At 39.5% G+C, this 72089-nt stretch overlaps 1 protein-coding gene across 2 annotated transcripts; it reads right to left on the reverse strand.

Moving 5' to 3' along the window:
* Positions 1–3144: 3144 nt before the first annotated feature.
* On the reverse strand, positions 3145–55782 carry SEL1L (SEL1L adaptor subunit of SYVN1 ubiquitin ligase). 2 transcript variants are annotated; one of them, XM_087856163.1, is made up of 22 exons: positions 55604–55782; positions 50453–50490; positions 49404–49635; positions 33628–33795; positions 32136–32241; positions 31007–31169; positions 28519–28572; positions 28369–28428; positions 26732–26813; positions 26198–26352; positions 23004–23060; positions 20489–20557; positions 18832–18909; positions 17679–17741; positions 16345–16432; positions 15871–16019; positions 14950–15115; positions 14292–14366; positions 13356–13528; positions 9668–9796; positions 7761–7838; positions 3145–7390 (listed from the first exon to the last, which is right to left on the reverse strand). In XM_087856163.1, exons 1-22 carry the CDS (start codon positions 55671–55673, stop codon positions 7181–7183), a joined length of 2463 nt encoding a protein of 820 aa, XP_087712289.1. In that variant the 5' UTR covers positions 55674–55782; the 3' UTR covers positions 3145–7180. The 2 variants fall into 2 exon arrangements, with proteins under 2 accessions (XP_087712289.1, XP_045663659.1); XM_045807703.2 differs by lacking the exon at positions 7761–7838 and having other exon boundaries at positions 55604–55781.
* Between the last annotated feature and the right edge of the window lie 16307 nt (positions 55783–72089).

The raw sequence follows: 72089 nt of genomic DNA on the forward strand, positions 1-72089 counted from the left end.
GGAATATGTCATTTCTATTATGAAGTCCTGTAAGAATCGGGTGTCAGTGGAAAATTAACTAATTTCCATTGCTTTTGGCCTTTGAAAGCTCCAAGGGCTGGACAGGACAGGACTTTAATGACCATTCCTTGCAACCTGTCTCATGGTACATATGTAAAGGGAGTGGTTTGCCCCAGGCCACCCCGCTGCTGTAGGGACAAGAGCCCAGTGCAGAACTCCTTCTGCGTTATGCTGGTGAAGGTGATGGATGGAGTCCTTACCCTCTTCCTTTGCATTGCAGGGCCATTCCGTGTGGTCAGGACCGATCACTAATCTCTTCTACAAAGGGACGGCGCACCTCTGGAGAGGCAATGGGAGAACCTGTCGCGAAGGCAAGAACCACATTTAGGCCATGCATGTGGTGTGGGGACACTTCCTTTATGCATCTGTCCCACTTGTCATCATGACGCTTACACCGGAACAATGCCTCATCGGTAAAAAGCCCCTTTTATTAGTACTAATAAGTCTGCTGGGATGCAATTTAATTTTTCTGTAATTAAGGTTGGGGTTTCCTCCTGGTTCTTGGGTCTTTCTTCTATTTCACTGCTTTCAGGCATAAATGTCCTGTTCCTAACTTCCTTTACTGTATGTCTGCTGAGACTCAATAGATTCTTCTTTGCTCTAGCAAACACGAGGACATAAATTATCAGTTAAGTTAGTTATGTAGTTTTAATTGTTTTAAGTTTTAAATGAGTGAGAAAACACAGATACCAAGTAAACAAACTTAAGCCTTCTTCAACTGCTTTTTTTCTTGCCTTTGAACTCATAGAGGCTGCTGTTCACAGCTCTGGTGTGGACAGTTCTGCTTACGGCACCTTTTAAATTTAGAGTCAAAATAGGGACTATAGGAAGATCTTGCACTGTTTTCACCTCTGCGTTCTGGCAGCCAATTTCTGTGCGTTGTGTAAGATGATGCCAGCCAAAGAACACTGTTCAAACAGTACGGAGAAGAAAATAACATATTTGTGTAGGTTGGAAAAATTCAAGTAAATTCTTTACTAGGGCATAAGGATAATAAGACCAGCTGGATGAGTCCCTTCCCCCTCCTCCCTTGCACAATCAAGACTAGTTTCTATTTGTTTTAAAAGATTTCGTTTAGAACAAAAAAATTCAATTAATGAATTTTTTTCTAAGAAAAAAAACTACACACAAGGGCCTGGGGGGCGAGTGGGGAAACCCAGATGTGCCAACTCTGAAACCCACAGCTGTGCTTTCAGATCTTGAAATAAATCTGTTTCCAAGAATGGAGGTTTCTGTTGTTCACATTTATATCTTGACTCATGCAAAAACATCAATGACGTCTTTATGTTCCAGGTTCAAATCCTTATTTAGGACACTTGAACCTCATACCTAGCACTTACAAGACTTCTGAGACATTCTTTTCAATCCTGACAGGCTAGCAATATTGAGAGGTAGGGAGAAGGCAAGGGAAACTGCAGTGAGCAATAACAGAAGATAATTATATGAATGTTCTGAAGTCAACTAGCTGACCACATTCTACGAGAAAAAATTATGTGGGGTTTTAAGAGTTTAATACACAATTCAGCATTAACTGTTTAAAAAAAATTAATCCAGACCAAAAATATTTGGCCACTAGGAAAATCAAGAGTTTGGCTCAAAATGTAATACTAACAATAAATTACAAGGTTGGTAGAATCCCAAAAATTCGTAAGATTAACTTGACTTTCTAAGTGGTGGCAGAAATACTTAAGAACTGTAACACAGCAGCACCTCCGTTTGAGCTGGTAGATTCTAAAGCTCCTTTTTCCTTGCCTTAAAAAAAAGTTGTTTGTTTTTTTAGTGGTTTCTACTACAGAAATTACTTCTAATTATTTACTTGCATATATTCACGTATATGCTGTTACATAGCATTAGCAAATGTCAAGGCTAGTATAATCAATCAAATTATCGTTAAGGAAGTTAAAGGAGAGAGGCTGTTTCTCATCCAGTTGCAGACTGAGGACTCATTTTAATGACTTCTCAGAAAAAGGCTAAGGGATAAATAGGCATCACACCAACCCCAAGTTGAATGGTCAAACTGTTGTTACAGCTCTGATGTCCAATTTCCCCACAACATTAATTATAGCCAAGGTCAGTCAAGGTTCTGTGGGGTGGCTGACTGTGCTCCCAGAAGCAAAATTTGAGATCCAATTTCTCACTGTCCACAATTTGCATCATCTGGACATTTTATCCAAGTATCTGATGCTTCTCAGCTGGAACATTGTAGCTCAATTTACTTTTTGAGTTGGCTGCTAGGAAATTAGGGCCAGATTTATAGCCTATTTCTAACATGCATTTTGTGTGCCAAGTTCACTCCTGGTTTAATGCTTTCACTTCCCCTTTATCTAGATTGTCTTACTTAATCCACGTAAACATTATCATTGTGTGTGGCTCTGCAAGCCCTCTCTTAATAACTTTTTGGGACAAGGCAATGAATAAAACTTAAGATACATCTCACTATATATCACAGGCTAATTCAGGTTGAAGACCTCACAGATTTAGAAGGTGGTAATAGAGGGACACCTGGTTGGCTTGGCCAGTGGCAGCATGACTCTCGATCTCAGGGTCATGAGTTTGAGCCCCAGGATGGGTGTAGAGATTACTAATGAAGTGGTAATAGGGCGAAACAGGTAAGGGGATTTAGAGGTACACATTTCCAGTTATCAATATTTGGCCACTAGGAAACTCAAGAGTTTTGCTCAAAAGTGGTAATAGGGCTAGATAGGTAACGGGGATTAAGAGGGACAAACTTCAGTTATAAATCATGATATAATGTACAGTGTAGGGAATATAGCCAATAATACTATAACTTTATACAATGACAGATGGTGACCAGAATTGTGGGGATTTTATAATGTTAAAAAAAAAAAAGGTAACATTTCTTAGCAAATTCATATTATCCCTACAACAAAATTCAACTTATAATAATCTGAATTTGGAGAGTTAAAAGTAAATGAAAGATGGATTCGAACTGCCCCAAATGAATGTTCCCAGAAGCTTCTAAAATTCCAGAAAGGTCCATCGAAAACGGAATCATTCAGATTAAAAAAAAAAAAAAGTCTGACTGGAAAGGTGCTTGGTCATGGCACGTTATGGCATACAGGATAACCAGAGGTGGAGTCTTTATTTCACAAGTTTCAAGATACAGTACAAAACGAATCTGTACATCTCTCTATTAACAGGATTTGTTTACACAATTATATTACACTTCACCAGCCTTTATACCGTATTTAATTAAATACAAAATAAATTTACAAAAAAGTCTACCATGGTGTTCCTTCCAATGCCAGCTGATGGTCTTTTTAAACTTCTCCTAAATATTGATAGTGGTTATACCTTGATCGTATCGACATTATGATTTCTTTTTTTAAATCAAAGAGACTAGTGTCAGCTTGTCTGTCATTCCAGATAGGAAAAACAGTGCATGTGAGATGACTTCCTGCACATGACCAGGACAACCTTCTCATGCACACAAAATTGGGAGTTTTGCAAATTGTCACTTTAAAAATACAAATCAGTTTTGCTTGGGATATTTTAGATTTTCTTGAAATACCAAGTGAAAGGAGAAATTTAGCTTCAAGAACTATTACACATTTAAAATTCAGGTAGTGGCTCAGACACTATGGTGTTTGGAAATTTTATATTTCCATTTATATTGGAGAGCAGTGACTGAGGAAAAAGATTTTCATGAAGACAGAGGTTTCTTTTGCTTTATTTCTTGCATTCTTCTAGTCCTAATATTGTGCAACACATGTTAAACTCACTTCCAGAACAAATACGAGCTGTCGTTGCGGCAAAAGTAGCCCACATTGCTCTTCTTGGCAGGTAAAGGGGCTGTTTATCTGACACTGTTTTGAAATGTGCACGTGAAACATTAGTCCAAACCTCTGTAAAAGAAGTTTTTTGCAGATGGAGCTCGACAGTACTACACATGCCACACACATGAAGAGCTGTGGTCTCCATTTACAGGCTTGCATGCATGCTTCCAAAACGCTGGTTTGAAGAACAGATATAAGGAGCAAAGAAAGGAGGGAAAAATGAAGCAAAAAAAAAAAAAAAATCCTACACAAAATACTTAGGTTTCCTGGAGGCAACAGCAGCTCCTTAATTAAATAAAGCATCCGATCATGGTCAGATCACGGTAGAAGTTTCTACAACTTCCCAATGGTACAGAGCTAGAACAACTGAGCAGTAAAACTTCCACAAATTAACCTTATACGCATGAGGGTAACAAATCCTCAAGCGTATTAAGGTAAATGATTCCAAAGTTAATCTCATTCAAGTGCTAAAATGATGAATTTTGGGGAAAAAAAAAGGCATTTACTTTTTCTGTGCCATTGAATATTAACCAAAAATAAGATAAGCCTTACTCAGAAAACAGAAACAAAAGTTTCAAACACAGAAAGAAAACAAAAAACCCAAACACCAATGCTACCTTTGTAACATAAAATAGAATCAAACGGTGGTCTCGAGACTCTGAAAACAGTTAACTAACCACAAACCAAACACAGAGGAGAATATAAGCTAAGTACTCCTGTCGTGACCTTCGAAGGCAGGAAGACAGGCTAACGGGGTCAGGAGACAGGCTACCACAGAGAAACGAAGCTGCACTCAATCTGCTAACTCTAAATTCTAACATTAAAACTCCTGAATCCCGGAGTTAGTTTCATGTCACTGACATTAACTAGCTTTAGTTACTGTCATTTTATTCAAATGGATGCCATTTGATTAGGTAAGTATTGAGCATTATTTTAGGAGAAACACCAAACCCAGTTCCTACTTGCCTAGGTATTATGTCCCATGAACAGAGAAGAAAAAGGGAGCAGAGTATTTTGCTACAGTCGTGAGGACTGAAGTCACAAGCCATAGAACAAAGTTATTTTAAATATACTGTTCAAATTTCCTGTTGCAAATGACCCAGGGGACAAGCAGGCAGTGGAAACAAGCCAGGAAGAGGCTATGTGGAATATCAGTAATAAAAAGGACAGGGCAGGTAGTGGTACACTAGCAGGAAGTCTGTTATTGCATGAAGAACACGACCGCGCCTTCCCACTGGCTTTAGGTAGTGCACGCTGCTTTAGGAAATGTCCCTTTGAAGCACGAATGGAGGGAAGTAAAGCCAGAGATACAAAATGTGGCTAAAAGAGAAATCAGGTGGATGGATGGTAGAGGGGAAGGAAGGGAAGTTCAGTCATCTTGGAGGGTTTTAAAACATTTAAATACATTAGGACAGTTCCTTCGAAATGAAACGTGGCCGCTCCCGTGAACTCGACTCATCTTTGAAGGGTGGGGAGAAGAGGGAGTGGTGAAGACACCAACGTATTGTACCAACCGCACTCAAATTTCTCTCAGCATAAGAGGTCAAACCCGTCTTACTATTCAAGAGCTGCCCAAAGCAACAGGACGCTCTGGAGGGTCAAACTTCCTACCTTTCAGATATGCTCTTATACACATGGTCCTGCGACCACCTCTTCAAATTTGGAAGCAATTATGTGGGAGTAAAGTTTGCTTACCAGGTTTCTCATAATACTCTAACACACACACAAGAGCGTACGACTTCACATTGAAAGCCTTCATGTTCATTACAGACTCATTAAATCTAGTTCTAAATACAACCCCAACTTCAAAAACCAAAGTCTTACAACTCTACAGGTAATAAGCTCTTCAAGTTTTCTGGCAGATGAGGGATTATGGAAAAAAAGAGTAGAAAGTTTACTATAAACAGACTGAGGTCAGGAGGCATAGAAAGCCTGCTCAGATACTAACGTAGTCTCAGACTAGACCTAGGCTGGTGAATACCACCATCTGACAATAAAAAGAAATACAAATTCGGTGTACATTTAAATTTCTTCATTTGTAGGATATGTGAAGTCCTCGATTTTCTCTGTTGTTGCTGTGCTCCACACTATTTAACCAGGCAATTCTCAAGTGTCACAGCCTTGATTTTTCTACAGTTACCAGTGGGAGGGTGGTGCATAGGACAGCTAAGGAAGTGGCTGACTTTCTACTGTAATAGAAAACTGCAGAAGTAAAAATCGACCTGAACAGTATAAACAGGCTTTGGCTTTCCTTAAGCACTGAGTTTAATGCATCTTAGTTCTCTGAGTTTCAGTTTTGTAATGGTAGTCACTGTATGCCACATCCTGGCAATCATATTTCAAATCAAAAGAATTCAGGAGGGTGAGATCTGTTCTTTTGCAGTAAGAAATGCAAAGTAAAATCCTGGGAACAAATGCTTCATCTTTCGGGAAAGTGTGTCTATCATCTCGGTACCCCACCCAGAGTTCTTTAATACGGTTTTCTAATTTCTCCCACTTAGTCCATCCTCTGGCTTCTGGATCAAGGCTCTGTATACTCAAAACAAACAAGCAAATTACAGTGAGTAAGTGGGGGCAAATTCACATGTTAGCTCAAGGAGTCAGTTCACGTTTTATATATTCCATTCCAAAGAAGTGAAGTTCACATAAAACTCTTTAACACGCCTTTCAGTCTTTGAAGGAGAGAAGTATGGCATAAAGTATGACAATCACCAATAAGAAACCTCCCAGCCTTCCCTTTTAAAATAACCAATATGTGAGTATGTACACTTGCACGTGGATTTGGTAAGAGTTCCTCAGTTATTGCAGTTCTGAAACGATTTGAAGACTTTTTTTTGTTTTTTTGGTTTTTTTTTTACTTAAAAGGCAAGTTCTATTTTCAGACTTTCAAACATGTTAAGGTTAAACTTGCAACTAACTGGTTTTTCCTTTTTACAGTGATCAGTTTTTAGTGTTGATGCGCAAGACCTTAAAGGTGGTTGATAGAAGAACTTATGCACATTGAGAGAATGACCGAAAGGACCCAAGAAAGACAGCTGGGTACAGCAGACATTGAGTGTCTCATATGTTTCCAGAAAAAGGGGGGGGGGGCACTGAGAGCTGTTATTCCATACGGCACTGAAACAAACATTCAACTCAGTTTAGGTGAGAGTTACTTATCCCTGAAAATAAAGGCATCAGATTCTAAGCAGCTTTAGGAATTCAATGCTTCCTTGTGCCTCTTCCAGGAGGTGACCGCTGATCCGAAGTCCTAAATCAAATGCAAGTGTTCTCAGCAAACAATTTCCTTGGTGGTCACTGATCAAGGCTGGACACGGTGGCTGTTACTGTGGTGGCTGCTGCTCTGGTGGCCCCTCCTGCTGTGGTGGCACTGGCCGTGGCCCTGGAGGCCTGGGGAGAGGCATGTCTTGGTGCTGCCTCTGCCTGTAAGCTATAACTGTTCCCAGGAGCAACGCGATGATGGTCATGAGGTAAAGGTCCCACTCAGGTCCCAAAAGCTGGTCCATGTCAAGTTGGGTGAACATATCTCGAATCTTAATGAGAATAATATAAAAATCATTATGATCACTAAAATGTCAGAGAAGGAACTAGGAAAAAGTTACATCACAAATTAGAGATGAATACAGAATGTATTAAAGTCATTGGTTTTAGGAATATTTCGCAATGCAATTTTAAAAAATGGCTTTAAAAGCTTTCAACTGAAACTCAAAAAATAACTCGTCTCAGGAACGGAGTTATTATTTTGTAACAGTAGTTGATACAAAGTGTCTAACAGAGTTCCTTTCCATCAGTAATCCAACTCACTCATTTCCTACCATTTTTCACAGAAAATACGTGCAAGGAATACTGGGGACAGTGGAGAGCCAAGGGGGGCAGTGATCAGTGTCTCTGCATGCCTGTCACTGAGCTGTCATGGCGGCACACCAGCTGAGAAGCCCCGTTCTCATGACTGCAGGGGATTTCACGTCTTCTATCATGTAACTGACGACAGCAGGAATTTCAACGTTTGGTAGCTGAATGACTAATGCTTTTTAAATAGGATTTCACTAAATCTTTAACACCTGAATTTGAACTTAAAAGTTATGTTCTTCGTCTATGATACTTTGTTTTACTGTCACTTAAGAGAAGTCACTCCTGATACTTTCGGACTGCTGCCTACCTACAAAGGAAATAAACATGGGGTATAAGCCTTTATATCGAAATAAAGTTATATTTAAAATGTCCCCATAATATATATTTGTAGGTACAGCTGCTAAATTTTTCTGGAAAAAGATTATAAGAAACTATTAACTGTGTTTCCTGGGGTGGGACCTGTAATAGGAGGTTTTGTGTTTTCTGTACTTTCTCCTCTTATCTTACTTATCACTCTCTCTCTTTTTTTTTAGTTGGAATATCTACATGGTAGGATTTTGGAGCATTTTATTGTCTTCTTTATACTTCTGTATTTAAGAAAAACAACAAAAATTGAATACCGCCTGACCAAATCTTGGACTATAATCAGCAGTTTCTTAGTCCTACAAACTGTGAGAGACAAGGGTCTGCAATAGCCCCGAGAGAGAGAGACAGCAGGCTGCCACACTGTTAGCTTTTCAGTTAAAGGAGCAAAGATTGTTTCCATTACTGGAGGGTACACCACGCCTGGTTCATGCTATCAAGCAATTATATACTTGCCATTACAAATGTATAAGCAATAGGAAGGACGGAGTCCATGCATGGAGGCCCTCAACAGCACAGGATAGGGCTGCAAAAAGGAGCAGCATGGACTCCAGTTACATCTGTGTCACACAGAAGGAACAGCCTGTTCTGGAATTGAATGCTCAAATGGTCTATCAACCTGTCCTGAAAGATATTAACAAAAGGTTGAAATATCATCCTATCCTGGTCTGGAGTGAACTCAAGTTAAATAGCCCTTGTTTCTGCATACATTTTAGGATTTTCAGAGTTAAATCCTGCATCAGTTAATCCATTATGAGGAAGTAGAGGTAAAGCAAATGTAAACCAGGAGAACCCAAGAGCACCTACCCAGAAACACAGGTAACTTAGGTCAGTGGTTTTGAAAGGAATGGGGAACCCACCTCTTATCCGGGTTCTACCATCAGCTTATTTATGTAGTTCAAGGTATTTTTAGAGAACAAAGCTCCAGTGGTGTTTTAAACATGGTTCACACTATCAGAAGGACCTGAAGTACAACAGTCTGAGCAGGTTCTTGCATTCTACTTCTCCCCTTTTTAAAAATTCTCTTTTAAGGGACTGGTCTGAGTCATTGCTGGGTATTTGACTTACTGTTTACTGAATTTAGTTAACTACTGTTTCAAATGGCCAAGGGTTGGTCTCTGTTTTCTCTAAATCAGAAGACACCTGCATCAATGAAAACTGCTTAGCACCTGGAGCCACTGTCAAATGCTACCTGGAAAGGTACTGCTCCGTGGCTACCTTCACCCCATACCCGATGCAGTCTCCTGCTACTTCACCTGGGGGAAAAAGGGAAAGCACCAGACACTGGCAGGATACAACTCCCCTCTCCCCAAACTTTTTAGATATAAACCTCTGGACTGAGCAGCTTATATCATTTATATTTTAAATAGAAGAGGCATGGAGGGGTGCCTGGGTGGCTCAGTTAAATGGCCAACTCTTGATTTTCAGGTCATGATCTCAGGATCCTGGGATAGAGCCCCAGGTCAGGCTCCATGCTCAGCAGGGAGTCTGCATGAGGATTCTCTCCCTCTGCCCCTCCCCCCTTCGCACATGCTCTGTCGCTAAAATAAAAAAAAAATCTTAAAAAAAAAAAAAAAGAGGCATGGAACACTTACATTTGTTTCCCGTATGTACTGCAAGAAATACACCACACCCAATTTGCATAGTGCTAGGAAGACTGGTACTTGTGCGTCTGGGCTGGCTTCAGCGGCCATGTCATAAAAACGTTTTGCAAGGTGAATATCCTAGAATATAGGTAATAAACCAAAATTCATCTCTTGTTAAAAGAAGTAAAAATAAAATTGTTTAGTTTACACATTCAGATATCAGTTTATATATTTAGAACATTTATTTTACCTTTTAGGTTTGCATTTTAAAATTCCCTGTACCTAAAGGAAAAACCCGACCTGTAATTGGGTAATATTTCTTAAATTATCTAACTGCTTAATTTTGAAAATTTTAACTGAAAAATTTTAAGATTTAGCTCATGTTCCTCCTGCCTAATGTCCCATTTGCTGTGCAGATGTGCTGTATACAGCTACATACCTATGCATAACATAGGTCAATCTCAAGATTTCTGGGGGCCACCTGTTAAGTCTCGAGTTAATTTTTCTTACTTAAAACTTCAGTCAGTATAAGCAATTTCTGGTTTCAGTTTGGAGCAGCGATCTTCGAACCTAGTAACATGTTCATGGATAGTGTTGGGGGACTCCCATTCTGCGTTTCTCTGACATAGACATATTTCTGTAAAAGGTGAAACAAGTCATTATGAATTCTGGCCCAGACTGGAGTGCTCTGCATACAGATAAAAGCAGAACGGCACAGTGGGATGCTGTGAAATTTTCATTTTACAACCTCACCTTTTCTATGCCCCAACTATTGTCAAAGAAGACCAAACTCCAAGGAAAGAAGAATTCCATGAGACATGGGAAAGAAAGGCTAAACATTAAAAAGGACTTTTTCCACACAGTTCAACATAAGCAGTTACTTTCAGCTATTCCCTAAACTGTCGCTAGGGTGTGTCATTAGTTAAAAAGAAGGTTCTTTTCTGTTACTAACAGTTATAATATAGTTAGTCTGGTTTTTAAAAAAAAGTACCAAATTTTTTTTGGATTGCCACATTTTTCAAGATCATGGATCAAACTTTATGTGATAACATCAACTTCTGTGTGGATGATCTAATAGGGTAATTAAATCTTATCAATTACATCCTGAATTATTTATTCCATATAAACCAATCCTCATTTTATCCTTAATATTTTTCTAGCTGTACTAGATGCTGGACTGAATAGTTTTTAGTAGTATGAATGCTTCTTTCTTTAAAAAATGGGGGAAAAAAGGAAAAGGTGATCATAATGTCTTACAAAAATGAATGGAGTCATTCTGATTTTTATACACAATTAATTATTCTTAAAAGTTGCATCCCAGAGTTCCCTCCCCCATTCTCATCTATGAAATTCTATGTTTTTTATCATAATCTTTATTCACGAGAATTTACATAAGCTTATACATTATATTACAAATTAAATTATGAGAATTCACATTGATTAATTTTCTTGGCTTCTAATCTATTATAAAACCAGACTGTTAGAGTTCTATTACTTAAATTTTGATTGCTTTCAGTAAATTATCACGAAGTATATCCCATAAAAACCGTAACTTTATATCTTTATATTAGTCATCAAACTATTAATTTTATTTGAATTAAAAAAATGAAGTCAGACTTGCTGACAGAAGCCAAGTTTTATCTGGCTGACTGGCCTGACAACTAAGCGAGGCTTCAGTAACTTGGTAACATGGCAGAATCTTCCCCAAGCTGAATGCACTCTGCCTGCAGTTCCAGAGTATTGATAAAACTATATTTAATATTGAATATAAATATATATATATTCAAACTATAATATTAATATAAATGTAAAATATAAAATTTACATATAGGGATTAAAAATTAATATTCAAATGTGGTAAAATAAAAGGTACTGGGACAAAAAATAGTGCATTAGCAAAATGAAAACGAACAACTTGCCCTTAAGCACATTAGGTCAATAAAATGTCTCTAAGTGACAGAGTGAGGAGTATAATCAGTTATTTGATAAATCCTGGTGAAGACTTTCGGCACTCCACCCAGAAACTGAGAAGGTGAATGACTCCAGTGACCAGGGAATAAACACATTTTTTGCAAGTCTCTAGTTTCCAACTCCTTGCTTTCAACAAGAGTGAAGGGGGACTTAACCAAGTTTCAGTGATAGATCATTGAAAATAATTTTAATGACAGATCACTCTGATTTTTGGCACATGTTATAGACTAAATGTTGTGTCCTTCCTAAACTTCTATGTGGAAAATCTCCCTCCTGTGAGGGCTGGGATTAGGAGGTGAGACCTCTGAGAGGTTATCAGGATTAGATAAGGTTGTAAGGGCAGAACTCTCATGAATGGGATTAGCATCCTTAAAAGAGTCTCTTAAGCGCCTGCTGCTTCTTTCCTGCTCTTTTCCCAGGTAAGGACAAAAGCCAGAAGACCTTTGTCTCTGGCCCAGGAAGCAGGGCCTCGCCAGACACCAAATCCACCGCCACCCTGCACTGCAACTTCGCAGCCTCTAGAACTGTGAGAAATCCTGCTACTTAAGCCGCCCAATCTATGGCATTCTGTTATAGCAGCCCGAAAGAAGACCGCACATAACTCTAAAGCAGTTTAAAGAATTAAGTGACCTTGCTCTAAGATTCCTCCCATTCGTATATGCTTGTTTATGCGAACAAGATTCCAGTCATACATTTGTAAAAATGAAAAATGAAATTCATGCTAAATCTACTCAATGATGCTGAAACTAATTTTTAAAAGATGCTCCATTCATCTCATTAAAAGATGCATTTTCAGTAATTACCACAAAAGGAAAATTTTATGAAATTTATAGTATTATGTTGATTTATTCAATACTGTATTGATAATTAACCAACTATGACTAATAATATCTCATGAATTTTTCTTAACACTTAGAGCCTATCATCATAGGAAATAAAATTTAAAATCTAAGTTTAACATGCTTTGTTTCAGATAAGTATAATCTATTGATAAGTAAAATATCTAAGTATTAAAAACATTACATTACTATGTGATGTTATGGGAATAATGGACTGAAAATATGAATTCAGGAAGAAAAGGAAAAGATACCATTTTCATTTAATAAATTTGCTTTAAAAAATTAATGAGAGTATAAAAATTTTGGTATTTAGAGTAATTTAGTCACTTTTTTTAATTTTTAGAGAGTGTTGGTGCTTAATATAGCTAGAATTTAGACCCTTTGGAGCTTCTGATGAAAATTTTTAATGTCAAATTAAAAATGTGTAGGAGAACACACAGTTTATTAAAATTCTCTTCAGGGCATAAAGGCAAAAACTTAAGCCCATGGGTCTAAAGAACATTAGATTGTATTAGGAAAGCAGAAGACTCAGAAATACATTTTTATCAGTACCAAACGTCTTAATTTATTTTGAAATAATTCAGAAACAATAGAATTTGGCTGAACATGGACAGACAGTTTCTCAAACAAGGAGTTACCAATCGAGGCAGCACTGCATTTCCGTTTTAATCAATCTGTTTTTGGCTTACTATCCTAAACACAGCAGTGTGTGTTTGATGATGAGAGAGATGCAAGGATGGGCTTCTGAAATATTACAAAACTGTCTCATAACTTGGTACCTAAAATCTGAGCACATTCCAAAGAAAGCCCGTATTCTATAAAAATGCAGACGATTCCCCCAAATCACAGTTACATCAGTCAAACATTTGTTTTGAAGCCACACTCACCTGTTTAATGCCTAGTCCTTTCTCATGCATATATCCCAGATTAAACATAGCTTGTGCGCTGTGTTGCTGCTCAGATGCTAGACGATAATGAATAAATGCAGTCTCGTAGTCTACGTCAGTGCCAAAGCCATAGAAATGGTAGTCTCCAAGCTTAATTCTAGCCACGGTATAGCCTTAAACAAAAATTAAATGCAAAATGCCAATCAATAAAGTGTGTTTCAAACAGATCAAACCATTATTTTTCCTCCTGTTAACATGTTTACATAAAACAGAATTTTAATTTGTAGTACATAGACTTTACAACTAATCCTTCAGCCAAGCTATAAATTCAAGCAAGACTTAAACTAGAGGTGTTGCTCTTCCGAGGAAGGCTTTGTAATAGTCAGGGAGAAATAAAACAAGGTGGGTGGAAATCCCTACTTCACAAGAACACTCTTCAAATGAGCATGTTCTAGTCTATCATGCCATGTACACCGGGAAGTCGTTCACCTGGACCACTGTTCGGGTCTGAAGAAGGGAGAGCCAGGCAAAGCTGAAAGGAGCATGTGTGAGAAAGAAATATTCAAACAAAAAAAGGGGGGAAAGGTTAAAATCTTTGGGGGTTTTAGGCTCGTATTTTATTACATATTCTATTCGATTCTCATTTTACACAGCATATTGGCCTCAAACTAAAAATCAAAGAGTAAACCAGAACATGATATAAATGTCCAGTACAAAGACCTCAGAATTCAATTTAGAAACCTGGGGACTAGAACTTCTGTTTGAAGAATAAATAAATCACGATGCAAGTAAGTTAAGCAATAGTGGGTCTGTCTGCTTAATCTTAAATTGACGAATGACATTATTTAATTTTTTGTGGGAGATAAGAAAACAAAACGGAGACAGTGAAGAAAGGTCCTGGGTGAAACTGTTTCCTAGATTGGAGTGGCCACTCACCTTGCGAGGCAGCCCTGTTCCAGTGCAGCAAAGCTCTGGGGTAAGTCTCGTTCTCCCCCACGATGGTTGCTTCCCCTATGGGGAGACGAAGTAAATACAAATCAGGCACTTAAGAAAGACAGGCACTAGACTTTAGGCTTCATTTATAAGCCAGGGTGGATATGTGGAACATAATTTAAACAAGAATTGGGATATGGCAAATATTAAATGAAAAAAGCACTGTACTGACATTAAACCAGGATTAGAATAAAATGCTGAGTTCAGAGGAATCCCTGCCTCCGTCTAGGACGCACTACTTCCTGCAACATGTTGTATCCACAGAACTAATAAGGAGACTAACTACTGAGCAGCTTCTAGGGACCTGTGTACCACTGGAAAAACAATGCTGTTATATCTGCTGTATTTTGAAAGATGGATTTACTGGAAGCAGTTAACTTTGTGACAAATGGCAAATCAATTTCTACTGTCAACTCCAACATATAACACTAACTTGGTTGGCTTAGGGAGCTGAGGGAAATTACTCAAGCACGCGTGTTGTTAACGTCTATTTACAACAATAAAGAAGTTTCTTTGTGGCTTTTTTGCTTTAAGCATGAACAGGTTACCCAATGTGAGCCTTTGTATTCTAAAGCCAAGGCAGGATGGCAGTGAACCTTACTCTGGTCGAGAATGAAGGCTGCATTGCTCTGCGCCACTTCGTAGCCCTGTTCGGCCAGCAGGAGGTACTGGATCACGGCGGCATTGTAGTCGCCGTCTTTGTAGCTGTTATAGGCCGTCATAAGCCTCTCGGACCAACGGCCTCGTTCACATACATTCTTAAACAGCTGTGAGAACGAGAGGAAAAAAACCCATAACAAAGTAAGGAACATATACCTGAAAATCAGTTTTGCACCTTGACTACAAGTGACTGTTAAGCTACTTGTGAATCTCTGGCAGCTTTATTAAATACATACAGAAGTCTGGGATTTTATTTGAAGCTTTCAGTTAGTCTTTAGAAGAGGTTTATAAAAATAATAGTAAACAACTATACACCATTACCCTCACCAGGCGCTGTTCTAGTGCTTGTTTTATGTACAGTATGTACAGAATTTCCCTCAAAGCTCCCATGAGGTCACGGGGGACACTCTATGAGGTAAGTCCTATTAACTGCCCCATTTCACAACCAAGGAAACTGAAGCACCGAGAGGTTAGGAAATTGTGCCAAGCATTCATCAAATGCCACTCTGAAGTGCCAGTTATGAGAGCACTAAAGAGGAAAAGTTCCCTTTGGGAGACATCAGCATTCCCCTTTACAACATTCATTTTTGGTGCTGTTTCAGGTACTTTCTAGGTGCTAGAGAGACTGCAGACACCACCACCTCTCCTTAAAACCTTGGATTCTGGGGGGAGAGACACATGTGATAAATAAGCACGACAGTGACACAAGGGCCCCGAGTCTTCCCCCAGTGTATCAAAACTAATAGGCTGAGTCTGTTTCTACTTGAGACAAAATCATGCAAAGAAAACCAGAATGAAAATGACAGACTTTCCTCCTGGGAAAATTAATTTCCTGGGTCCAAGTCGGTAGAAAAGCCCTTACCTCCACTGCAGTGTGACACGATCGCATCACACCTGTGCCGCTGGCGTGCATCTGTGCTAGGTTATAGAAAGCCAAGATATGGCCTCCCTGAGAAGCTAAATTAAAATACTTCAAGGCCTGTTTATAATCCCTCTTGACTCCAATACCATCTGTAAGGAAAATCACACAAAAGGTCAGAAATAGTCTTAATGAAAATTTAGCTGAAGCACCAGAGAAGCCTTAAATAATGAGTAAAATTAAATGAAATTCAGAATTCTTACTCAGGAAAGATGTGAATCTTACTAATGCAGATTAGTATATTAATATAGATTAACATGATTTACAATGAAAAACAAGATGCACAAATCATTGAATTGGGAGAATATTAATCAGCCAGAATGCAATAGCTCTCATTTCCACATCATAGCGGCATCTAGTGGAAAATAAGTAATTTAGATCTTGGTGTGTACAGTGTTTAACACCAATGTTACTTACTATAGTACATAGAGCCAAGCTGCAGTTGCCCATCCACCCAGCCTTGTTCAGCAGCTTTCTGGAAATACTTTAATGCCAGATCATAATTCTGTAGGAAAAGAGGTCACATAATCACATGATGAGAAAACTCAAAGGTTCACATACTCAAAAGTTAGGAGAGTCAATCATTAAAAAGAGTTAACAAAACACATAATAAGATATTCTCAAAGAGCCATTACAAAGACTACCTTCTAAATTTTTATAATATACAGGTGGTAGTCTATGTCACGGATTAATACATTTAAGACTGTGAACAATCTGTATGTTCACTCTCACAAAGCCTACATAATGCTAGTTCTGGTTCTTTGGAGAAACCTTGGAACGTAAGACTAGGACTTAAGAAACACTCATTTCTTTCCTATTAACTAACAAATCTTTTTGAAACCTCAATTTTTCTAACATTAAATAAGGAAAATTATTCTCTCCTTATTTATTCTTTCCCTATGTAGCTTATTAAGCACTATATGGTTATTAGATTTCAAATATCATACCTATCCACAGAGAAAAATTAAAACAAAGATCACTACTGAATTTTAGTGTCCTAAAATGATGAGAAGGAATCAAAATAAGAACACCTACAGATTAGAATCCTAAACCTAACTCTTCATTTCAGGCCCAAATTAAATACATTTTACTTGGAGAGATCATACAGAGAAGTGGAAAGCAATGAGAATCTCAGGGCATCCAACATGAGGAAGTAGTACAGAAGAATGAGAAGTAATGGCCTAGGAAAACCAAGAGAACTTGCAGAATTCCAGGAAAGAAAGAGTTCAAGTGACGTAGAACCAAAAAGTCAACAGGAGTTGACATTTGGGAGGTTACTGGTGACCTGCATAGAGCAGTTACATGAGGCAGAAGCCTGACTGCTGAGAGCTAAAGAGTGAGTTCATTCTTTCAAGAAACCTGGCTTTGTAGTGATGGACTGGAGAGAAGAGAGGTAGTAGATAGAAGGGCAAAGAATAGAACAGAAAGCTTTTCTCCTTCTAAATGGGAGGAACAAGCATTTTCTTAGGCTTGAGCAAAGAAGTAGGGAGGGAGAAGTCTTGGAGGGATGGAAGCATAGGTAGGGTAGAGCACAGACAGAATGAGAGACAGCTTCACATCTTTAGCGAAAGTGCCAGAGACAGAGCCATTCGAAGAAGGCAGTTAGTATGAGGGTACTGGGTACTCAGAGAACAGGAAAAGGTTCAGCTCTAGTTATATAGAGGAAGGATTTCACCCAGGCTGGAAGCTAGTTATACTTCCCCACTTCACCAGCTGACTGCTTAAGTCAGAATGTTAGACCGAAAACTTACAACTTGAACTCCTCTCCCGTAGAGGTAAGCCATCCCGAGTCCACTCTGTCCAACTGGGTTGCCCTGCAAACCAGAGACAAAAGAGTGAAAGGATTCATTCAAACAAACAAACAAATGAACAAACAAATAACAGGCAAGAATAAGTGACTACCAAAGAAATAATTTACAAGCGTATTCAAAAAATGTCTTTGCATTTTTCAATTCAAAATTCTCCTTCCCAGCAGGCTAAATGTTAATACCGACTTTCAGAGATTTGGGGGTCTTCAGCAATTTGCTGAAAAAGAGGAAAGAGTACATTTATCTAGAATTGAATTTTGGTGAGTTACCTTATGACCATCTGTTCCATGAGTTTATGATAGAAAACATGACTACTGTATTTCTTCTTCTTAAAATTAAAAGTAGGTCACTTTTTGGGTAGTTTTTCATTGGTAACCTCCCTCCCCAATAAAGAAGGAAGATGCCATAGTGTAAAGTCAACAACCATGTAAAACAGCATTACTGGGATCAGGTGGCAAAGACACACTTAAGATTACTGGAGTGTCACAGAACAAAGATAATCGTTGGTTTGAGACCTGAAAGAGAAAAATCTAAAATTCAACCTAAACGTGGATGGACAGAGGCATCTCTTAAAAAGTGTCACAGCGCTCCCTTGGAAAATACTCAACTGACATTTGGAACTAAAGTAATATGAAGCTGGCAAGGAGATAAGCATACACACTGGAGGCAAACAGGGTCTTAAATATTCATATGTAGTTTTCTCTGGGCCAAAGAAAGCCTAAATTTTATATTTATGATTATCGAAAGTACCCAGTTATGTAAGTTTTAAACCTCAATTTGCAATACAAATAGGGCAAATTATAATAACTCTCAATTGCATCACTAAAATCAATACTTCCCCTATGAGGAAACTTCTCAATGAAATTGAAACAGAGGCTTAATATTCAATAATTTGCACCCCCCCAAATAAATTGCTTTATATTGGGAAGTTTTTTTTTTCCTTCTAGCCAGTCCATTCCCATGAATCACATTTACAAAAATACTTTCAATAATTTGAGACATGAGTTTGTTATGACTAATCCTTCAGTATAATAAACTTATTTATTAAAATAATAATATGGCACACATTTCAATACACTGAGTCATGAGGTCTTACCATGTCAGCAGCTTTCTTGAAGTAGTGAAGAGCTGTCTCATTACTCTGTGGTACAATATCACTTCCCTCTGAATACATCTGGAAAACAGAGCCTAATTTTATTAACAGCTATACCCCTCTCACCTATAATGTATTTCTATCTCAGGTCATTCTGGTTTTGTTAGGTATCATGAAATCTTTGAACAGTTTAAAATTCCCCATAGGATATTTAGATATTTTAGATTTATTTGTCATAACAAATTTATTACTTTTCTATAAACATGAATATATTAAAATCAGTTCACGGATCAATCTCAGGAGGAGAAAACCTTTAACTCAGGGTGAATCTTGTCTCTCACTCTATCCCAGGGGAGTCAAATGGTTCATGAGTTGCTTGGGGTCAGTGATTACATGAGAGAAAGGGGTGTTGATGACAATGCCCACTTCCCTCTCTCTTCCACCACAATTTCCCTCAGGGTAAGATACAGAGTAGGTCTTAAGTTCAGGAAAATAACTAAAAGGTTATTTCAAAAGGTTGCAAGTACTGAATGATTAGAGTACCAGGTACGGAACAGGATAAAAGGGCCAAGAGAAAGAAGAACAGAATGATCGAAACTGTTTTCATCCACATCATACATTAAGAAAACAGCAATGGAAATGAAATCTTTTTTTGAGACAGGGTTAATTAAGAATTCAGAGCAAGAACTGAAAGGGCTAGAATGGAAAGTTCTTAAAGGCTTGACAAAAATAGATGGGAGGGGAAGGGGGTAGGGAGTGACTGGGATAGGCCGGTGATGGGTATTAAGGAGGGCACATATTGCATGGCGCACTGGGTGTTATACACAAATAATGACTCATGGAACACTACATCAAAAAGTAAGGATATACTGTATGATGACTAACACAACATAATAAAAAATTATTATTAAAAAAAATAGATGGGGAATACCAATTTCGATCCTGTAATAGTTGGGATATTTACACGGATGGTTCTCAGGCCCCAAATAACTGGTTGTTGATTATGTGGCAAATACTGACGAGACTTTTCTATTTGTAAGAACCTTTGTGACATTTATTTTACCTGAGCATCCTAACCTTAGATTTGGTTTTGGATGAAAATATCCACTGATTTAGACTGTATTTGTTTTCAAAATGATGAAAAAGGAAGTTCTGAAACTGTGCCATGTCATACAGAATCTATGTTAGGTCTCTAGACTTTAGTGTTTCCTTGCTTAGAAAAGAACCACACTGATAGGTGGGTGATGGCCATCACACTGAAGATGATTAAAGCCTGCAGACTAATTCCAACAAACTCTAGTTGCCTCTACTCAGCACGGAAGAAAACAGGCAATTAGGACAGACTTAGCAAAAAAAAAACAAAACTGCACAGCATAAAGAAAAATTCCTCATTATTGCATATGATACACACAAAACAGGAGCTCAGTGATAGCTAATTTCAACAGAAAATTAACATACTGATGAGGAAATGTTGTCTCCCTTACGTTACCTAAGAAAATGCCTCGAAATCATACTTACCTTACCACAAGACACAATATCCTTGTATTGGAAATTTTATTTCCAGTTTATTTTTAGTAAACTGTAGATTGTAACTACAACATGTGCTTTTTATGCAAACACCTCTTGCTATTATGTAATATGTTCACAGGATGTACAGTACCTTTCCCAAGAAGGCCATAGCATGTGAATTGCCAGCATTAGCTGCTAAATTGAAGTAGTCGAATGCTCTCTGTGAGAAAAGAATTTATTAAAATAATTAGTTTTTCTAGAATCTGCCTTTGGTTTTTCACCAAAATAATCATTTCAGGAACTTTAAAAAAATCTTACAATATGGCAGTATCTCAGTTTAAATAACAGCATGACATCTCTTGCTTGCTCAAGGTACCCACCCCTCTTCATGCCCAATCCATCACTGAATCCTGTAACTTACATCACCAAATTCCTTTTGAATCCACCTATGATCCTCCACTATCACAATTCTAGGCTAAGCTTCATTATCTCGCACCCAAACTTCTGGAACACTTCCCTCCTTGGTCTCCCTGCCTTTAGTCTTCAGTCTAAAAGCAACAGTTCAAAACACTTAACATGCTGGTCCTTACAGCCCTTGAAGTTTTGCAGGGGATATACTGGCATGATCAGACACTGCTTACCTCAGTACTGTTGAGCTTGCTCTCTGCACTCCGGTCTTTCCTGCCTCAGGACCTACGCACATACCACTCTTTCTGGCCTGGAATGATCTTACCTCTAGGCTTGACTTAAATGTCATCCATTTCTCCTCAGAGACAACTACCACCTCCCACTTGTTAACTTGTTACTGGACCCTTTCTTTCTTCTTAATAGCAACAATCACAATTTATTACATGTTTCTTGGTGTGATCATTTAAAAAAATACCTAATGTTCTAGTTCTATTAAACTTGAAGCTCTGTAAGGACAGAAAGACCAAAGCTATTCCGTCTAGCATTGTATCCTGAATGCCTAGCAAGCAGTGAACAGGCACATATCAGGCACACAAACTATTGACGAATTAATACAGTTATGTACTGGGAACTCCTTTTATTCCTTCTGAGAAGCTGGTGAAAAAATTTATTGTTGTGTAGGTGTTTCTCAAGTAGGCAGCATACACCAAGAATATCCCAAAACTTGTATAAAAGGGATGCAGCAAACTTATCATCGGAATTGTTCTCTCACCTGACATTTTTATTAGCCAGTTCATCTGGCCTAACGACATACATTTTAATGACCTAAAGACAAGGAAAGCAGTCAAAATGCCATCTGAATTAAAAACAAACAAACCATGGATATTTGGTATAGTTTTAAGTGATAAGTGTATTTTGTTATGATCTACTACTTAGAGTTGATGGGATATGGAAATGAGATAACCTTAATTAGAAAATTTAACTGTTATGGCAGAATAATAGTTTTATTAGTCTAACAAACATTTGTCAAGAACTCATTATGTGCTAGGCATATAATTCCCTCAGGTGCTGGGAATAAAGTGGCAAAGTCCGTGCTCTTTCGCAACTTAAGTTCTAGCAGAGGAAGAAACTTAATTACATGATTAGTGAATTTACAATGGGTAAGGGCCATAAATACAGATTTTCAGAAACTGTAACTGTGGTACATGACCTATTCCTGGAGTGGGGTTAGGAGTCTAGAGAAACATTTTAGGGGAAGAGGTATTAGAGTTGAATTCTAGAGGATGAGTAGGAATTAGCTACATAAAGAAAGGAGGGGGGATAATATTCACTCTAGACAGAGGGACTAGCATTCCAGAAATCCTGAGATAGTTTCTTCATATTTTCAAAGACCTGAGAAAAAGTCCAGGTGCCTGTGACTCAGAAAGCAAGGGGCTGGTGAGGTAAACAGAGACTGGTACAAATCCTGGAAATCATGTTAAACAAAGGATTTGGTTTTTAAGTGACTGGCAATCATGGACCACTCAAGAGTTTTAAGCAAGGGAACCACAGGATCAGGTGTGTGGTTTACAAACAGGCTACTGCACAGGAAATGCATGCAGGAGATGCTCACACAAGTGGCAGGTGTACTGATGGATACAAAGGAAGAGATGAGTGAGACTTAGGGCATAAGGCGCACAAAAGCTGGATACAGATCTGACTGCTACAGTTATATACTCCTAATTTCTCACAAACTCAACAATGACTTTTCCTCAGTTCTATGAAATATTTTTTTTCCCCCAAAGATTTTATTTATTCATGAGACACAGAAAGAGAGAGAGAGAGGCAGAGAGAGAAGCAGGCTCCCCACAGGGCAGGAATCCCAATGCGGGGCTCCATCCCAGGACCTTGGGATCATGACCTGAGCCTAAGGCAGACACTTAACCAAATGAGCCATCCAGGTACCCCTGATATATTTTCTAATAGGAGTTTTAAGACATACTTCTACCACATACCTATAGGAAACCAAGATACTGTGTATGTATTTTTGGCAATATTGAGAACTAGGTCTCAGAATTTAAAAAACCCTTCCCACCACTATGAGGTATAATCACATTTTTAGTCTTCAGTTTTCTCAGGGGTCAGTTGGATCCTGAAAGATCATTTGTGATGATTGTCTAAGTAACATAAACTTGATATTGTCATTGATAAGAAATACATCTAGAGCACTGTTTCTTTCTACCACATGAAGTATAAAGCCCTGGGAACAAGAAAGTTACCTGATGATTTTGTTCTACTCCACGCCCTCCGTGCAGATGCAGTTGTCCCAGACCAACCTGAAAATTCACAAAAATGAGCAAAAGTAAATGGTAGCATCTGGTGTGCCATTAAATTAGACCAACAGGAAATCATTTGGTAGTAAAAAGTTTTCTCTTCAGAATTCAAAAAAGTGAAGACTTAGTCTTAACTCCTGAAGATATTACTCTACATTAACCTACATTTTTTAAAAACTGAAATTCCTGCTTTTAATTACAAGGTGTCTTTCTGAAATAAAGATGAAATAAAGGCAACTTCAGGCAAACTAAAACTGAATTTGTCACCAATGAACCCACTCTGAAGGAAATACTAAAGCATGTTTTTTAGGAGGAAGGAAAATTATCCTGGGAAGCCTGAAGATGCAGTAAGAAATAAAGACCAATGGAAAGTTAAACTTATGAGTATATCTAAATTATATGGACTGTACAAGAATAATATCTTGCAGGATTCAAAAGCATAGAATTAAAACACATACAGAGTACTCTAAAGTTTACATTGTCCAAGAAATGGTAAAAGTGCTCATTCATACTAGACTTTGGTAAAAGAGTAGTAAAACAAAGTTCAACTATCACCTTAGTAGAGGGGAGGACATACAATAGTAAAAACACAAACCAAGAGAATATAAGAAAAGAGACATAAAGGAGCATGGAAAAGCAAAATGAAAGAAAGCAAGCAACACAGAAAATGTAAACACAAATATATCATTCGTTACTTTCAATTAAAAGACTGTCAGAGTGAATAAAAAAAAATAAAAGTAGTCCGATGATGCTCCAAGAGACAGACCTTAAACATAAGAGGTTGAATACAAAAGACTGAAAAGATACTACATGTAAATACTAACCAAAAGAAAGTGGCATAGCTAGCTAATATCAGACAAAGTACGATTTAAAGCAAAAAACATTTCTGAAGATAAGAGAGGACACTTCATGATATATAAGCTAGTTTAACAGAAAGATAACAATATTAAGTCTATATGCACTCGACATGGCCTAAAATACATTAATCAAAATTGACAGAAATACAAGACAGAGACAAATCCACACCAAAGTGGGCAATTTAAACAATACTGTCTCAACACTGGACAGAAAAAGCAGACAAATTCAGTAAGGATTCACCAAATTTGAACAACAGGATTAAGAAACATAACTCAAAGGACACATAAAGAATGCTAGACCCGGAGACTGTAAAATTCATATTCTCTTTAGCGCACAATATTTGCCCAAACAATGAAGTATACAGCAAGTTTCAGGAAATCTCAGACAAATGAAATCATACATAGCAGAGTTTCCTTATTTTTTTATTTAGATGCAGGCTCCCCACTGAACAGGGAGCCTGACAGGGGGGCTCGATCGTAGGATCCCGGGATCATGCCCTAAGCTGAAGGCAGACCCTTAACCGACTAAGCCACCCAGCTGCCCCAAGTAGAGAGAATCTCAAGCAGACTCTGCAAAGAGCGCCGTGCCCGACACGGTGCTTGATCTCACAACCTGAGCCAAAAACAAGAGTCAGATGCTTATTAACCGACTGTGTCACCCAAGTGCCCCATACAGAGCATATTCTGACTGTAGTGGATTAAACTAGAAATAACAGAAAGGGTAAATAATAAAACCCCCATTTATATGAAAACTAAGCAATTCACTTCTAAAATTACACATGGGTCAGAAGAAATCACAATGAAAATTAGTGCTAAATATCATGAAACTATGACAGCAGGAAAACGCGTTCTACCACATACCAAGATTTATAAAGTTATACGAATTTAAGACAGTACTGATGCACAAGACATGCAAGAGACCATGCACAGAGCATTATCTGCAAGCACCCAAATCTGGGAAGAGTAAAATGGGCAAGTAAGTTGTGGGATTTTTATACACTGAAATACTATAGGGCACTGTAAATAAATGAATTTCAGCTACATGAAAACACATGGACTGATTTCATAAACATAATGCTGAGCAAAAGAAGCCAATACCAAAAAATGCTATATGAATTTTCTTTAACATAAAATTCAAAACCAGACTAAACCGATCCGTAGCTGTAAGAAACCAACTCAGTGGGCAACCCACGAGGAGGAGGGCGGCTTCTGGGAGGCTAGCTGTGATTCACAGTGGGCTCAACTGGGGATTAACCAGGGGGCTGTATGCTTCAGATTTATGTACTTTTCTGTATTAAAGTTGTAATTCGAGTAGTAAAAAGAACAAAATGATATACTATACCACACATGGATTGTTCTAGCTTGAGTTTTCCACTGAATACACTGAAGTCAGCTTTCCACAGTGAGTAGTATTCTACGTCATTTTTAATGGTTGCGTGAAATTCCACTACATGGAAGTGCCATAGTTAAGCTAAGTAATTCCCTATTTTGGGGCATTTAGATGGTATTGAATTTTAACTGACCTCTGATATAAAACAAAGATGTTTAATTAGACAAGATAACTTTATTATAATTTCCATGAGCTAAGATTTGGATCTTCCACTACAGTTTTTTTTTTAAACGTAAGATTCCCTTCTGTTAAATCTTAAAATCAATTGTTCTCAAAACGTATGTAATACTCATCTCTCTAGATGTCTAAAAGACCTATAAACTGCATAGAAAAAAGGCAGATGTTGAAGTCCTTTTATTCCAGGATTATCAACCCACGAAATAACAAATTATACACAGTACTTTGATGGATATACCATACAATTTACATTGAACAAAGCTACTCTGTCCTTGACCTTGAGGAAATTATGGTCTAAGATGAGCAAAGGAAACATGAACAGTAAATGGCCCTGAAGGGCATCTGAAATTCCAAATGTTCCAGAGACTTTTTGTTGAGAGAAAGTGGCAGTTTTCATCCTTGTTGACTCCAATAAGAGCCTTCATCATCAATAAACACTGCTCTGTTCAAGCAGTGGTTTCCAACCATGGTGCAATCGCCTGGCCAGCTTCTATGAACTATCAATGACTAGGCAACATCCTAGATGAATCCAAATGGAAATGTCTTGACAGTATGAGACTCTTGGTACTTTTAAAAATAATGCTACTCAGGTGATTCTAATATGTAGTTAATAATGGCTCAGAGCAATGGAAATGTTTCTTACAGATGTAAGTGCTTGCTCCATGACTGTAATATATAGTGCAGAGACATACGCCATGAGATATTTAAACACATACCTGTGCTTGTACATCACCTTTTTCTGCTAGGAACTGATAGTATTGAATCAAATCTTCTTCCAGCATTCCACTATTCATTCCTGGATTTTCCACCTCGTCAGGCAGCCGTATTCTCTGTACTACTGAGCCTCCTGTGAGCGAGATATCACTAGCAACTGAAACAGGGGGACGAAGTAATAACAAGGAGGAAGGTCAGAAGGATTGTTCCACAGAAGGAAGTGGAATTTCAGCTGCCAAACATTGACAGACATTATACTAACAGTAATCTATAGATTACAAAATAGTAATCTATGCAAGCCCAGGGTTTTCCACAAAATATTTAGTAAGTGGAATCCAAAGTGCACACGTACACGTGCACACGCACACACACACAAAGGAGATCTTAGTCAACTAGCGTAAAGATCATTCCACTTAAGAGACTTGATCATGATTATTTCAAGTAGTACAACAAAAATAGATGTATTTGAAGTTAATTCCATTGTTTTTTGTTTCTTTTGATAGGGTGAAAGGCAAAAAAAAAAAAAAAATAGATACCATGATTGGCAACAAGACGATAATGAGTCAGTGCTGATTCACAACTCTGGAGGACTCCGATGCCAGCCCAGTACCGATAACCCTGTGAGACAAGCTCTAGTGAGAAGACTGCAGGTTCACACGCTCCACTGGCATTCTTGTCGGAAATGAATAAAGCCACCCACGCTCAGAATGTAATTCTGCAGTCCCTTGATCCCAGTACATTACCACCTCGTTTATCCTGACTTTTAGGTTCTGAGGTAATTTATTCAGCAACTGCAAAAACCAGACTGTAGCTAAGAACTAGGAAATAATGAAGTTCCCACAGAAATCAAAATAGATGCTGTGAACTTTACGGATGAAGTGTGCGCATCTCATGTGTAAGAGAAAATTACTTAGATTCTTGCTTAGAACACATTCTAATCTTATGTTAAACCTGATTTTAATAAAAGTGGGTTGATCTACCAAACCAGCAAAGAAGCAACAAATTAACAAAATAGGGAAGATGAGAGACTACTAGGAGCAGGCACAGTAACACGAGCAAAAACTGATTTCAGAGTGAGAAGGAAGATAGCTAACTATAAAGAACAGAAAAAAAAAAGTAGAGCTCTCTTGAGTCATTCAGCACAGATTCAAATAACTTTACAGATTTAAACAATCCTTAGGACACTACCGTGTAATAACGTGTATCATATTTAATGTTCTTATTCTGTAGTCACTATTTAAGAAGACTGGTAAATTAAAAAAAGATATAGGTCAGAAATATTTAACATACTTTGGCCATATAAAAATATGCTTTAAATTTCTAGAAAATTCATCTAAAAGGAACTTTTCAATTACTGTTTGAGGAATAAATATTACCACAGATGAAAAAAGCCAATGCGGAAAAAAAACTTCGAAATTAGCGAGGAACTTCAGAAAGTTGGAGCAACATCCTTGTTTTTCACTGGCTTAAACTATGTTTACGTCTGTCACAGATAGGGTCCAAGCTCCTTGGCATGACATATAGCCCATTTATGTGATTCCTGATGAATTTCCTGACATTCTACTCTCCAGCCACACTAAAGAGCTGATGTTTTCTTGCAAGTACCACATTCCCTCATCACTGCCCCTCTGCATATATTGCTCCTGCTATATGAATGCCCTTCCACTTCTATTCACTCACTGCTTTTTATCCCTCAAGAATTACTTTAGTTACTTCTTTCCTCAGAAGTATCTCCTTTAACTGCTCCTTCCAACACCAGTATGGGGTAAGTGCCTTTCGAGGTGATTCCTATACTGTAACGATCTCCTTACTTGTGTAAATTTAAATGTAAATCATAAGTCAATTTTCGATGTAAAATCAATTAAAATGTAAAACTGTGATAACTCAACTGAAGAAATGATTGTGACAAACATTTCCAACTTATAGAAAATAAAAAAGAGCCATTTACCACAAGGCCAATCAGCCAGAGTCATCATTTTAAAGAAAAATTGTGGACTGTACAAATTTTCATCCACATGTAGATGGAAGTGTTGTACCCATTAACAAGAATTTGAAGAATGTTCAACTGAATATTTGATCTTAATAAATACATCTCATTCATGAAAGCTGGAAAAGCTGTGGCCCCTCATGAACCAAAAATTCCGCTCCTCCATGTTACTAAAGTCGTACTTACCAAAACCATGTGCGCTATTAGGTTGCCCCCAAGAGCTCCAAAAGTATAATATACGAGGGCCTGGGAAGGAACAAAATATGCTTAACTGAACACAGGCATACACTGACCCAATTCAAATGGCAGTATACAAAAAAGTTTTAATAATATTACCTTTGCCTGACTTGAATTAACACCAAGTCCAGAGGCATAGAGAAAGCCAAGAGCCTGAAATAAAATGACAAAAGTAAGAATTCTTCCCTAGTGGAAGTTTATCCACAGACACAGTTTTATGAACGATGAAAAGATGCAAGAATCTTTAGATCCTGGTAGACTTGAACAGTCCAAGTATGTACAACTGTGGAATTAATTGAAGAGCCTCCAAAATGCATTAAAGTTTTTACAAATTACACAATGAAATACAACTGAACAAATCAAAAAGTTTGGCTTGAAGATTAAAGACAGCTTAATAAAAATATTAGCTAGAAAACCAAAGCTGAACACACTTGAACATGGCTTTTCCTTTATCTTGATCAACAGCTATCACGAGAACCAAACAACCCCTTTATCATTACATCAACACATTACCTATCAAAGGAGAACAGACAATGAAAATAGTAAGAGGCTACCAAGATAAACAGTCTAGCAGTAAAAAGGGGCGGCAAGGGTCACGTTGAAGGGTTAAGAGAGAAAGGTCACTTTACAATGCTGAAGCACACACCATTTTTCATTACAAAAACCCCCAAAACAAAAAACTCCAACCAACCAAACAACACATTGATAAAGTTCAACCTTTGCCCACTGAGGACCATTCCTGATGACATAAAAGTAAAAGCTGAAGTCAGAAAGGTAGGTGTATCACATGCCAGCGTTCATCAAAATCCATGAGCTCTTACTACATTACCAACCCCACCCTCCCTTCTTGGGTAGGGCCATGTGTCTAGGATGTCTAGGATGTGGCAAAGACAGATGCAAGCCATTTTTAGGCCTGGCCATTAAAACTTTTCAGAAAACCCTCCAGCTCTCCCTTCTCCCATCATGATGGCTCGAAAGGCCCATGTTTGAGATGCTGCAGCTACATGACAGAAGCGGCCCATGACTGAGTCAGCATCAGGAAGAGAGTGACACAGGCAGGGGAACTGCATCGACCCTGGCGAGAATAAGGAATAACTCTTTGTAAAGTGGAGCCACTGTGATTCTGGGGCTGTGTCTGTTACATTAGCTAGAATTAATTACCATGGAGAGAGTGCTTTGCAGTATTCAGTATTAAGCACTGTGGCATTGTGGGGTGCTATTATTAGAGGGGAAAGATGCCTTAGATAACCATTCTTCAGAGCCAAACGTGTCTGTAGAATAAAGAATGTGTGAATGTATATAAACTGACTTACACAAAGAAGGGGAAAAAAGCTTTGAAAACAAAGGGGGAGCAATTAAGATATCACCTGTTTATAAATTAAACTAAAACTGTCTAAGAGTTGCAGACTGTAGGTACTCAGTCCTATAGAAAACATTGGTCACAAATCCCGTTACTGTTTACATAGTCTGAAAACAGACTTCCCCTAACCGTGACTAGAAATTTTATATTTAAGCAAATCCCACACCTCCAATAAACCTGAATTACTGAGAGCATTTAAAATAAATGTGGTGGCCTCCTAAATCCAGGTTTCAATCTTACTATTACTGATGAGAAATCAAGCAGAGATTATTTATCAAATGGTGTGATTCAATATAGAACGCAGAGCATCCCTCTATAAGGCTGTCTTGGCCAAAAATACTAGACTTGAGTTCATCAGCCTTTAGCTGTGACATCCTCTACTGGAAATACAGATGATGAAGACCAGAATAAAGGACAAAAGGAAGAAGCGAAAAGACAAACTGAAGAAGGACATTCTGCAGAACAACTGGCCCTATCTTTAACACAGGCAAGAAAGGCAAGGACTCTGCTAGCATTAACGACCGAACAGAATGTGTCGTCCTGGACTGGATACTGCTTTGGACAAAACAGGGATAAAGGAAATGTTCTGGTTCAACGCCCTATGAAGACTGTATGGGTATTACATTTACTGGACTTGAATGATGAGGGCTATTTATTGAAAGAGCAAGGAAGGGAACAGTAGACAGTGACATCCATTTTAATAAGAAGTTCACATGTATAAATACACAAAGAGAAAGGTCAAGAAGGGAGTGCATGCATTAACATGTTATCAATGTTCAGGTCTGGGTGGTAAAGATATGATGTTTTCTTTCTTAGTTTTTTTTTTTTTTCAGTTTGTATTTCTAGTTTCTTATGTATGCTTCTGTAATAAAATATATCTTTTAAAAAAACACCAAGATTACCAAAAGCTGGAGCATCTGAACTTTGGAAAAAAGGCAATGGGGAGTGATTCCAGATAAAAAAAATGATTACCTTTATGTTTCATTCTTTACAGATTGAATTTGGGATACTACAAATATAACTGTGTTAAGATGAAGCTGCAAAAATGCCTTAGGTGACCACCCTGAGGAAGAAGATTGGTAAAATGATCTGCCACAGGATTAGTATTTAAAGCCATTTTACCTTCCAGCCTTACTTGTTAAGGGAAGGCAGAGCATAAAGAGTAAACTGCTGTGAAAATAAACAAGTGCTATGTGCCAAGAGCTTCTGCAGTGAAAGTACACTTACAGTTTGTCCCTTAGGAGAGCCTTCCTCCGTCAGTTTCTCAAACATCTCTTTAGCTGCCTGGATATTCTGTGTCAGGTAATCACCAAACAAAAGAGCATATGACACTCTCTCCAGGGCCTTGGTATGATTCATGCCTGCTGCCTTTTGAAGATACCGATATGCTCTTTAAACATAAGCAATTAAAAAAAACAAATTAGCAATATTTTGGAACTCCCATTAAAATTTTTACAGAATCTGGGGTGCCTGGCTGGCTCAATTGGAAGAGTATGTGACTCTTGATCGCGGGGTCATGAGTGTAAACCCCAGTTTGGGTGTAGAGATTAACTAAAAAAAAAAAAAAAAAAAACTTAATTTTTTTTTTATTTTTACAAAATCTACTAAAATGCAGAATAAATAATTTTACAAAATCTACTAAAATGCAGAATAAATAATTTCTTTATTCTATAGAATCCCTCTGATATTTGATTTCCATTAAATTATTTACTTATATATATATAGAAAACATTCTGGGCTACTTTTGTTTTTACGTAAGGTACCAGTTCTGTTATTCCAATATTTTAGAATAGTCTAAGAATGAGAGAGAATTATAATAATGTAGTATCCAATAAATAATCCAACGATAACCACTGCAATTTTCTTTTAAAATCTTCGCACAGACTATAACAAAAGTCAGCTGAAATTAAGGGACATAGAATGTTAAAAGACAGTCAACTTATTTTACGTTCTCTCCAAATTCCTAAATTCTAGTGTTTGTCTGCAAGATAATTACAAAGCAAAAACAAAAAGACAAAAAAAAACACTTGACAACAATTCTTTTGTCTTATGTCATTCTCAATTCTGAAGAGTATACATATTTTCTTGGCTCTCAGAAACTATTATAATTTTAATTATTCCCATTTTGCTTATTGTTCATTCTTGTGATGAGTATTTATAATCTTTTTAGCCCAAAGAGCTGAAATCTGATAAAAGTAATGCCCCTAACTGTCCATTGGTCATATCAGGTTTCCTTATAATACAGCCTAAGAAATCCTCTGTCTTTGGCAGTGCACCTAAAAAACAAGTACTTAAAGCTTTTTATCTCAGTAACAGCCTATGTCAGGGGAAGAATGGACTGGGCAGTGCTACCTACTCTCTTTTCTGGCTTTTCTTGTTGCTTCCGTTGAGGATTTTCATCCCTGTCTGGTACATCATTTCCGCTTCCTGCATTTGCCGCCGTTTAGCTGCCTCCTCTTCAGCTAAAAACAAAATGTAAGATGCTTTTAAATCAATTTTAATTTTAAACCAATTATTTATCAAACATCAGTATATATTCTTTCTTCTGGGTAGTTACCAATACAGTGATCTTTCACTATTTCCCAATCTGATTTTAAGGACACATGTTTTTATGTGTGGCCTTTATCTGACTGAAGTTAAGACTTTTTTTAAAAAAATAAAACTCATTAAAATCACTTCCTTGTAAAGAAAGCTGTATCAACCTGTTTTTGTTAAGTGCTTTTCTGCTAGTAATTCTAAAAGTTTTTATATAAGTCAACTAAAATTCCAGTAGAGCCTTATGATTATATGCCAAGGTGAGCTAAAATTGAAGGACAAGAGAACAATAAAAAAACAATAGAAAAAATACTGGTGTAGTCAAAGGTGACTCTAGCCTCACCTGAATGGCTGTGTCTTTACAAGGAGAAAATATGTGACTAATTACATAACAAAAAATTAGTTGAAAAAAAGGATTTTTATTAAATATAGAGTTTAATAGTCAAGTTCTGTGTTTTTCCTATGTACTGATACAACACTGAAAATCATGGCATTAGAATAGATTTCCCCAAAATTATTTTGCTACTATAAGAAAGCATTTTAACAGAAATCTAAAACTCACCAAGAGACATTTGAATATTTCATTAGGAGTATTTATAGAAATAGAAGTGACTTCTTCTTATAATATAAAAACAAAATTTGATGTATTAAACAGGAGTACCTGATCGTACTGGCCCACATCCAAAGACAGACTATATTTGATGCTATCTCTAAGGAATGCCTAAATATTCTATCAGAGTCATTACTCTGAAAATGTCATCTGGTATCAAAAAAGGTATGTTCAAGGTTTTCTTTGTTCTTTTAACAGTTAGAAAGTCCTTCCCGAAAACACAGCTTGCCTTTAGAGGCAATACTGACGTTAACATTTACGGCAGTTAAATATACTCTATCTGTCAAATATTACCTTAGCACAGCACATTTCACTCAAAGTATTTAAAAAAGGTATTATCTATTTGTCTTCTAAGCACTATTAATTAACCTCAGCATAATGTTCTGTTTTTCTTTCTTGCCAAAAAACATTTTACATTAATTAATTTAGCACCCTGCCCGAGGGCTTACAGAACAACCTGTGCACACCAACGGAAAATCATCTCTGAATAAAACACAAGTGTGATAAGCTGCCCAAGTGATAGCCCGGAAGTGAGTATACTGCATGCTTCCTGCTCTTAAGCCCATTCTTTAAGACTATACCTACGTCATTGACGCGGACCACTTCTGACCAAGGTGCAGAAAGAATGGCTACAAAAAGGCCTTTAAAATGTTGTCCGAGACATAAAGCAATGTGGATATGCTTCCTACTGAGCAAAACTTACTTTCACAAAAGCCCCACTTTTCATCTGCTTTGTAGTCATAGGTTGTAGCACACCACAATCTGCCATCTTCCCTCCCATCTGATGTACATTCGTCATATTCCTTATCCAGGAACAGAAAAGGGAAGTGGCAGGGCTCCCCATGTGCTGTGCCTTCAATGGCGGTCAGAGCTGAAAAGATAAGAAAAAACTCTAAACATGAATAGCACCTCTGCTATCTATGGATATAATACTGTCAATTCCAATGGTAAGAATTTGAAGACAAAAATACATGATTTGAAATGGGAAAAATGAAAGAGGCAGCATCAGTTTTCTGTAGGATGACTTAAGGGTGAGTCAACTTAGTGAACAGGGCTGGCTTAGTGTACATGGCAGCTCTGTATCCAGCTTAGAATTTCTGAAGGTCTTGAGATGTGATACCCTCAGAATGTTAGAAGTCTATTGTAAAACTCCTGGCTTACTAGTGAGCAAGAAATAAGGCAAATACAACCAGATCAATTCCACTGCTCAGCATATTTCCTCTGTTTTCTATCTGAATGTTATAAGTCAGCTTCTTTAATAATATAAAGCTATACAGGGAAAACGCTCCCCCACGTAAAGTTCATCACTCATGTATGCCTCTGTGATCCCACAGCATTTTATCAGAGAACGTATGATACCTGCTGAGGTTCTTTCTTTATCCATACTTTCGCTCCCACTACACCCCGAGCCTGTTAAAAGTAGAGACCATATCTCTGATTTGTTAAGCTCTTTCCGACTATTTTCTAGGTGCTAGGAATTAGGTGGAACAGAGGTCTCTGCTCTGTACAACGTATTGCCCAGCAAGGAAGAGAGACATTAAACTGAAGTGTGATCACTAAAGTGATGTTATGGAAAGGAAAACCTCCCCTATCAGGTACTGAGGCTTACCACTGAACTTCACGGGTGTGTAGGAGTAGATGGTGGATGAATTGCTTCAGGGTGGGGTGGCAGAAGTACTGCAGACAGAGGGAATGATGTGCGCTAAGAATCAAACGAAAGACAGCATGGCACTTTAGAAAAAATACAAGTGTATCTTCAGTATGTTAGAACATGCAGTTTTGAGTGCCCAACCAAGTGGACAAGAGAAGAGGCTAAAGCTAGAGCGGCACGAAGAAGCTAGACTAAGAAGGTCCTGATAAATCTAATTAAGGAGTTTGGACTTTACTCTGAGAACAATGGAAACTCACTTAAGAGTTTTAAACAGGAATGACATGCTCATACTTAAATTTTTATTAAGAGAGTGGACAACGGAATGGAGAAAAGCAAGGCTGGATGCAAGGCAACCAGTTTAAAAGTTGTGACATTAGTCTAATTGAGAGGTAATGGTAGCCCAAAGAGGATAACGGAATGAAAGAACTGGATGTACTCAAGTGATGCTAAGGAAGCAGATATGGCACCACGCACTGATTGACTAGATGTGCAGATGAGAGGGGAGGAGTCACAGAAGGCTCCCAGATATTAGGCTTCAGGAAGTAAGGGGATGGCTATCCTCACTAGGAGAACACTAAAGGAGGAGTAGGTTACTGGGTAGGGATGAAATGGATCAGGGCAGAGACAAGTTAAACTTTGATCCTGCTACATTCAAAGTGGCTATAACAAACAAAACCAAAAACAAGATGTCTTAGACATCTTTTCAGCTATAGTCAAAGAGAAAGTTCTCCGGTTCACAGATAAGACTGGAAACCAAGAGTACCAAGTGAGAAGTCCATGAGAACACCAGTGGGCCAAGGTTGAGCCCAGAAACATACACGGTTAAGTGAGTACACGTCAACTTCCACAGGTTGCTTTTACAGGGAGAATGTAACTAGGCATCGGAGCTTAGTGATTAAGAGTACAGATTCTGGAGTCAGAACGCCTGATTCAAACCCTACCACTTACTAGCTGTACACTTTGAGCAAATGCACTAATCTCTTCCCTTATTTGTAAAATTATCTGTAGATAGCTTCCTTATCTACAAATAGGGATAAGAGTCCTTGCTGCACAGAGTTACTCACAAAGATGAAATGAAATAAAACACGTAAAGGACCCACTATGACACCTGCCTCTTAACGTAATAAGCCTTCAAGAGATGACACTGCTACTATCACAGGTGCTGCTGCTCCGAAAGCACAGGAAATGGACGCTCCTTCTCGCCCATGCAAAGAAAAAGTCATACTAATTTGTTTCAGTAAGTTATGAAAGGCAAAATTAATTTCAAACTGTTTGCCACTAGGCAAATGTCATTCACCATCCTGGTAATCACTGACCAGCGGCAAATACTTTGATCTGTGTTTTTAAGAAACGATCTTTAGTACAATATATAAGCAAAGTACTTACCCTTTAGCAACGACCTCAGAGGGGTCATTTTAACTAGAGTTTGAAAAAAGGCACTTCTATGCACTGCTACTAGATTCAAATTTGAGAAAAATAGTACCCGTAAAATAGCAGTTTGTCAACCCGAATTTCAAATTAAAATACAATAGTCTAAAAGAATATTTTTTTTGATAAGAAATTTTTGTTTTAAAAACAAATAGCTTGCCATAAGAATCCTAGTTTGCCAAAGCCTTCTAAGTGGTGCAAATGTATGAAAGGATTCTCTTTCATGTGATGGAACTATACGCCAGCAAAGAAACTAGAAAGAACGCAAAAGTTTTTGGCAACAAAAGGTTTTAACCTACTGCTGACTCAGCACTAACTTAAGAAAGAGGAATCCCCAGGGTGCCCGTGCTTCACCAATTTAGTGACAGTGAATCTTGGTCTAAATAATGTGTTTATTAGTAAGTAACTAGAAAGAAAATTTGTATCTCTCAGGTGTCTTCTTCAAGTAAAATCACAACAGGGAAATTGCTACTACCTTTTTAAACTTTTTCAAAGTCTTCTAAAAGTTACTGACTAGGACTTGCCAGTTCCAAGTCAATTACCTCAAGTAGACAGTCCTCACAATAGTGTTAATTTTGGTTAATTTTCTTTCCATGGAGAAATTCTGCAAGAATTTCGAAGCAATCATTTTAAAAACTGTCACAAAAATAGTACCAACTTTAAAAAAACAATGGTAATCACTGCTCTGGCACAATGAAGCTGACTGATTATGCAATTTAAGTTAATGATAGCCAGTTGTCAAACCTGACTCTAAAAATGAAAGGGAGAAAAATGTGTCATTAAGTCAATTTTACGCCTTCCTGTAAAAAATCACAGTTCTAGATAAGCAATCATATTTTGACTCTACAATAATGACATAATACCACATATTTAAACCTTGACAGATTTTTATAACTTATATTATATGAGAATTTATAATAATTAATAGACTGCTTTATATTTAAACTAGGAGAGTTGCTCTTGCAATTCTAAAAATTCTAAAAATCATTCAAGCAAGCTGGAAAAAGTTAAAAAAAAAAAAAAAAAAAAAAAGGACAGCCCAAACAACCCCAAACCTGAAGTTGTTCAGTGCCGGCCAGATTACAGGTAAATGGGGACTTTCATACTGCTGGTAGGAGTATCAATTAGTACAACCTCTTAAAGAGGGCCCTTTAGGAATACCTATTAGAATTTATACAGTCCATACTTTGGATCACGTTATTCCATTTCTAGGATGTTTAACTTGTAGAAATGCTCCCATAAGGATACAAAGAGATATGTGTAAGACTGTTATTTGTGTATAAAGATATAAAATCAACAAGAATTCAAAGGTCTGTCAACAGGAGACTGGTTACATCAGCTACAGTGCAGCCATTACACAAAAGCCTGGTATAGATGGGAGCAGAGGATCAAAGGCTGGGTGTCAGGTTAACCTTATATTTCAAGATCTGGCAGATTCCAGAAAACCAACAGCTAAGTGATGAAAGCATCTTCAGAGTAGGAAAAAATATGTGAGGGGTCAGTAAGATGAGGACCAAGAACTGACCAGGTATCCAAGCAAAGAGAATGTGACTGGAGCAGAGTGGATTTAGAGGTCTTGAGGGGACCAGAGCATCCTGTGAGTTGGATGAGAGAATGGGAAGAGAGGAAGTGAAATTAGTGAATACAGACAACTCTTTCAAAGAACGATGCTATTAAAGGGGAGTGAAGTAGGGTAGTTGCTGGAGGGGATTTTGGTTTTTAAAATATAAGCTATTACAGCATGTCTGAATGTGGACGGAAAGAATCCAAGAGAGAAGGGAGCAGCCTAAGTGTGGCTAGAATGTAACTACATAAACTGAATTAAACGTCCTGGGAATAGCGACACTCACTATCTTTTCCTCATTTCTAAGGGTAAGATAAAAAAACAAAACAAAAAACAAAAAGTCAACTTTTTGATCCATAATGACAAAGGCAAGGGATTTAGCTTTGCAAATTTCTCATCTTAGGAGCTTTTACACTGCCAATAAAGTCTGATATTGTACCTTTAAGTTTATATAAGTGTTCTGTTAATAAGAAAACTAATCATGCTGCTTGTTTGAAGCAATTTTGTACTTCTAAACATACAATGGTAAAAGTAACATTTTAGTAAAATGTATTCGTAGAAAATAGTTGAAATACAATCATTTAATGTTAAAAAGCTATCAACCTCAACATAACTGTCCCACAGCATTCATCAATTTTAGTCAACACCAAGATAAAAACTCAACCAACCAACCATCAGCCAAAATCCCCAAAGTATTAAGAACAAAACTAAGTACTTATGATTCAAGGTAAACAATACTTGAGATAAAGTAAATGGTATAGGCCAAATAAAGAGGTATTTACTGTGGAAATATGGGACAGCAATCTCTTAAGGAAGATACCAATGTTATATAATTGCTACAAGAGATTGCTTTCACTCAATGCTGAGAATTACTAATACAGTTGAGAAATTACATATGTTAATGAAGGGAGGGAGGAAAGACAAGCAGACTATATGCAGGGAGGCCTTGCTTTAAGGAATAAAACCTAATTTTCAGAAGAAGAATGAAATGTAGTAATATGGAAAATGAACAAAACATGAAGATCAGAGTTTACAAGCTCACTTCTCTCTGTGAGAAATAACCAAAAATTTTAAAGTAGAAATAGAAGCGCTGGCCCATGTGCCCAGAAGAAGGTGACAAGCTTCATGACACTTAAGTGACAGGCACTATCAGAAACCAAACAGAGTGGAAACTGCTGTTTAAGGAAAACTGCTGTTTAAGAAGGTAGCTTCTCTGAATAATGGCTTTAAAGATAGTTCTTAAGTTTCAAATGCCCCTGGTGGTGTGCTTTTCCACAAAGATGGTCTCCTAAAGGAGTTTTCTTGCACAAATAATTTCTTGTACAACTGTACAAAATAAAAGAAACAACTCAGCATCTGTTGTAGGGAATGGCCTGTTTCTTTAACCATTTATCTTCTGTTAAATCTGATCACTAAATTAAGGGTTATTTCCAGCCACCCCCATGCAAGTGTCAATGAGGTAGCAATGCCATCTTACTACTCAACCAGCTTATTTTAGAACCCAACTTAAGCGTGATTTGGTTAAGTTTAAACTTAGTTCTTAATGTGCTACTCAAAACAGAGCAAGAGGCTCATTATTTGACTTAATTGTTCTAATTTTTTACGACTACCTGGATAATGTGTTAATTGTAGCAAAGATAATCCAAGCAATAAGAAAGTATACAAAATTAAAGAAAAATCACAGTCATCTTTAGCTACCACCACAAATTCCCTTTTTTCTCCTAAGGTTAACAACTGTTAATAAAAAAGTAATTTTTCTTCTTGCTTGCAAATATATGAAAAAAAAAAGGCTTTTCTTTCACAAAAGGGACCTATGATGGTTGAATGTGTGTGTCAATGTGGCTGGACCATAGTGTCCAGATATTTGGTGAAACATTATTCTGGATGTTTCTGTGAAGGTGTTTGTGGAGATTAGCATTTAAATCAATGGACTTTGAGTAAAGCAGATTACCCTCCCTAATGTGGGTGGGCCTCATTTAATTAGTGGAAGGCCTAAGAGAACAAAGACCTCCTTTGACCAAGAAGTAATTCTGCCAGCAGACAGCCTTTCATTCTTTTTCTCTGGAGAACCCTAACCAATACAAGGATCATACTAAGGGAATTATTTGCAATGTGACATTTCACTTAACACTACCATTGTTCCAGGTGGCAGACTGCAGACTGGCTGTCAATTCTTAACCCTTTCCTCACCTTCCATAGATCTAGGGATGGTGAAGTGATTGTCTTGGTAGTTTTACTAGTGACTTCTGGGGTTGGCTCCTGCCCTTCTGATGCAGGTATCACTTCTTCCTGAGGACCCAGGATCTGGAGGTACAGCCATCCCAGGTGTGACCACATGGAACAAACATAAAGAGGAAGCTAATTTCTAAGGAAACTGAATAGGAGAGAAAGGAGCTGGAGTCCTTGATGACAAGAGTCCGGAACTATGGAACCAAAATAAACCTCTGCTTTTGCCACCATTTGATGGATTTTGTTATCTGCAATTATAATGTTCCTTTTAAAATAACTATGAGTATTCTACAATAGGAAATACCACAATGTAATAATTTCCCCTCTTGCTGGCCATTTATTCATTCATTTTCAAAAAAAGTTTACTGGGATGATGTGTAGAAAACAGTTACCACAGGTATAGCTGTTATCTTTTGAAAAGCAGGCCCTTGCCTAGAATCTGGGAACTTACATTTTGGGAGGGTTCCCACTACCCTGATAGAAGTGCCTAAACTGTAAAATATGGTTTATGCTCAACATGTGGTTTCCTTCTGGGAGCTTGCAATTTTGGTACATGCCAGGCGGAGAGTGATTACATGACTAGTATCCATTAAAAACTCCAAGCACTGGGTCTAATGAGCTTCCCTAGAAGATAACATTTCCCTTGTGTTGTCACATGTGCTAGGGGAATTAAGCACATCCTGACTCCGCTGGAAGGACTGCTGGAAACTTGCACTTTGTCCTTTGCACTTTGCCCCATGCTGATTTCACTTTGTATCCTTTTGCTACAACCCAAAGCTGTGAGTACAACCACATGCTGAGTCCTCCCAGCATATCATGGATCCTGGGGCGGTCTTGGGGATCCCTGAAGTGGCATCAGAAGCTGGCATCAGAAGTAGGATTGGCCAGGATGACCCTGACTCACTGAAACACAGTGCAAGCACTGTTTGGGAAAGGAAGGGTAGGGGACAGGGTATGATGACTCTTTGGTGGCCAGGTGGTTACACCGTCATCCATAGTATGCAGCAGCAGCTGAGCTGCTAACTGTTGTGAGAGATAAAAGTTACCTATGGAACCTGAAAATGATAGATCCAACTCAGGGAGAGCAGGCTAGTTGCTTTTGGCCATGGTGGCTAAAGTGATGCCTTTGGGTTTTATTTTCTCCTCCAGATAGGAGAAAGGGCCTCCAAATTCCCAAAGGTAAGCAGGCCAAAAATGTTAAAAGTTTACAGTGTTCTCTGCTCCGAGTGGGGTAGAGGGGCAGGATGAGGGGGTAAGAGGGAGTAAAACTAGGTCCTAATGATGTAGGAATGATGTTGGGGTTTGGAGCCAACGGCCAAGAAAAAATTCTGGAGACGTCTTTGGTGCAAAAAGGTGGTTTTTGATGTAGGAAAGACGATGTTAGGGTTCGAAACCGATGGCCAAGAAAGAATTCTCGAGACGTCTTTGTTGCAAAAAGGTGATTTTATTAAAGCACGGGGACAGGACCCGTGGGCAGAAAGAGCTGCCCTGGGGTCATGAGGAGTGGCCCATTATATACTTTCAAGTTGGGAGGGGGTTAGGGATAGTGTAAGTCTCTAAGGAATTTTGGAAGCAAGGTTTCCAGGACCTTGAGGGGGCTAGCTATTGCTGGGAAAAGGTCATTTACTACTGTCTAATAAAACCTGAGTCATGAAACCCTTCAAATTTACATCGGTGGGTCCTCTGCTTGGGAGAGGATTGCCAACATGTATCTTGAGCGATACAGATAAAAGAAGTTTCCAAAGAAATTTTTAAATGTTAAAGTAGACTTAGAGGATCCTGGAGGGTCAGGCTAAGATTGCCTTTTGCCCTTAACAAAGTATTAACGTCGAGGCAGCTGAGTTCCTAGAGGAATGTCACTCTGCCTGTTTTAAGGTCTTGCGAATGGGCTGTAAGTAGTAAGGAGATTTAATTTTTCTTTTGCCTTTGTTTCCCACATCACTAGGGCTGAAGCAAAACTTAGGTAAAGCAGAAAGAGAAGGGAAGAAGGCTGCACTCCAGCAGGATTTTTTTTTTTTTCAGTCTAGCTGCTGCTACAGTGGCCTCCCCCACTCCCCTACCTCCCCTGCATTCCAGCCAGGATCTTCCCTGGCAGCTGTAACGTTAACATGCAAATGATGAATTTACTTCCTGGCAGTTCAAGTAAATTTGCAGTAAGAAAAAGAAAAAGGATTTTTTTAGTGGCTTTGTATTTTGTGGCTATCACAACTGGATGCATGATAAAAACTGGTACATAATGTTAAATGCTTATAATTCCATACGTGCCTAAGGAATCACCCTAATCAGGGGAAGCTGCAAAAAAGAAATGTGTTAGTGGGACAAACTTCCTTGCTTTTTGCTGCCAGTGGGTGGGCTGGAATTTAAACTCCTGAGTATTGGAAACAGTACAAGTCTCTGTAATTGCTGGGTTTTGCTATGGAAGATATGGATGTTTGCTTAGTGGAGCCCCTGTAAAAAGAGAGAAAATAAGAAAGAGGTGACTACAAGTGGAAACACCCTTGTGAAGTTCTAACGAGCAGGTTTTAGTTGGCTAGTGAGTGCTTCTGAAGGTAGAGGTCTGACCTTAAAGCCTGATGCACATGCCTTTGTGTGTGTGTGCGCGCGCGTGTGTGTGTGTGTGTGTGTGTGTGTGTGCGCGCGCGCGCGCAGGGAGGGAGGGACAGAGAGAGAGAGAGAGAAAGTGTGCACTTGTTCACGAAAGTGCGAGCCCAAAGACTGACAAGACAAAAGGTGTGGCATAGCCTTGCCTGCCACTTGGACTTTCTGGCCCTGCAGCATCTTGCCTTTGCTGCTGAAGAAAAGCCTCTGGCTTTTTAAAATCGTGAATTTACAGATCCTATTTGCTTGAACTTGATTCAAAGCTAAAACCTGATGCATCTGGGACAGGATTCCAGCCTCAGTGTGAGGCCATACCGAGGGCAGCCATAAGCTCAATAAACAGAACTCAGACGCTGCAGCCTCTGGACATTAGGTCACCTCTCTGTGGGGCCTCACACTGTGAAGAAAATCGTGGCTGCCTGGCCGGACTGTCTGGGTCACAGACAAAAGTTCACAGGAGAGGGCTTGTTCTCTGATGGGAACATCTGAAATCAAGCTGCTGACTGGCTGGGTATTTCTGATATAGAGACTGACCACATTTTTAACTTGTAACTATTGTCCGAAGCTGTCCTCTGGGAGAGGATACATCACAGGGACTGTGACCCTCTATTTGCTCCTGACAGGTCAAGCGACAGAGGGACTTCCAGACCCCGTGGAGCAGGTCTTAACTTATGCCTGGCTCTCCTGATAAGCTGCCATCTCCAAAAAGGAACTGATTACCTGCTTCCCTCACCTCTCTCTCTCTCTCTCTCTCTCTCTCTCTCTCTCTCTCGTGCACACACCTTAGTGCAACCTGATTATTCGATGCAGCTTTCCTCAGAGAGAGGCTGATCTTTTCTAGGCTGCTTACTGGATAAGTGATCTGGGTGAAAGGAGTGGGAGGGGACATAAACCCATTTTGAAATTTTTTGAAAATTCAGGATTTTTGTCCTGACCAATTTTTGAACGTGACGTTTTTCTGGTTCAGCTGTATAAAGATGCTTTCCTGTGAAGATGCTTTGCCCCTCTTACACAGAACCCCTCCAAGCAAAAGGTCTGGATGAGAGAAGGCAATGACTGAGAAAATAAAAAATTATGATTACTGAATGGAAACACTGATTTTGTTAACAACCAAGGAAAATAAACTGAAACCCCCGTACCTAGAGAGGCACGAGTGAGGGGAGAAGAAATGATGGTGTTTGTTTTTTGAAACTATTTCTGGAATCTTCTTCCCCTTCCTAAAGGAAAACTCTCCATGCAACTTTCCAAGCTGTTGAGAGTGCTCTGCATTCAGACTGTGGAGCCTATGCTCATACCAGTCAGGGCTGACTATGAGGCAGCAGGAGGTGGCCCAGCCCCTGCACTTGCCATGCAGAAAACCTCCAGATGTTGTCCAAACTCATGAAGTGGATGAACTGGTGTCATGGACAACAAAACGGTTTGGAACTGACTGGCAGTCCCTCTGGAACTAAAAACTGAACTAAATTACTTGGACTGGAAACTCTAGGACAAGATGCCCGTGGCAGGAGGCCACATCATCCTGTCTAACATATGTATTGGTTGGGTCGCCCCAGTGATGGTAAACTCCTTGTTTCCAGGGTTACCACATGTGTCCTGTAGGACTATAGTTCTGTATGTGCACCCTATCACAACACTGCCTCAGCTTCAACTTACTGGTCAGTTGTGCTGAGCCTGAATTGATGGCTTAAGGCTAGGTAAAAAAGTTTAATATAGATATTTGAGGGGGAAGCCATCTGACCTTTATGATTAATGGGACTTGTTAACTGGCTAAGTGCAGGACTCATGAAGGGCATAACTGAAATCAATACTGCAGATTGGTCTCACTCTATTGTCTGGGTCTTACTGAGAGTAACTTTGCCATAAAGACAAGATGGCCTATGACTGAGGGGGTAGACTGTGCAAAGAAGAGTTCACATAGCAGACTTAAACTTCTGTCCTTGAAAAGGCTTATAAGGTTAGCCCTTGGCTGGTGTCTGGGAACTTAAGATTTTGGAAGGGTTCCCACTACCCTGTTATGAGTGACTCATCCCAACTGTACAAACAATATGGTTTATGGTGAACACCTGCTTTCCTTGTGCAAGTCTGCAATTTCGGTATGTGCTAGGCAGAGACTGCCTACATGACCAGCCCCCTAAAATGACTCCGGGTATTAGGTCTCTAATCAGTTTCTCTAGTACACAGCATGTCACACATGTTGTCACAACTTGTTACTGGGGAAATTAAATAGGGTCTGTGTGACCCCCCACCCCTTCCCAGGGAGAGGACCTTTGGAAGCTTGCATCCGGTTTTCCCAGACTTCACCCATGTATCTTTCCCTTTATTGATTTTGCTTTGTGTTCTTTTGCTGTAATAAATCATAGCCCTAAATATGACTACATGCTCAGTCCTGCGAGTCTCATGGAGAATCATCGAGCTGGGACTGTGCTCCTGGGGATCCCAGACACAGTTGGAAACAAGTGTGAACAAAGTGTCAACAAACAGCAAGAAGGCAAGTGTGGCTGGAGACATGTGAGTGAAGGGAAGTGGCAGAAGATGAAGTCAGAGAGATAGGAAGCACTTGATCATGTAAGGCCTTGTTTGGACTTTATTCTGAATGTGACAGGAAGCCACTGGAGGCTCTGAACAGGAAGGAAAACTGGTCTGGCTGCTGTTAAGAGAACTAACATAAAGGGGGAAGGGGGAAAGCAGGGACACCAAGCAGGAAGTTCTTAAAGACATGAGACTCTTCAACTGCCCTTGGGTGGTTCAGATCTGCTTCAGAAAGGAGAAACTTACGTTCATCTTTAAGGATGAACAGAAATATGATAAACTTGGGCAAAGGGATGAGGAACGTATTCCAAGCAGCAGGAAGAACTTGTACAAAGACCTAGAGGCATAAACTGCATGGTGTACTTGAAGACTGGTGAAGAGCTTGATACAGCTGTAAGAGGGTCCTGGGCAGAGCCGTGGGAGATGAAGTCACAGAGGCCAGCAGGCATGCCGCACGTGGAAGGCTTTGGGAATCATGCTAAGGAGTTTGTGCTTCATCTCACAGGCAAATGGGGAGACAATGAAGGGTTGTAAATAGGGGAGTTACAGATGAAATTTGGGTTTTAGGAAGATCAATACGGCAGAGATATGGATGAGAGGCCAATAAAGGAAGCAAGTCTAGAAGTAAATGTCATATTACCCAGTTCTAATGTAGTTGGGACTGCACACACTCAAAGCCATGCATATGTAACTTATGTTACATATAAAGAGAGAGAGAGGTGACATGATCAAATCATGTTAGAAACATGCTGATCAAGGACCTTCTGTCAAACACACTAAAGGTATTTACTCCCAGGAGGGTTCTCCTTATCTGTGGAACACTTTAGCAGGATGGATGTGGTGTGTCTAGACTGCTCACTGCACATAAACCTGGGATGTATATATTTATGAAGAATGACTTCCTAGAAAACATCACACAAGCTCTGTAATTATCAGAGAATAAACTGGGGATGTTTCATAATGGAAATCACTCCCTTTCATGGAAGTGACATTCCATATACATCATTTAGAGGCCTCACATGTTAAAATCTGGGCCAAGGTACACCCTAATCAAGGCAAGCAGGACCTGGGAATAGCCCTGATAGTCACAGACTTCTCAACACTTCACCTGTGTCTTGTGATAATTACATCTCTGAAAATATTAGTCAGGTTTGGTACTGGGTAAGATCTCTGATTCTTGAGTTCACAATTTGTCAATGTGACCTACTGGAATTTCTCACAGTATTTAATTCAAACTGGAAGACCCAGGATGAATGATACATTTCCTAACCGTATTCACAAAAAAGAGTGACCAGTACTGACAACTCAGTTGCAATGCATGTCCCTGGTGCCTAGATTGTAGTGTCTAAATGCAATTTCCCACTAAAAGGAATGTGGGGTGTTTTGGGTTTTTTTTTTTTTTTGAGAAATGGCTGATTCATTTCTGGGTTAGGAATTGTGTAAGATGAATTTAAGACATCACATCTTGCCTGAAAAGAAACAAGTTTAAAAGTCACCTATGATTAGTCCAAAAGAATGGACTAAAAGGGACTCTTGGTATGCAAAAATGGGATAATGTGAGCAATGAAAAAGAAGGACTGCAACTGCATGAAGCAAACATGTGAAACCCACGGACCTGGAATGATGCTTAGAAGCAAAGCAAACAGAACAAACAAAAACGTATTTACTGGAGGTTGCTAGAGCACCAAATTATTATTTGAAAATATTTCAAGGGAAAGAACCAAGCATCTATCCTGCTTGTAAGGACTGTGTTTCAAGGTAACCAAATAGTTGATGAGAGCAAGTTTTTCTTTATAAAAGAATCCCAGGTAACAAACGCAGGAGGAATTATATGTTAGAAAGCCATCACTTTGCAATTTCTAGTGAAATAATGGATCCAGACAATAAACAAAATGGTTGTCAAAACCTCTAGGTGAAAGGTCAGCGAGGAACTTCTGAATGGCTGGATCAGGATGATACCACCCAGCTTCACTGACCAATTTCTAGGAGTGGAACAATCAGATACTCTATGCCTCCGGATGTAATGTGAAAGGAAGTACACAACACTCTATGAGATAGTCTCAATAAATAACCAGAGCTAAATCTACCTAAGCATCTAGAGCTAACTTCCAGTTTACAGATCAGACAGTAGATGGTGGAACAAGTTCAATGACATTACAAGGATATGACCAGCTAGATCCAGAAATGAGGGAAACTGTACTGCCCAAAGGACATTATTTCTTTACCAAAGAAAATGAAATAAAAAACAAGGGAGAGAAAACTGTTATAGGTTAAGAGAAACCTAAGATCTTGGTGGGGGATCCTGATTCAAACAAATCAGTTCTAAACAGATATCTGAACCAACAGGGAAAACTGCATAGAGACTGGGGATTAGGTGATTAAAGAACACTCGCTAATTTTGAGGGTGTTAACCACTGTGGTTTTTTTGAGGGGGAAGCCATATTTCAGAGATACATACACAGGTGAAATAACATGGAATATGCTGTAAATACTCTAGGAAAGAAAAGAGTAGGAGCGTATGGGGTGGCAGAGATGCAGCAAGAATAAGAGTGTGGCCAGCCGCTGACCCTGGGTGATGGGCAAGGGGGTCACTACACCCTCCACTTTTGTGCACATTTTGAAGTCTCCCTCATAAAAAAATAAAAAAGAATGAATTAAACTATAATATTTGGCAAAAATTTAAAAATGATAATATATACTTGGCTGAGGCACAGGAAAAGGAGTCATTTTGAAGGCAGTAAACAGAATTACTTTTCTGAAGAACAATTTAACAGGACAGGATCAAATGTCTTTTAAGATTTTACATTCAGGGGGCGCCTGGGTGGCACAGTGGTTAAGCGTCTGCCTTCGGCTCAGGGCGTGATCCCGGCGTTCTGGGATCGAGCCCCACATCAGGCTCCTCCACTAGGAGCCTGCTTCTTCCTCTCCCACTCCCCCTGCTTGTGTTCCCTCTCTCACTGGCTGTCTCTATCTCTGTCGAATAAAATAAAATAAAATCTTAAAAAAAAAAAAAAGATTTTACATTCAGTCCAGCAAATTTATTTTAGAAAACTAATTCTCAGAAAATTTTCATAGATGTGCACAAAGATGCATCTAAAATGATATCCCAGCCAAAAAAAAAAAAAAAAAAAAACTTGTAAACGATCTATTTCTAATTCATGGTATATTTACATGTAAATTTTTAAAGTTTTATTTACTTAAGTAATCTCTATGTTCACCGTGGGGCTTGGACTCATGACCCCAAGATCAAGAGTCGCATGCTCCTCCAAATGAGCCAGCCAGGCGCTCCTACCTGTAAAATTTTTACAGCCATTAACCATCAAATTGTAAAATACTACTAAATGATAGGGGAAAATGTTCAAGACAAACTGTTAAGCACGAAACACAGGCAGTAAAATAGTATATACATTTTGACCCAATTTAGTCTTCTTAAAACTATACATTTAGAAAAGAGCCTGAAAGAGTTTTTTCCATGATGTTAATAGCTGTGATGTCTAGGGACACCTGGGTGGCTCAGTCGTTAAGTGTCTGCCTTCGGCTCAGGGCGTGATCCCAGAGTCCTGGGATCGAGCCCCACATCAGGCTTCTCCGTTGGGAGCCTGTTTCTTCCTCTCCCACTCCCCCTGCCTGTGTTCCCTCTCTCACTGGCTGTCTCTTTCTCTGTCAAATACATAAATAAAATACTAAAAAAAAAAAAATAGCTGTGATGTCTAGCTGATGAGATTAAGGTACTTTTAATTTTTTTAAACATGGTCTTTCTATTCATGGGTATGGATAATTGTAATAAAAAAATTATATTTTTGAAAAAAAAAGTATTTTTGAAAGGTAAAATCTGGATCAGTTTCTAAAAGTGGCTAGTAACAGAGTAATAAGTGGGTATCGTACTGATCTTTGAAATAATAAAATGACAGAAAGTTGGTGGGACACGGTGGAGTGGATTAATAATTAATTCTTAGAAGGACAGGTATTTAGCACACTCTTATGAGAAAGAGCAAGTTTTAAATTTAAAAATAGAGGGTGTCAAGAAGGTAAAAGTTAGAAGGGGAACAAAGTTTATGAAACCTTCGGTTAGATAAATACATCAAATTCCTAGGGTGATTGGGAAGGTTATTGTAGTAAAAACCCTAAAACAATTCTGAAAATAACCAGAGCAGCATATTAGATAATCTTTCTTGAGTTACCATTTTGTGTACTACTTGGGCAGGTAATTACATACTGGAGTACAAAAAGAGGATGTTATGATACTAATATAATATAAATGCAGTTTTGATTATCAAATTCAGGTTATGTAACTTGGGTCATATCTGTTAAGTGAATAACTGATACATAAAAATCTAGAAAATCATAAACTACTACACTCTACACATTATGTGTGACTCATAACCAATAAAACCAGACTTTTGCATCTTTCTACACTACTTTAAAATTTCAGCTGTCTCCTTCCTAAATTAGGCAAAAGCAAGGAAAATGTCCAGACTACCTTGTTTCCGTACTTTCGTTGGTTCTTCGTAGTCCTTGTTTTCTGGATTTGGAGATTCTAGAAAGCTGATTTCTTCTGCGACACTTTCCCCTTCGTGGCTTCTGAGGCTGTCTTCCTCTTCTTGAATAGGTGATTCTAATTCTGATTCTTCTGAATCAAGAAATATCTGACCAGCAACTACTCTGCCTGCTGTGTTGTGGTCCTTTACCGACTCATCTGATGGCAAAGAAGTCTGAGAATATAAAATATTTTTAGTTTTCAAATAGTATCAGGGCTGTCTCCAACCCAATTTGACCATTACTTTTACTAATCCAGATATATCTCCTTCAGCTGTGAATCTGCCATACTTGCTCATCTCTCTATAAAGTTTGGTATACGTTCATCACAGGCCTTCATCACTTGCCTAACCTGACTCTTCCAATTTCAACTTAGACGTTATTTCGCCCCAGAAGCATTCCTTACCTCCTGAAGCCTGAATTAGGGTTCCCTACAAACTACCAACATAGCTTATACTTCCCCTTATGATAGCCCTGTACTACAACTCTCTGTTTCTTATCTGTATTACCTCAAACCTAGAGATCAGAAATCATAACTGAATGGTATCCTTGGATACATAATCAGCCTTATTCACTGAACTAACTAATTTAAATGTATTAACTCTACAGATTTATAAAAATTGATAGAAATGGAAACAAATGGCAGAGGTTAAGTCTTCAAAATTAAAAAAAACAAAAACTAAAAAAATAATAAAATCAATCTCTCACTAGGCAGTAAGAATGTTACTGCCTTCAAGCTCTTACACAGCACATTCAAGTTAAAATCAAACCTAATAACCAACACTCTGAATGAAAATATTTATTATTGTCTCCTACAGGTCAGTGATTTTTCCCACCCCCAGAAGAACTAGGGTATTGATACCAGTGATGTTTTTCTTTTCCTAATTCTTAATCTAATTCTGTTGCTCAAAAGATAGATTTCATATCCTTCCTAAGACACATAATTCATGCTTTTAAATTGGGCATCGAATACTGGTCAATTTTAGTACACACCTTGGAATCTAAGGATTCATCCTGACTGCCTTCTTCATCTGTAAAGAAATTTTAAGACAATTTCATCATCCTTCTTGATGGGAAATCACAAGTATTGTTAAAGCACTTGATAAATACAACAAATAATAATTAGACACTTGATAAATATATCTAGAATTATCTAAAAATCGGTTGTATTCAACAACTGTGCAGAAAAAATTAGGTAAAAGGGAAACAAGGGGTTAGATGGGGGTAGTTCTTTCTCTTTCCCAGGGAAGGCACTAGCTTCATCTGTTATTCAGGTAAGACCAACTACCATCACCACCATCACCCAAACCAGGAACTTTTTCAGATACCATCCAATTTTTCTGTTCATATTTAGTCTACTACTGAGTTACTAAACTTATAAATCTCTGATTTTGTGGTTCATGGTTCTACCTATTATTTTTCACTGTTCACAATCTGGAGTTTCAGAGCTTATTTTAGTGCTGATTAGCATTTTACTGTTCACTGAGATTACTAAAGATGGACACTAACAATTATTATTATGTGACAGAAGAGCTGCCAGACTAAAATATTTAGGATTTGTGTTCTACTCTACTGAAGAGTTAATCAGATAAAAGCAAAAAGTAGCATCATACCATCATGTACTTACTCACATGAGATCTATTTATTTAGAAATCAACATCTCATATTAAATAAACAATGAATCTAGCCCCTGGTTACACTTTCTTCCAAATTCATATCTGCTGCTTTAGTTTTGTCCAATTATGTTAATTTTCCTTCCATTATTCTGCGTTTTTCTGCTCTTACTTCTATTCTAGCTACTTGTTATTCTTTTTCCTGATCTTATACAAATACATTGAGCACAATGTCCATATGCTTACGTTTGGTCATTGTATTCCTGGCCAGTTTAAAAACAACAACTGTTAGATGATCTCTAGGTTTCCTTCTTATTCTTAAAACGATCTGATTTTATCCACGAGTGAGTTTCAGTTATAAGCTCATAACCTACATGAGAAATTAACCAGTAGACAAAATGCTATAAAACCATGTGTTTACCAGAAAATTTGGTGTTATGGTTGCCATGTATCTTTACTTCATATGGTTACACCCTAAATATTATTCATAACTCGTAACTCTTTCAAGCATAACAAAAACATGCTTTGGAGTTTGTATTATCAAAATAGCGAGCTAGCTTTAAGAAGTATAAACAACTCATTGTGTATAAAATACACAACACTATTTCATAGTATTTGTTTCTTTCGAATATTTGAGAAAACTAGTCTACTAGTGCTGTCAATTCAAAGAACACTTAAACCATAGCTATTTTCACATTTACTACTTTCAGACTACCTTCCAAATATGTTTTATTTCTGATGGGTGGGGAAGAGAAGGGTACAGCATGTATTAATCCCACAGTACCGGTAACATTTAGGTAGTGATGGCACTTAATTAACAATCATCCTTCAGGCTAACTTCTTCACAAGTTTTACCCAAAGCCCAAATTCTAACATACGGTTCAAATTCCATTCCCAGCAAAACTTTGGATGACGCAAAAAAAAATTAATCTCTATTATATATTAAAGTTGTATGTGTGGATGTGTTTAAATAATCACAAACATCAACTAGTTAATATATCAAGTGCAGATATTAAATGTGTAAATGTATACAGTATATTCCCAAACTTCAGATGAGCTGGAACTCTTAAATTACTAATCACTAAATCATGAAATTTAGTACCTTCTCATAACAGGTCACGCATGCAGCAAATAAGTATATAACACAGATACTTATAAATAAATTTGAAGACATGTACATTTGAGACACCATAAGCTATTACACACTCAAGTAGCAAAATGTGTTTTTGAACTCCAAGAGACATGGAAACCTCTGACATCAGGGTTATTTCACGTGAATTGCATCATGCTTGTCTTTCTTGTCTTCAAACTAGGAATATATACTAAGGTTACTGGTAATTCTTTCTCATTTACTAAACTGGGAAAGTCTACTCCAGATGGTAGTCTTAAAGCATAAGCTATTTTCTCTTTCAAACTGATACATCCATTCACATAACAGTTTTACAGAAGTGCTTATAATCTAGAATCTTTTGATATGTAGTAGTCAGGTAACAAAGAATCTGAAGTTATGCATAAACAAAAAGAAAAAATGCTTTTAGCAGAACACGTACATCAAGAAAAAAATGCAAAAAAATTCAATGAAGAGTTATAGAGTTCTCATTCAACAGTATCACATCCAAAATATAATGGTTTACATTACTTTAGTAATTGTACACCTTCTTTTGAAAAAAGACCAATTTTCATTTTTATTATATCAGCCAACCAAACTGCACAAAGTACCAGGGATATTCTTTGAGGGAAAAGTAATCATCACAAATTCATTTTCCAATTTGTCATGTAAACTAAACAGACTGATAGACCTTCAAACACAGAAAGTCCTAAGAGTTTGGTGAAAAGAGAGCAGACATCCTGTTCTCTGCTTTACCACTGAATCTGTGCAGATCCTACAATACTCCTGATTTTTAATTACTCCAAAATCGAGTCCTGGAGAGCTAAGTTCAAAACCTGGCTTCATTACATATTAATTTTATACACGTGGTTCAGTATAGCAAGCTTGGTCAGCCTCCTCTTTCTCAACCTGTCAAAAGAGAATAATACCATCTGTCCTATTGACTCACAATGTTTTAAGGAACAAAAGAACAATGACATTAAACATCATCTGCAATCTGAAATTTACTCTTTGAATATGTGGTAACAGAACTATTACCTGAAATACTTAGCAGTGGACCTAATTTAAAAGATTCTATAACACTGTTTGGCATAAAGAAAAAAAAAAAAGCAAACCATTTGTCTCTTCCTGCTGAAAATAAAACAAGTATTTCTAAGTGAGAAAACTTACAGCATTTTTCATTATTGAGGAAATGGAGAAATATCTGTTTAACCTCTTCTTGTATTCACAGGAATAAGAAAACATTTCAAATAAAAGTGTCACATTTTTATATGCCTTTAAAACAAGATATGAAATAATAGCTACTAACAATGATAGGATCAAGATTCCCTTTGTTGGCTGGTTATACCTGGTAAATAGGCAACTTGTTTTGGTAACCACTAACATTCAAACTTTAAGTCAATGCAAAATTATGGCCCAAGACTTGATTTTTAAATAGGAGCAAATCTTTAATAATGAGGCTGACTTCCTGTATACATAAGCAATTTATTGAATAAATAAAGTCAACTGAAAATCCATGTACTCAATTTCTAAAACTTTACCTCACATAAGCGTTGTACTATAACTGCACTTCACGTGAGCACAGTAGTGCCTTTATTACCTGTCAGCATGCACATCTCTGCTGTTTTAGTTCTGGCTAAGTATGGATTCTGCCTCTGCCACAGAAATGCTTTGGCACAGGTGAACTACGATGGAAATCAGAGCAGACATTTTTCGAACCCAGTCCTCTGCTTACATCAACACAATCCAAAGATTTAACACTTCAGTATTAGTCATCTTCTATTATAACATCCCAAGAATCCCAACTGTTGATTAAATGACTTCTTCAAGAACCACCTCCACTGACATGAAGCTCTTCAGTATATGAAATCTAGTTAACGGAAGACACAGGAAAATGTCTGTAGGCTTTAATTTTCTTTAAATTCTGCAAACTGAATTCAGAGGGATACTTAACCATGTTCTTTAACTAGTCGTTCTTACACGTTAGTGTGAAGAATTACTTGTGAAGCTTGTTACCTACAGATGCCCCGACCTGTTCCAGACCTAAAACTGTGTGTTTAACAAACTCCTGAGAGGAATTCTAATGCAAGTGGTCTAAGGCCCATCAGGTATCTATCCATTACACTCAACAGTTTCATTTCATACTTCCTTTGGTCAAATAATTACTAGCAGTGCTTCAAGAGGTAGGTAGAGTTTTGGAGCTTTGGTCGTGAATACAAACCATCACTGAAAAGGGGAAAGGCAGTCCTCAAAGCATGATGTTGGCAGTAAAGTTACTAGCATATGCTTGTTGCTTTTGAAATGGTATCTCAAACCACAATATGGATAGAATTTTAGGTTTAGAGCTCTTATTTTAGAAACAGAATGACGTTATGGCATTGACTTACAACTAGGACAGATAATTTGGGGATTCAAATAACCATCTGGGAAAATTTCTGTTGGGAAAAAAAAAAAAAGAGTTGACATTTATACCCTGCCTTGTTCCAAAAAAATTTAAAGCCACAGAACAGCTGTCTTGTTAACTAAACTGATGAAAATTCAAGAGCTTTATTGTACTAATTGTTTCTTTACCAACATTTAGAAACACTAAGTGCTTCTTTATCAACACTTTCAAAATAAAAGTTTTCAGATGCAGGCAGGTTGAACTATTAAAAAAGAAAAATACATTTCAGAACCATAGTATTAATCTGCTAACTGGAAAATCAATTCAAAGGCACATTAATTTTTATATCTATACAAAACATGAAAATCAGCTGCTATACATTTTAAACTTATAGGGACCAAGATTTTCTCAAAAATCACAAAGTTAACTGTCGACAAACACGGGGCAACTCAAACATTGTGACAGAGATAAACACCTTTCTCGGGAATATTTCCTAAAAAGGGATACAGTGGACACAATTACATCAAAAGTCTTCCTTTCTAAATAAAGGGGCCACCTCAAATGCTAAGCAAATCCACCAACCACTGTCAACATCCTGGTTTTGATGGACCTGGCTCTGCTCAGTGATAACCCCAGGTGTTGTCAATTACTTAACTTACAAATCCCAAGCACATAATCTGTCTGAGAGTTGAGGAAGTTCCAGTAAGGCTCAGGTGTCACTGTAGATCTAAGCCAGCTGTCGGGATTCATTCCCACAGAGTCAATTCCTCATTCGCGAGGAGTCGCGTAAAGTTTGTTAAGTGAGGAGAGGTGTGGGGCAGGGTGACCGCCCCTTCTCTTCCTCCCCTCTCTAGCTCCCTAAACACCCCCTCTAGCTCAGGCCAGCCAAGGCCCGAGGAATGACAGCGAGCGACAGGCTAGTGCGAGGTGTGACTAGAGAGAGTGGAGTCTCCAGCTTGAGCCCCCACGGCCCTGCCCCGGGATGGAGGCCGGGGGGGGCGGTGGCTCCCGGCCTCCAGTCCGAGGGGGCGGATACTGACCCGAAGATGCCGAGGCCGAGCCCAGCAGCACCGCACAGAGCAGCAGCGTCAGCCCAACTCGGACCCGCATCCTGCTCTCGCGGCCGCTGCCACCCCCTGGAGCTGTCGCTTTCGCCTCTGCCACCACCGACTCAGCCACCGCCGCCGCCTCGCCGCTGCTCTTCCTGCTCTGGTCTCCTTCCTCCGCCCCTTCCCAGGCCTCCCTGCCCTAGTGTGGAGCCAATCCCCGCCCGCCGCCTCGGGCTCTGTGCCCAATCGTCGCAGTCTTCCCGCCCACCTTATTGCCCCGCCCCCGGGGTCATACATTGACCAATCATTTTGCGAGAGTCCCACACCAGCTTTCCCGGTTGGACCACGGCGTCACGACATGGCCCCAGCTAATTGGTAGATCCTGGGTTCAACCATCCCGGAATTGGAGCGTGAGTCCAGGGCCGGGAAGAAAAGAAAAGTCACTTAGGACTACAATTCCCACAATGCACTTCATGGGCCTCTTTCGAAGTGTCCTCTCAGAAAACGTAGCCCATTACGGAGCAAGATTTAAAAGTGCAGGTGGTGTTGAAGTTAAGAGAACTTACTTAGATAACACCTGGGCTAGACATTTTTAGCTCAAGGCCACGAACCCACAGCCAATTTTTTTTTTTGAGCCAACATATATCAAGGAACACACATTGTAAGATTAAGAGTTTGTAATGTGTTAAGCTCTTCTTCCTCTTTTTTGGAAAATTTGAATTGGATACAGTGATATCAACACTTAGGAAAAATACAACAGCTAGACTGAGTTCGAGGTATTTTTTTAAACTTAGATAAAACAGTGCCATATATAGGGAAACCAGAATGGAACTCACTACCCCTCCTCCTTTTCCCTGACAAAACAAAAGGAAAGAAACCCCATCCAATGCAGATCATTTCAATGCTAGTATTCATTTTTAGGAGGACCAGCAGGTAATAATCATCTGGAAAATGTGCCAACAGCCTTTGCAAAAACTCTTTCAAACACTTGTCCTTATCCCTCTCTTTTTGTGAGTTACACTGTTCTCTCCCTCAGTGACTGAGTTCAGGAGGCTGGAGCAATGTTTTTGGAGACAAAGGTGGTGGTGATTGCATTGCAGACAACAAAATAGTCTTGTCTATTAAGTACCAACTCTAGGCATGCTCCCACTGGGTAGCAGGGCAGTGGCTTGGAGTTCCTGCCCCTTCATCAAATTGTGTCATTCTGTTTTCCCTAGCATCCACCCACTGTCAGCTCAGTCCTGGAACTGAGTTGAACTCAGTCCTCAGCTCAGTTTGAGGTCAGAGTTCGGGACACGTCCATACTGGCCACATATCCTGATACCCCTAGGCATTTTCTTCCATCTTTTTTGATAGAAAATCCTCTTTTCCAGGATGAGGATAAAAAACTAACTGCTAAAAAAAAAAACCCAAACCAAAAACAAACCTAACCCCCCCCCCCAGACCAAAAAACTAACTGCTGTTTCACATTCACATCAGAGGGGATGAAGGAAATTATATTGTCCTGTTATTCTCCTACTATCTCCTTGGCACTCATCTCTATTTCTGTCACTAACAGTGTTTCCTCAGGGTTCTTCTGATTTTAAATCAGAGAGTAAGTTTTTATATATTTTCCTCCCCTTTTCAACTTATCAATCATCACATCCTAACAATTTGAGCTATTTAATTACACTCTTATTATTTTTTAAAGATTTTGTTTTTTAAGCAATCTTTACACCCAACGTGGGGCTTGAAGTCACAGCCCCGAGATCAAGAGTTGCATATTCGGGGCGCCTGGGTGGCTTGCTCAGTTAAGTGTCTGCCTTGGGCTCAGGTCATGATCCCAGGGCGCTGGGATGGAGCCCCACAGCAAGGTCTCTGCTCAGCAGGGAGTCCGCTTCTCCCTCTCCCTCTGCCACTCCACCTGCTTGTATTCTCTCTCTCTCTCTCTCTGTCAAATAAATAGATAAAATCTTAAAAAAAAAAAAAAAAGTTGCATGCTCTACTGGCTGAGCCAGCCACGTGCTCCTGTCATTGTGAGCATTTTTCTCTTTCTCATTGGAAATTTCCCTACGTGGGGGTCTCACTTCCCCTTACCTGCCTGAAGCACCTGGGTTCTAGCCGTATTCACCAACATCACTCTTTTTTCACTCTCACCAAAGCCACATAGAGCCAGACTAATTTTGCTTTTAAAATTAAATTTCAATTCAGTTAAAATTAAATTACAATTCCTATTCAAAAATTTTCAATGACTGCCTTTGTCATAGAATCAAAAAACGTTTGAACTTCTGACAAAATAGGAATTTGGGCTGACAGTTCTACTCTCTCAGGGAAGTACTGGAAGAAACTTCTGCCTTCTACAAGAGAAGCAGTTATTATCTGATTGACAGACCAGGGTATGTTCACTGCTTGAGACTCAATTTCTCTTTTCATCTTTTTCTTTCCTAAGTGCTGCTTATATTTAAGGCCCCATGCTAAGTGCTGCATGAACACATTTCCCACTTCTCTGATTGCTTTTCTGATTTCCACATGAACACACTCTTGCCTTGTCATAGGCTCCTTTACCCTCTCCCTACTGCCCTTGCTTCTTCTGAGCCACAACCATGGCATCCGTCCCACTTTCACTTGTGTTTCATCTTGGCTGAGCCTCTTCTCTGACCAGGCCGGTTCTCATTATTCTTTATTTCTCTAAGTGTTTACAGAACATTCACAAACTTGCCTTTCAAGTGGGATGCAAACTTTCTGTGGCGAGAGACAATTATATAATTCAGTATTAGGTATATAGCATTGGACTTGCCATCTACTAGCACCAGATAATTTTTGTCGATTGGTAGGTATGCCTTACTTATAAAGTATTTTAATGATAAGATTTTGAAAGTACTTGCTGTCTGTTATAAGTTTAATCTTTTTTTAAAAAAAAAGATTTTATTTATTTATTGAGAGAGAGTGAGAACAGGGGAAGGGGCAGAGGAAGAGGGAGAGAGAGAATCTCTAGCAGACTCTGTGCTGAGTGTAGAGTCCAATGCAGGGCTTGATGTCACTATCCTGAGATCATAACCTGAGGTGAAATCAAGAGTCAGACACTTAACCGACTGAGCCACCAAAGGCACACCAAGTTATAAGTTTAATCTTGAAATATCTTACAGGGACATATTAAGTAACATTTGCATCTCTACAATACAGGAAATTTACTTCACTCTTCTGCATCTCTGTAGAATGAGTATATTAATAATTCTCTTCACCAGGTCTGTTGTGAGGTTCATATCTCAAAAGAGATATGCAGGAAAAAAAGTACTTCTTTAATTATAGAATGTTCTACAAATATTATTTCTTATTGATTGCTTGGTTGAAGCACAGAAGGAAATCAAAACATTAGTTTGTATAAAATTAGTTTTATTCCCTTAATATGAAGAAGTTTTAGAGCTGCTAGAGTTATTGTCTTTAGCCAACAATGAGTCATCGATATCTTTTGAGAATGCTCCTAGGACCTTGACTTTTTGGGAAAATTCCAAGTCTCCAAAGCAGGTCTAGAACACGGTGTGGGAGAACCAGATTTATTTTTTCAGCCTGCGAGGTTGCATAATGATTAATTCGTGAAAAGGTTGTGAGTTCTGCATGGCCTTATCTAGTCCAGGCATACATTCCTCACGGTTTCCTGCCAACATGCCCAGTTAAACTTATGTACTCACTGTACTTGCACAAAATGTTAATATTATTTCTTAATTCATAGACTTCTTGAATATTTGCTCAGCTGTCTTTATTCTGTTTAACTTGTCCATATCAGTGTTCTGGGTCACTGTCATAGATTTCCAAGTTGCAGAAAACCTGTTTGCTCTGCATTACAACACAGCATCGGCCTCCATGGAGGTAGATTATAAGTGACTCTTCAAGCAGATGACATGGAGGTGACCTTAGTCTATTGACATGAATCAAGCAACCAGCACATGTTAAGAACCTCCTGAAGTTGAGGACATAAATCCAGTTTGCTCTTTGCCTAAGGATGGTAAGACAACTCCCAGGGCCTTTTCCTGAGAATGCGGTGGTTGTCACTAACTCTAGTCAAGTATATCCTTTCCTGTGCCATTCTTAGGCATCTATTCGGTTGGCCATGTGCACAGGCTGTCAGCGCTTGTACCAACGTATCTGCCAGGGCAGGATTAGGGAGAGACAAGGAGCAGGATATTCCCCGCCCCCCCCCCCCCAGAATTTAGAGAAGAATGTACTTTCTTTGATATAGATGAGGCGCATTAAAGTCCTTATTTTTGTGTTTATATCTCACAGATAAATGAAAACTGAAATCGTTGCACCGTATCGTGAGATAGAACCTGGCATCTTCTCATGCACATTCTGAACTCCTTGAGTAAATGGACAATGGCTTTATACTTCATTGTATTAACTATACTTCCAGGATGGTAAATAGCAGGTACATAATTATAATCAAGTAAGCTTTCAATGTACACATAGCTTTCTATAATTATAATTGTCATAAAGGTCAGAGTGTAGATCCCCACTGCAGGGCACAGTTTTCAAAAGAGCGAAGCTGAAGCTGGTAGAATGAGTAGGCATGGTGTGGGTGTGTGTTCGGGCTCCAACAAGTTTCATTGGTGGAAGCGACATTTACTTTGGAGGTGTATAGTCTTTCTAAGCAGCGTGGACTCATGCCAGGTAGAAGGAAAGGCTAGGATACCTTTATACCCTGAATAAACGGACAGGCATCTTTTGGTCTAATTTTTTCATAGATTTGTTAACTACCACTTCTGGAGAGAGACTGGATTAAAACTGTATTTCAATAAGAACTTGATGAAGTTAAACTTGTAAGGTGGAGATAACCAGCTTAGAGCTCCCATTAAATTCAGAATACTTAACTCCTGAGTAGATGGCAATGTATTCAATCAGTGAATGTTGGGTTAAGAACATTATAGTGTGGGGCACCAGGGTGGCTCGGTCGGTTAAGCTTCTGCCTTCAGCTCAGGTAATGACCCTGGGTTCCGGGACCAAGCCCCCTCCCCCCTCCAGCATTGGGTTCTCTGCTCAGCGGGGAGACTGCTTCTCCCTCTGCCTGCTGCCCTGCCTGCTTGTGCTCACTCTCTGTGTCAAATACATACATTTTTTAAAATCTAAAAAAAAAAAAAAAAAAGGAACATTATAGTCAAAGGATAACCATTACTTCTTCCTTCCTTCCTTCAATAAATATTTTCTGGGCACTGTCAATGTCCTTCAGCCAAAGGCTGCCAAGGACACACCTAGAGTTGAACACATTAGGTTTCGTACTTCCTGCAATGAGGAAGAACACCGCATGCCATGTCTCAGGAAGGGAGCTTTAGAAAGAACCTGTTTGGTTCTTTGGGCTTTGGTTGGGTAATTGGTGAGAGGATCCAGGGAAGCTGGGTTTGCTCTTTATGTATGTCCTTGCCATTTAAGCCTCTATCAGTAATAACACAAAGGAGATGCTCTAGTTATCCCTATTTTTGTGGGCGAAGAAACAAAGGCATAGAAATGTTTAGAAATTTGCCCCAGTCTGCAGCTCAGAAGGTAGGCCCAGTATTTCAGCCTGGCACCTGACTTCAGGGCCAAGCACAAAAGTGGAGGACTCCCACAAAAGTTCATCCTTGCCTCACAGAATAACTCAGAGACATTTCTGTATTTCACACAATGCATGCGAGGGGGAGGGCGTGCATACATACGAGGAAGGATTCTTATGCTGAGTCAGGAAATAAAGGCAAAACAGGATTTATGAGAAAGAAAGAGAAGGGAGAGAAAAATTGGAGACTGGAAACAATGAGCATTTTTAGCAATTTTTTTTAGCACTGATTAGCTGGCAACAAAGAAGGAAGTCAACCTGGGTATTCTGTTCTTGAGCAGTCCTTCTAGAAAAGGTCAAACTTTCAATTTTTTATTGATTCTCCAGAAAACTTTGGGAGGTTATCTGGTGAGCAAGGGAGACAGGTGCCCCCCCCCACCCATTAAAGAGGGCCAGGTTCCTTTGTCAATGCCTCCCCATTAATTGGCCAGATCCCCACCATTTCCCTCTTATCAGAATTTCTCATTTGTCAGGTTTAAGGACTGAGTTCATTATTTAATAACAATTGAATTTATTTTGAAGTCCTGGCAATTCATGTCACTTAATGTTTCCTGGAAGTTCTGTCTGCTACCATTCCATTTCTGTGGTCACTGTCCTGGTCATGGCCCTCATAACTTCATGTCCCATAAACTTGTTGATGAGATTATCATCAGACTCATTTTCCTCAATCTCTCTGGCTCAAGAAGTCACACGGATTTCCTATAACCTTGGGCAATCAGTTCCAAACTCCTCTGTGTGGCCACCAAGCATCTTTCTCCCTCTCCTCCTCTCCACCTCCAATCCTATTTTTTCCTTCCCCCCTAATACATATGTATGAGTCAGCTCAGGCTGACATAACAAAATACCACAGACTGGGTGGCTTTGAGAACAGGAATTTATTTCTCACAGTTCTGAAAGCAAGAAGCCTGAGATCAGGGTGCCAGCGTGGTCAGGCTCCAGCGAGAGCTTTCTTGCAGACAGCTGCCTTTTGCTGGGTCCTGTGTCCATGCCACTGAGAGAGAGAGAGAAAGAGCATGCTGTCGGGTTCTGGCGCCTCTTCTTCTAAGGACAGTAACCCCAGCAAAGGGCTCTGCCCTCATGACCCCATTTGGGAGATTTCCATCTCCAAATACTAGCACGTGGAGGGGGAGGGCTTCCACATGTGAATTTGGGAGGGGGGACACAATTCGGTCTGTAGAAGCATGTATTCTGTTTCAGATGCTGTTATACTTGCTTTAATCCCACTGGTTCCTTCCCTCGGGTTGACCTGCTTGCTTTCATTGTCTGAGAATCTTCCTTTTCAAAACCCGACCCTGAATTCGAAGAAGCACAATCCCAGTTTAATCCTTCTTTTGTTGGACTTTCTCCCTTTTCATAAATATTCCTTTGTGCCATTTTAGTTTGTATATATTTGATTTTAAGCATTTTTGCTATATATATATATTTTTTTTTTTTAAAGATTTTTTATTTATTCGACAGAGATAGAGACAGCCAGCGAGAGAGGGAACACAAGCAGGGGGAGTGGGAGAGGAAGAAGCAGGCTCATAGCGGAAGAGCCTGATGTGGGGCTCGATCCCACAACGCCGGGATCACGCACTGAGCCGAAGGCAGACGCTTAACCACTGTGCCACCCAGGCGCCCTTTTGCTATATATTTTTATTCTAAAATTACAATTGGGTTGTAGTGAGGCAAGTGCCATGTTTTGAAGAATAAGTACTGCTATAAAGAGAATCTCTTTATTATGAAAAGATTTTGACAGTCTAACTAACGGGCTCCCTATCTTTAGCACTACAAGACTCCATTATAAGCAAGACGGGGCGGGGGGGGCGGGGGGAAGCACAGTAACTGAGAGTTGATTTTGGCAAGATTTAGAATCGTAAGATTTTCAAGCCTTTATCTGTCATATTACATGTTTGAAAACCTCATGCTTTGAGAAGTGACTTGTTTAAGATCACATAGGTAGGTAATGGTGATGACACAGACCCAGATCTCTCGGTTTCCATTCTATGATTTGTTTATTAAAATGTAGTTTTTCTTTGGAGACCTAGTTGGGTCTATTAGTTTTCTGTTGGTGCTTAACAAATTATGACAAATTTAGCAGCTTAAGACACACATTTATTTTCCCATAGTTTCCATGTGTCAGGAGTCTCAAGCACGGTGGAAATGAATCCTCTGCTGAGGGAGGGTCTCACCAGGCTCTGACTAAGGTGTCTGAGAGCTGGGGGTCCTCCTCCAAGCTCACGTGAATATTGGCAGAATTCATTTGCTTGAAGCTATAAAACTCATGGCAACAAACTCATTGCTTCTTCAAGGCCAGCAGGAGAAAGTCTGTTGCTTCAAATCTCTGGATGGTAAACCCTCTTTGAAAAGGCTTACCTGACTAGGTCCCATCCTCCCAGGATAATCTCCCTTTTGATTAACTCAGAGTCAACTGATTAGGGACCTTATATTCATAAGAATCTCTTCACTTTTGTTATATAATGTAACCTAATCATGGAAGGGACAGAGATCATATTTGAAGGTCTGGCCCACACTATAGGTCAGACGGTTATACTGGGTATGTACATTGAGTTAATTTTTAAAAATCAAAAAAAGCAGCAGCAGAGAAAAAGAGTCATTTCTCGTTTGGCTTTGTGAATAAAACACCATGATGTGTTTCTTTCTAGGCATTTGTTCTTGTTGCTGTTCCATACTCCCTTTGGGTTTTTTTTTTTTTTCATACCTTAAAAATGGTCATATAGTATATATAACTTAATTTGATATTTATTCATTTAGTATTATTTTGTAAGAATCTTTACGTAGTTATATATCACCCCCACAGACATACTTTTTTCCTTTACTAACCATGTCTTTTTTTTTTCAGTGAGGGAAAAATGGAAAATATAGATAAGCAAAAAGGGGGAAAAATCAACTCCAACTGCAATATTCAGAATTAAGCCTTAGTAACATTTGTGTTACATACTCCATATTTTTTATCTTGGTCTGAGTATATGAGCATACTCATATATATTTCAAGGTGGAGAAAATTTTTTACCTTATGTCTCAACACTCAAATTTCCCTTTGGGGGAGATGTCACATTATTTAAGAAAAATATTATGGAAAAAAAAAAGAAAAATATTCTGATAATTCCTTGGGGCATAAGATGGGATCCTGAATTTCAGGGAATTGGATGATGTCAAGATTTCAAAGAAGGAGGAAGCTGCTCTGCAAAGAAGAGGAGCAGAATCTGGAGCCCCCAGGAGACATGGGAGGTGGGGGGTGAAGGGCCAAGGGCGGGAGAGAGGGCGAGAGGCAGACAGGCGATGGTACGCTGCTGGACACTGTGTGATGTGACTGCCCATGTCCCTTTCCCTGGCTCAGTTTTCAATAAATCTGCTAAAATTTTAAATTCTTGGTGTGAAGGATTTGTTGATGCAATGCAGGGTTTCTCAACCTTGGAACTATGGACATGTGGGGGCTGGATAATTCTTTGTTGTGCGGTCCCTGTGCACTGAAGAGTATTGAGTATCATCTCTGACCTCTACCGGCTAGATGCTGATGGCAGCCCACTTTTTAGTTGTGACAACCAAAAGTATTTCTAGACATTGCCAAACATCCCACGGGGGCAAAGTCAGCCCCAGCTGGGAACTGTTGTCGTAATGGAAATAGTAGAAGTGGCTACGTTTTGTGTTAGGTGATTATGTTGGCTTTGTAATATGCTAACGTGTCTAGGCTGAACTGCATTCTCCACAGTCTCCTTTTCTGGATGTTTCTGGTCCAGTTATGTTTCTGGTCACCCTATTGGTGCAAAGAAGCAGCTGGGCCCGCAACTGTTCTCTCCTTGAATCCTTCAGCATCTTCAGCCCTGGGGACTTTGAGCTTCATGGAGAAGGGCTCTGGTTTCTGGAGGATGTCACTGTCATTGTATTAGTTTGCCAGGGCCACCATAACAAAATACCACACACTGGGTGGCTTAAGCAACAGAGATGTATTTTCTCAAAGTTCTGACGGCTAGAAGTCTGAGATCAAGGTATTGACGGGGTAGCTTTCTTCTGAGCCTCTCTCCTTGCCCAGTACGTGGCTTCTTCTTTCTGTGTCTTCACACAGTCCATCTTCCCTTGGTGTGTGTGTCAGGATTCTAATTTCTTCTTCTCACAGGGATACCAGCCATATGGGATTAAGGCCCACCCTAATGAATTTTTATCTTGTTAAAGATTTTTTTAACTTAATTATCTTTTTAAATTTTAACTTAATTATCTTGTTAAAGATACTATCTCCAAATTTGGTCACATGCTGAGGTCACATGGGGTGTATTATTTAGGGTTCTCTGGAAATGGAAAAACAGAACAGTAAGACGCGCACACACACACATATAAAAAATATATAATATATAAGTAGGATATAAGTGTATATATAGATACATGTGTATATATACCTATATATGTACTTATAGATATATCCTATTTATATCATATCAATTATAATATAATTATAATAAAATATATTACTATATTTTTAATGTTATATATACAGTGATATATATATATATATAATATATACATATATACACACACATAGACACATGGAGATTTATTATAAGGAATCAGCCAGTGCAGTTATGGAGTTTGAGCAGTCCCAGGATCTGCCCCTTGGAAGCTGGAGATCCAGAAAAGGCAAGAGTGTAATCATAGTCTGAGTGTAAAGGCCTGAGAACTGGGGAAGCTGCTCCATGGGCTAAATGCCAGTTCAAGGTCAAGAGAAGATGGATGTACCAGCTCAAGCAAGCAGGCAGGAAGAGAACTCGTCCCTCCCACTTTTTGTTCTGTTCAGGCCCTCTTCGGATTGGATGATGCCCATGCCCATGGGGGGGGGGGGGTACCTACGTTGCTACGTCTACCCATTCAACTGTAATCTTGTCCTGAAACAACCACACAGACACATCCATGAATAATGTTTAATCTGGGCATCCTGTGACCCAGTCAAGTTGATACATAAAATTAACCATCATGTGGGAGTGAGGATTTCAACATATGAATTTGGGGGTAACACAGTTCAGTTCAGCTCATAGCAATGATCACAGTCAGAGGCCGCAAGAACTGACGTGGGTTCAGCCTGTCATTGTGCACCCCAGATCATTTGTGTGGGCTCCAGAACGTCCTTCTTTCCCCATTTTACTTCATCTTCCCTTCCTGCCTGTCTGCCCTGTGGACTTCAAGTTCTAATTATCAGATGCAAAGACAGAGTATTTAATCAACTCCCACAATTGTGTAAGATCAGACCTCTGTAACAAATATCTATAATATATGTAAATACCCACATTTGAAATCTGCTTCTCTGATTGATACAGCAGGACAGAGGCAGAACACCAAGGAGAAGAGCCTGGGGGTGGGGAGGACAAAGGGACATAAATGCCATCCACCCTCCCCTGCTACCTCCCATGTTCCTTCCTGAGCATGGGATGAAACTTCACACTGCACCAGGGTAGACAATTAGAGGGGTCAAAGACATTTTCTTTTAAGAGAGAGAGAGAGAGAGCAAGAGCAGGGGAAGGGGCAGAGGGAGACGGAGAGAGACTCTTAAGCAGGCTCCAAGCTCAGCACAGAGCCCGAAGTGGGGCTTGATCTCACAACCCCAAGATCATGACCTGAGTCAAAATCAAGAGTCTGACGCTTAACCAACTGAGCCACCCAGGTGCCCCCACCCTTTTTGGGGGGGATAGTCTTTTAAAGTATTAATCGATGCACTACTTTTTCACCTGCCAAGAATAGCTGTCATTCTTCCTACTTTGGTAGCTAAAGGAAAGAGCATCCACGGCTGTGGGAACAATTTATAGGGTGAAACAAAGATGCCAAGTTCTTGATTTCTACTACTCTAATGTAAGGCAGGATGGATTTTGATGTGGCACAGAGGAAAGAATTTATTTTCCTATTCCAGGAACAGGAAGAAAGAGAGAGGTAAAAGGAGCCCCTGATCACTGCAGCAGAACTGATGAGTGGCCATGAGGAGAGGAGGGAGAGTGTTCTCCATGCCCGCTCCCTCCCTCTCCCCACACACACCTGTCCTGGTGTAGTGTGTACCTGTGTGGGGTGGGCTGCTGGCAGTCATGAGGAATGTCCAGGACAGGAGAAAAATTCCTTCCTTGAATTGAAGGGTTTGAAATAAAGACATTTTGTGCCTCGTTTTCTGCTTGGGCCTTTTGAGATATTGTGTTAGTCTGTCTGGGCTGCTCTAACAGAATACTGTAAACTGGGAGACTCATCAACAACTGGAATTTATTACTTCTCGCAGTTCTGGAGGCTGGAAGTCTGAGACCCACGTGCTGCACAGGTGGGTTCTGGTGAGAGCCCTCTTCCGGGGTGCAGCCTGCAGACCTCTCACTGTATCCACGCAGGGCGGATCGCAGAGAGGGAGAACGCTCTCGGGGGACCCTTAAGGGGCGCCAATCCCCTTTAAGAGGGCTCCATCCTCCTGACCTCTCCAAACCTAATCGTGTCCTAAAGGCCCCACCTCCTAATGCCTTCACAGTAGTGGGGGAGAGTTTTATGTATGGATTCTGAGAGGTCATAAACCCCATAGATTCTCTCCTCCTATAAGGAGGTATAGAGTGGCTGCGAAAATGGGGACACGGCGCGTCTAGTCACAGGAGGATCCCGATTGCGCCTTGGGGCGTGGAGAGGATCTGAATGTTCTTCTGTGCCCAAGGAGAGGGAAAGTGGAACCTGAGAACCAGCAGGCTGGTTGCCCGGAACAGAGAGGGTGGACAGCCATAAAATACGAGGCTGAAGTCTCACAGACTGTTCTGTGTCCCCCGGGCCAACTCGTGAGCCAGGTTGGCAGGGGGAGTTCAGAGCCACTGCTGGGCTGAGAGAACAGGGCAGGAGATCAGGGACCAGGGATGGCTCCCCCCCACCCCCCGCACTCCCCCAACGGACGCTTTGTGATGGCAACTTCCCCTGAATTTAAGATGTCCCCGGGGATGGGGGGGGGGGGTTGCGACTAGATCTTGGATTGGTTCAGTTTTCAAGTGGAGGCAACCAAAACAAAACCAAAGCAACCAGAAACATTTGCTTTATTAGACTGAAGAAAACGTAACCTCTAATAGATGAAATTAAATTGCCTGCTCTTACTAAAGAGGCTGGCACAGAGTTGAGAAATTAAAATGAGTTGTACTGCAGTTTATTCGGGGCTGTGACGATGGCCGTGCACATCTGGTGTGTTCTCAGTCGGCCTGACGATCCTTACACATGACTTGCAAATCAAAGGCGTGGTTTTCCTGTTGCCTGCTACTTTCCAGGGGACCCGGACCTCGGACACACACACCCTTCCAGGTCCGTGTCCCACACTGCGGAGCGCTCGGCCTGGGGCTCTTGATGGCCTCAGGCGCCCCCTGGTGGTCATTGCTTGATACGGCGCCCCGTTCTGGGTGGGAGGGAAGACGCTCCTTCCGATTTGGTGATGGCTCATAGGGAAAGTGGCCTGAGGTTCCCAAGCTTATGGATGGCTCTTGGTGACATACACATGGCTATTTCCTGCAAAGTATGTCCATGGCATCAGGATGGCTGAGGCAAGATGAATCAGCACCTACTGTGCCCGGAAAGGTCTCTCCTAGAACAGTCTGAGCCTGGGATGATTGTGTCACAAAACCACCATCTCCTTCTCTATGGTTAAGTGTCTTCTTAGCTTCTCCTTTCCTGCTGGGAGACCTCATCTGAGGCCATTTTTGTCCTTCTGACACATTCTATTACATTAAAAAAATGTATAAACCTTTAATCTTAGATTAGTTTTAGATTTACAGAAAAGTTTGTGAAGATAGCAGCGTTCCCATATATTCTGCACCCAGTTTCCCCTATTAGTAATGTCTTACAATCCTTTTTTAAAAAGATTTTATTTATTTATTTGAGACAGAGAGCAATCGAGAGAGAGAGAGAGAGAGAGAGAGAGTGCGCACAAGCGGGGGAGGGGAGGAGGGGGAGAGGGAGAGGGAGAGGGAGAAGCAGACTCCCCACTGAGCCGGGAGCCTGATGTGGGGCTCAATTCCTGAGCTGAAGGCAGATACCCAAAAGACTGAGCCACCCAGGTGGCCCAACATCTTACATTCCTAAGGGACATTTGTCACAATGGATGAGCCAGTATTGATACACTTTTGTTTACTAAAGTCCATACTTTATTCAGTTTTCCTTTTCTACCTAATGTCCTTTTTCTGTTCCAGGATCCCACCCAAGGTACCACATTACATTTAATCATGTCTCCTTAGGCACCTCTGGCCTGTGACAGCTTCTCAGGTCTTCCTTGCTTTTGATGAGATTGACAATTTTGAGGGATACTGGTAGAGTATTTTGCTGAATGTCCCTCAATTGAGATTTGACTAGACTGAGGTGATGTGTTTTGTGAGGAAGACCACAGAGGGGAAGGGCCCTCTCCACCATGTCATATCAAGGGTACATATGACCAATATGACTCACCATTGTAGATGTTGACCTCGATCACTTGGCTGAGGCAATGTTCATCAGGTTTCTCTGCAATAAAGTTCTCCCCCCTTTCCATGCTGCACTCTTAGGAAGGACATCACCATACACAGCCCTGTTCCATCACTTTTGGAATCTCAGTGAGGGAGAGCCCATGTCTCTAGTGGTCGCCGTGTTTCTCAGAGCCAGTCCATAAGCAATTTATTATTTGTGGTACAAGGCACATTAAAAATTGGAAAATATTAATTAAAAATGCTGTAAGAACTTCATGGCAATTCAAATTGTTATAGCCTCAGCAGAGTAGCTTCCCCAAACTGGAATTAAAAAACCATCTAAGAACTTCCATGACCAAGAAAAAAATCACAAATTGGGCACTACTGTCAATAGAACAGAAATTTTGTGGAAAATCTGATTAAACAACATAATTAGAGATATTGCTGAAATTAAGGCAAGAAAAATAAATATTTTGGAATTAATGTGTAATTTGTAAATTCCATATGTCTTTATGACTCACCCAAACTCGACCGCAACAGAACACCCAGGCATGTGTAATAATAATTAAATTCAGCTGTCTGATATTTGCCCATTTGCAGTTAAATGATTGTAACTTTGCACATTTTTTTGTGAAGATGTGTTTGTTTTGACAGGATAGAACATATTTTGCTTAATTTATAACTTTGAGTTTCTTAGAGACATGATTTATGGGCCTCCATTTGTATTCACGCCCTGAGCCCCGAAACGCTAGGGGTGGGCCTGGCAGGTGCGCCCGTCGGTGTTGGTCAGTGGAGGAACACAAGCATCAAGCATCTCACTCAGCATCGCCGGTGGAAATCTTCCTGCCTGTCTACCCTGAAATCTATTTAGCTTCTGTAGTTTTTAATGTGTCTGAATAGAACCAACCGGAGGAGGGTGTAAGTGGGTTATAGCTGATGGGTTAGAAGTACAGGGAACAACTTGGATCCAGCCATTGCACTACTGGGTGTTTACCCCAAAGATACAGACGTAGTGAAGAGAAGGGCCATATGCACCCCAATGTTCATAGCAGCAATGTCCACAATAGCTAAATCGTGGAAGGAGCCGAGATGCCCTTCAACAGATGACTGGATTAAGAAGTTGTGGTCCATATATACAATGGAATATTACTCAGCTATCAGAAAGAACGAGTTCTCAACATTTGCTACAAAATGGACGGCGCTGGAGGAGATAATGCTAGGTGAAATAAGTCAAGCAGAGAAAGACAACTATCATATGATTTCTCTCATCTATGGAACATAAGAACTAGAATGATCGGTAGGGGAAGAAAGGGATAAAGAAAGGGGGGTAATCAGAAGGGGGAATGAAACATGAGAGACTATGGACTATGAGAAACAAACTGAGGGCCTCAGAGGGGAGGGGGGTGGGGAAATGGGATAGACCGGTGATGGGTAGTAAGGAGGGCATGTATTGCATGGTGCACTGGGTGTTATACATAACTAATGAATCATCGAGCCTTACATCGGAAACCGGGGATGTACTGTATGGTGACTAACATAATATAATAAAAAATCATTAAAAAAAAAAGAAGTACAGGGAACAACTTGGGCTTGTGACCAGCATCTGAAGCAGACTGGGGTGGGAGGGGCAGTCTTGAGGGAATGAGCCCTTCACCTGAGGGATCTGAAGCTGTCTCCAGGTAGAGAGTGTCAGAGTTGAGTTAACACGCAGCTGGGGTCACAGTATTGCTTGGGTGTGATGAGGGAACAGAAGGCAAGCTGAGGACAAAGCAGAAACTGACGCCCTGCAACCCCCCCCCCCCCAGGATGTGTGTGACATTCCTCAGGCACTCCTGACTGCCTAAAGGAAAAAGAAATAGTTAATCTATAGAGACCACAATCCTGCAAGACTTGAGTCTCCCTCAGTTCACAAATGTTTTAGCAGTCTACAAGAACAAAGCATTTCTGTCAATAACCTAGCTTCCAGAAGGGAATGTAAATACAATTAAATGTCTTTATAATCTGCAGCCTCCAGGAAGTTCCCAACTATCTTCATGTTAATTCCTTACAAACAACCTTAACTTGACAATGGCAAGCCCTCTGGTATCCGGTGAGTCTTCTTTAACATATGGAAGTATTTTCTCAACCTCCCTGTTTCCTCACCTCCCCCAACCCCATGGTATAAGATCAGCCGCCCCTCACAACAGGGGCAGCAGCTCTTTCTGCCCATGGGTCCCATCCCCGTGCTTTCATAAACCACCATTTTGCACCAAAGACGTCTCAAGTATTCTTTCTTGGTCGTCGGCTCCGGACTCCACCCCATTGAACCTCACCTATATCCCAAAACCCCATCAGGTGCCCCCCCCGCCCCCCGGCCCCATGTCAGAAGCACAGTGAGTGTTGCAGCTTTGTGAGAGTAGGGAAGAAACCCAGCAGGACTGAGGTTTTTCTTACTCACTTGGTTATACTCCATGGCACTTAACCTGGTCTGCAGTGAACTTTTAATTTACATATTATCTGT

This window comes from Ursus americanus, chromosome 26, assembly GCF_024610735.1.
Source record: "Ursus americanus isolate L20-20 chromosome 26, mUrsAme1.1.p, whole genome shotgun sequence".
Lineage (NCBI taxonomy): Eukaryota > Metazoa > Chordata > Mammalia > Carnivora > Ursidae > Ursus > Ursus americanus.

What these genes read in the sequence shown, in the direction of transcription:
- SEL1L (XM_087856163.1), bottom strand. Translation starts at nt 55,673, where the DNA reads ATGCGGGTCCGAGTTGGGCTGACGCTGCTGCTCTGTGCGGTGCTGCTG. An exon ending in AAAGTGGGGCTTTTGTGAAA is followed by an intron (nt 32,242 to 33,627) that starts GTAAGTTTTGCT and finishes TTTTGTTTTTAG; the next exon opens with CTGAAGAGGAGGCAGCTAAA. An exon ending in CTATGGCCTTCTTGGGAAAG is followed by an intron (nt 18,910 to 20,488) that starts GTACTGTACATC and finishes TCTGTTTTCCAG; the next exon opens with ATGTATTCAGAGGGAAGTGA.